General features: G+C 37.5%; 1 protein-coding gene across 1 annotated transcript; it reads left to right on the top strand.

The window, feature by feature from the left end:
- Nucleotides 1-14260: 14260 nt before the first annotated feature.
- LOC139743517 (gamma-tubulin complex component 4-like) lies at nt 14261-50028 on the top strand. Its single transcript, XM_071653996.1, has 14 exons — nt 14261-14448; nt 23452-23593; nt 25114-25223; nt 26376-26566; nt 27490-27682; nt 28583-28754; nt 29822-29946; nt 31882-32038; nt 33374-33493; nt 41460-41559; nt 42840-43017; nt 43761-43895; nt 47283-47396; nt 49850-50028. The coding sequence occupies exons 1-14, from the start codon at nt 14371-14373 to the stop codon at nt 49991-49993; spliced, it is 1959 nt and encodes a 652-aa protein (XP_071510097.1). The 5' UTR covers nt 14261-14370; the 3' UTR covers nt 49994-50028.
- Nucleotides 50029-53964: the final 3936 nt, after the last annotated feature.

Below are 53964 nucleotides of genomic sequence, written 5' to 3' on the forward strand. Positions count from 1 at the left end.
GTATCTATTACAAACTCCTTTAATAGGAACAAATTAATACAGTCCGTTATTTGTTTGTTTGTTTGTTTGTTTGTTTGTTTGTTTGTCTTATTTGTTTTTGACCGGTCGGAGTACAACGACGTAACTTGGAATTACATCAGCAGTATAGGACTAATGTCATTTCCATATGACCTTTAGCAGTCATTTCTACAAGCCAGCAGACACTCAATTGATGAATTGATTGAAGAACGAAAGAGGAACGAAAGTTACAAGGTTGACTGTACATGTATCATTGCCTGTTTCGCTCCACTAAAGGGGGAAATGATAGAATACAACCACAAACACTAACCTTGAGGTGTCGATGCTACAGCTGCTGCTGCTGCTGAAAAGGGGTCAGACGGCAGCAAGGTTGTTGCGGTTAAAACTTGGGGGCGACTGGAAGATGGGATTTCCTGCGTATCGATTGTAAGTAGAACCGAAGGATCTGGAAATGAAAGTTGTGAAAATATCGAACAATGAATTGAACTGAAAGTTGAGTAATAGGTAAAATACAGGCATTTCATATTCGTATCACGCCCTGAGGGTGAGGGGGGGGGGGGGGGTGGCACGAAAAAAAAAAAATCCGAAAGGTCCATTTTTGCAAAAGCACGTATGATAAGCCTTATCACTAACAGTTACTCCGATGCGTCTAACATAAATTGTTTTAACAATAAATGAAACACCTTTATCCGGTACGCTGATGCAACCATTACAATGTATTGTTTCAAGTGCGCATGCTGACCTTTTCTGAATGAGCAACTGACTGTGTTTTGGTCGAGCTGTAATTTCCGTGTAAAACGTTACAAAACACATCAGTATATGGGCAAAATGAAAGAAAAATATACGACTGACAACTTTCAGACTTAAAATACTGCAATATTTCTGGACACAGAGATATGTGTGGGTTTTTTTTCCGTATGTGATCAATCCAGCAAGATTTATAGAATATATTATTACACTTAGAAAATGAACAGGAATCTTTTCAGTAATGGGTAAATATAAAGAATTAGGTCTGCTATAAAGGAAATAAAGTTGATTTTGCTAATACCAAGGAGCAATTTACTACATTTTAACCAGGCCTAAACCTGACTTAGAGTTCGATGTTTAGAACACTGCAGAGGAATTGAAATACCCTCAAAAACATCTGTGAATTAAGTGAATACAGCAATATGAGCAGTACACATCAGTGAAGTTGGAGGAAATTCGGATGATTCGTTCGACTGTTATGAATTTTGGTGCTGCCGTGGCTGGATCACTTCAACAGTTCGTGAAGTTAGTAGTGGGAAAGATATCAAAGAAAATATAAAGAGCGTTTTAAATTTCTGTAGCATATTGAAAGATTTTTTTCCACATCTCCTTCAGAAGGCAAGGGAAATGACATTATACCTGCAACCCTTATATATGCCAGTAATAAGTGAAGGGGAAAACATATTTTTTTGTATTCAAAAACATTTAGGAATTATCTTCATGTACAGTATGTGACATTTTAATGCTTGAGTCGTTTCATCCGGTGATGACATCACACGGTTTTAATCAAAATTTCAAAAATTCATGACTTTTGAAGGGATCGTCTGGGGTTTAGCCGTCTTGGTCACACTAAACGTCACCTGGGCAAAACATTTCACTTCTTGTTTATGATAAATGTAAACGTGTAAAGATTTCGGGACGGTGAACGTAATATCTCTGTTCCATGGGATGTTTCAGAAAATAATATCCTTTTGAGAACAGTCAGGAAACCTATACGTATCTGGTGAGAAGTCGTGAATCTTGTGGAAGGGCATTGATATGCTGTCACTTAAATATTATTTGGATAGTATGATAATACATGTTTTATGTGTATATGTATTCATAAACACTCATGTAAACAATGACAAAAAGATATTGCATTGGCACGATATTAAATTTTGAGAGCCTTTGTCTATTTAGATCGTTGTAACCTATTCAGTTCAATATTGTGTCTTTTCCAAGTTCTCACATGCTGTTTATCAGTTACCTTATCCTGGAAATCAACCTTCATCAAGACATCGGTGCGTGTTACATGTGCAGTAAATCACAAATGTGTGTTTTGGGTTTTTTTTTTTCAATTTACGGAGGCTGGGATTGTATATATTGTTTTGAACTGAATGGCTACCCCTAAATGTAATTGGCGCTCTGATTAGTGGGGGATAGCTTAATATAAAGATCAACTTTTTGTCTGAAGAATCTTCCGTTTGAAATTGTGGGCTTATATCAGGTAGGTTTTTATAGGGGAAAAGGAGAAGAAGGGAAGTCTGATATTGGTGTTAGGTAGGCGTATATCTAGGGCCCTGCATGGGATAGGTATAGCTCTTATTCTGGTTGTATCATTGTTGTATAATATTGTGAATGGAAGTTTTTTTGCCAAACCGTGCAAAGCCGCCAAACAATATGCCAAAGCTGCAATGAAGGGGACTGCATCATACAATTTTTATTTACATTTTCATTCCCAGGCTTGTGTGAAACAGGACGTGTTTCTGTATGGTGTTATATGAAATGGAATGTGCTAATATTTGTCGTTTTTAATATAGATGTATATTTCTGAATTTGAAGAAAAAAATGAACGAAAAGAAAAAAATCCCGATCCATATGCATATGGGAGGAAATTGTGAATCAAGTATAGGGAAAAACTCGACGCGTTACCACTATAGGCCTACATATCATACTGAAGCATCAATGTTCGGGTTTCTTCGAGTAGCATTTGCCTTAAAGGGATCGTATAGTTTTGGTTGAGACCTAATTTCAGGTTTATAACATTTTTTGGTGATATAATGAGAAACCTCCTATGAAATATGAAAGAGCATGTAATTCTATGAGGAATTCAATGTTTATTTGATGAAAATTGGTTTTGAAATGGCTGAGATATCCAAAAAAGAGCGATTCTAATAAAGTGTGGGACCCACACTTTATTACGATCACTTTGTTTTACTTTGTTTTTTGGATGTTTCAGTAATTCCAAACCCGACTTTCATCAAATAAGCTTTGAATTCCTCCTAAGATGGTATGTTCTGTACTACATCATAAGTGTTTTCTTAGTATCTCACAAAAAGTTAAAAGCCCAATTCTCATCTCCACCAATACTGTACCATCCCTTTAAATTTCACTTCTACATGGGATGCAATGGGTCATTACTTGAGGAAAATCCAACATTTTAGAGTACAGCTATACCTCTAAAGACTGCCATAAAGGAATCTCCTCCACAGCTCGAAAATCGGTCACCGCTGCACACGGTCTGGCATGACCTGTCGTCGACCCGCTGACGCCGTTCTACATCAACATTCAGACATAGGCACTGGTCTCCGGCTACAAGTCCATGATACTTGTATCTGACTTTGCTCATCTGACAAAAGTCTTGGCAGAGATCGATGGTCATGTTATCGGCTTGCAACCTTGCTTCATCTTCCAACGGGATGTCGTCTGCCTGGTACACGAAACAACCTACGTAGCCACTTTCTTGTGTTAAGGAATGTCCGGGCCGCAGACAGAAAATATAGGATCAATAGTATGAGCACAAGAGAACGAGCGTGTTATGCCACCAATTTTCTTTTACAAAAACAAAAACAAAAACAGAGTGTGATAGGCCCTATACTTTCATGTCTGCGTGCAACAACCCTTGTCTAAGTCACATTTTGTGTAATAGTCATGGCTAAAATAATATTGTTAATCCTAACTGAAATTCAATTGATAACCGAACAACCAAACCGTCGTATAGGAGGAGTTACGGTGTCGAACGGTCCCCATCTCTTAATGATAAAAATTCTATGCAACAAAAACAACAACAACAACAACAACAACAACAACAACAACATAATGTTGTCCAGGCAGTGATCTGGGCTCATGACAAATGTCAGGATATTACTCACTGAAGAACCTCTCTTCCTGATTGGCTGTTGCAACAAGAAGTTGCCATTAGGATTTCATTCCTAATATCTAAAGTAAAAAATGAAGAAGGTAATCATTTAGTTCCTTGGCCAATGTCAATTCCTGAGTGACCTTGGCAAATTTGTTCAAATCCTTTCACAGTCTCCTCAAAGCAATCAAGTATAGCTGAACAGCCAATGAAAGAAATAAACGTATGTGTATTATGCTCAACACAATACCTCCTGTCAAGGAGTAGGCAACCAACAGTTAAACCATTCTAATTCTGACTTGAATGTTTCAGTAAACAAATGTACCAATTTTCAAATATACAAAGCATTATACCTCCTTTCAATAAATACACAAAACACTAAATGAAATCTTTTGCATAAGAAATCCCCAACTAATTTTGTTCCGCATGCATTCATTTTGTTTTTGTTAAACATCAAGTGGAATGTAAAAGAACGAATAAAATCGAAATAAACAAAAAAAAAATGTGGGAAAAGGGTATGTGTGTGTGCGTGTGCTGCAAATGACCAAGCTTACCTTTGCTGTAGCAATTGGCCCTTACAGTGTCTCTGCTGTAACACCGGCGACTTTGTACAGAGATCTCACACATGTTCAGTAGAGTCTCTGCGAATAAGACAAAATGAAATCAAATAATTATATTTTTGTGGTATTCTGGAACCAGGTATATTGATTCAGTCAGTGGCCGTTTTGATTTGCTATACATTTGATATTTCATTTTAAGAAGTCACTGATGTTTATAACAACGTTAACAAAGACATTCCTTGATTCCATAATGATGATATAACAGAAAAACATTGAACACTCCTAATCTGTAATTGACGAAACAACGTTAAAAGTCGGATAGTTTGCTATCCCTTGCCGTTATACAGCAGTTAGGCCTCAAGCTAACTGTAGATTTCTCAATGTCAACATAATTATTGTAAGTGCACTCAATATACAATCTGCTTTATTCTGCTTTATACACTCCTGGGACATCATCGAATAAAAGTCATATACCTGACTCCCGAAATAGGTGAAGCAGGCTCCATATTATAAATTATATATGGTAGGTGTCAAACCAAATTTTCGACGCATACACACATCTTCCTCAGGGTCGACATAAATAATTTTCCATGTCGACCCTGAAGAAGACGTGTGTACGTGCGTCGAAAATTTGGTTTGAATAAATAGCACTGTTGGACTAAAATGCGCTATACTACCCTACTTCACATTTTATATACATATATATATTATATATATATATATATATATATATATATATATATATATAGCTGTCTTCATTGATGAAGAGGAAGGATCCTCGAAAATTCGGATTATTCATTAAAATCAAGATTGGCGTTTAATGCATTTCTCTGTTGTGACATTATTATTGCTATAAATGAATGAATACCAGTCCTCACCATTTCCTTGGCAAGAGAAGACATAAGATAATCGGCGATAATATGGTCTCGGAGGTAACGGTGGCACCAGATTTAAACGATTAGCCCCGGGAAATCCCAGTTGTCGGCAAACGACCATAAGTTCGCTGGTGAAGTCCAGGCCGCGGCGTCTATCAAAGTAGGGATCAAACCACCCTCTGGAGAAGCATGTGGGAATCCACTGGCCTTCAAACATCATTTCCACTTCACCCTCCGATGCTCCTTCCTCTCCACCCAATCTAACAGCTTGGGAGATAAGAAGAAAATGCAGTGACATCGTCATGTTGTTTGTCACAAATGTCTATCCCCCTATAACAAAAGCTGGAAAGACAGTCATCTCGTATACCGATATTTTCTTATTACATACTTTTAATCTCTACAAACAGATCAATCATTCTGCAACGAAGTCAAGAGTGTGAGTACCCCCTGTACTTCTTATATCATGTGTAGACTGTGGAAAGGGGAATACGGCGATTGGGGAGTTTACAGCTAGACGGTTTGCTATACCGACAATTTGTTGTGCCGACCTTGTTTTTTTGTTCTATCGTAAATCCATATATTTTTTTTCTTTGTACATCAGTTCGTTATTACGAAGTTTCAACTACCATTGACTGCTCCGACAATGAAATTTGGTTAACTAATCTGAAGATTCGTTTGTCTGCATTTTTTATAAAAAGAAGCCCCTTATGAAAAAAAAAAAGGAAAAGGGGGTTCATTACTCCAAAAATGTAATAGAATTCTGCAACTTATATAAAACTACTGAAATTATATGAAATCATACGAAATGATCTGCTATAGATTTTGCGTATACTCGGGACGGATGAAACCTGACATGATTGTGTTTATATTCATTCTGGAAAGGCATGGTATGCATTTTCCTCAAGCGACAGCGTAGATGAATTCTCGATTCAGATAGGATGATGATGGCGATCCAGTCTACTCTATAAAAAAATCGAGTGAAAATGTTCTCTCTTGAAGGAGTGAATAACAGAAAAGAGTTAATTTAGAGTGAAATTGGAGTGAATTTTGAGAGAAAATGTTCATTTTCACCTATTTTAGAGTGACCTCAGGGATCACTCAAAAATGTTCGAGTGATCCCTGAGGTCACTCCAAAATTAGTGAAAATTAACATTTTCACTTAAAATTCACTCCAATTTCACTCTAAATTCACTCTTTTCTTTTATTCACTCCTTCAAGAGTGAACATTTTCACTCTCTCACTCACATGCCTGAGGTTTTGCATTCAGATCGGCGTAGAAATAATCATAATCTCTACCTTATAAAGACCGATATTGCGTGCTCCCTCGCCATGTCTTTTGTAAGTCACATCAATATTATAGAAACATGCAAGTTATGCTGAGTCGAGGGGAAAGTGCATTCCAATGTCTTTTGTTAAACATATCAGTACTTAAGCAATGATTGACAGATGAGGTCACAACAGGAATATTGGTTTGGAAGGATTTTTGTGGGCGTATCCAAGTAATCTGAAGAAAACTAGAAAAAAAATAGTGAATGACTTATGGAATGTTTCTAGATATTCGTTTCACGACAAAAGTGATGTTGAGGGTATCGTAAATCAACACAAATCAACATGCATTTGTATGTCAGAGAACATTTAAGCTTCAGAGTTATTTGGAATAATTATCATTAGGAGACATTCGTATCCAACCGTCAGACAAGAGGGGGTTTTAGCAGATCATTATTATTTTTTTCTTTTTCAGTCGCTGCTGCCATGGCTGTTGCTCACAGAAATTAAATAATGATAACAGTAATGACGATAGTGATAATGATTTTTTCATTTCATTTCATTTCATTTAATGTCAGTCTCATTTTTCTTTCAGCAAAACATAACACAAAGCATATCATATATTCAATCATAATATGCATAATATAGTAGTATGACAATCAATGGTAATCAACCAAACTAATAAAGATACGCACACATACTGGAATTACAAAGTTATGTTTGAAGGGTAAAAAAATGAGAACTGAGAAGTCCACTAAAAAGCATTGCTTGTAGATTGTGGACCACTCTAAACTGTCTTTAAAAATACATATTATAATTACAAGTATAAATACATTATTCAAAAAAAATAAGACAAAATGAAACAAACAACAGAGACACAACAACATGACATGACTAAACTGAGGGGGGTACGAATAAAAGGAATATAGCAAAAACAAAATTAAAGAAAGAAAAGAGAGGGAGAATGCCTACACGCTGAGCAAGAGAAATGGAAGAGGGAATTGAGGAATTATTTCGGAACTGTGGAATATTTATGGAAATAAAATGCCGAATTCATTACTTTATAATGCCGTTTTTCATTGCGTAAGGATGAAATCAATAACTGATGATGAACCTTGTGTTTGCTGTAACCTATATAGGTAATAAAAATAAATACCTCAGCCAGAATTTAACAACAACCACAAAAACAAAAATTTTGAATTAAGCTTAAAAGAGTATAACGATGGATTTTTTTTTCAGAACTTAATGAATTCCAAAATTTAGGGACGGTGTATATTATGTATTCTGAGCTAATAAGGTTTCCCAAAGTGGTAGATGAAACTCATTACACCGCCTTAGGATAATCATGAAAACATTGATTTCGTGGAAACATTGAAACAAAAATATTGGGGAGAGCATTTGTGTTGTAGTTGAACATGAATTGACCCAGTTGAAAAAGAAACAAATCTTTAATTTTTTCAATCTTATTACTGATGAATAATGAATCTGAGTGGGAACTTGGCGAAACAGCACAGATAATACGAAGTACTTTTTTCTGCAATAACAATAATTTATCGAATAAAATTTGATGGGCGCTGCCCCATGCTAAAATTCCGTAATTAAGATAAGGTAATATTAAAGAAAAATACAATGTTAACAAAGAAGACGATGGAATGTGAAATGTAAGTCTGTTAATAATACCACTATTACGTGAAATTATTTTACTTATATAAGTAATATGAGGCCTCTACGAAAGTTTATCATCCAATGTGATACCAAGAAATGGGATGCACGTTCTAATCGAGTATCATCAAAATAATATCTGTGCTTAATATTTCTAATGATTTACTAAAAAGCATATACTTAGTTTTCTTAAGATTGAGCAATAACTGATTAGCTCTTATCCACAGAGTCACTTTTTTTTCAATTCAAAGTTGACGGTGTCTGCGAGAGTAACTGGGTTTTGATGAGAAAAGAAAACACTTGAATTGTCAGCAAAAAGTATAAATTAGAGTATGTCAGATGATTTGCAAAATGTAAAGGACCTGATATACTACCCTGAGAGACGCCACATTTAATAAATTTAAAACTTGAGTTATTCTCGTTCAGAGATACATATTGTTTTCGGTTTTGCAGGTAACTCCTGAACCACTCCAAGGCCTTCCCCGCCTTATGCCATAATGAGACAATTTATGGATTAAAATTTCATGATTGATTGCATCGAAGGCCTTGGAGAAGTCCAGGAAGATTTGATTTGATTTTTGATTTGATTTATTTCTGCTTAATTCCGTTACATCAGATAGGATCATGTACATGTCATTTATGACAAACAGTATATCGACACATAGTTTTTAGTACAATTATACAAGACAAATACAAACATATTAGCTTATGGAACTTAAACAGAAGGGTCTCCAAAATACGCCGAGGCTTGACGATATGAAGACTACATGCTTACCTACTCTGAATAGAATAGGGAATAGAGAAAGAGAGAAATAGGGAAGGGTAGGGGGAAAAGGGAAAGTTACAGAGTGTATGGGTACCACTCCAACTACTTTACAACAATAGTAATGATGATAAATACAATATGATTGATGATAATGATATTAAAGTTAACACGTTCAGTTGCCTTTGCCGGAGTAATGACCGAATATGCACTATGAAAATAATAATGTGTGAATACAAAATATCTTATATATATTGTTATCTGACATTGAATAAAATATATCGTGCTTGTTTTATGTACGCAGTAATGGTAAGGCACATCGTACACATACATGCTCATAATATAATATACATGATGTACCTATCCTATACATACATATACCTACTCATATTCATAATATGGATAGATAAATAAGTCGATATATGTATGCACACATCCATGCATTATGTATCACGTACATATTCATATACATTTGATTATAATACAATAAAGGAATCAGAATGTTATCCTGGGGAATACTGCTTAAGGAGGTGAAGTTTTACAGCCTTCTTAAATGAATACATAGTGGTCATGTTTTTAATTTCGATGGGAAGGGAATTCCAAGTGTCAGGGCCGGAGTGTCTGATAGAATGATGCGCGAGTGCGGTATTGGGGTTAAATAAATGTAAAGATTGTCTGGTTGGATAAGAGTGAATCTCTGAATTTGACCGAAATATTATGTTAAATATTGGAGGCAAGAGGTTTGACTTGAGACAAAACATAAATACAGCTTTTTGGAGGAAATTTATATCATTTATCTTAAGGGATTTAAGCTGGAAAAACAATGGGTCGGTGTGATCTCGAGAGCGTGCTCGACTGCACACTCGTATTGCTTTTTTTCTGTAGGAGAAGTATACGGTCTGTGTTACATTTGTGGGTTGCCCAGATAATGTTGCAATACGATATATGGTAACATTAAGGCATTATACAGGGTAAACAATACACGAGTTGGTAAAAAATACTGAAGCTTAGTTAACAGGCCAACGTTTCGGAATATAGGCAAAATGATGTGTTTTACATGATCATCCCATTTTAGGTTTTCATTTATATACACACCAAGAAACTTATTAAATATTTTCCTTTCAAGAGATATACCATCAATATACAATTCATATTCTGGTAGATCAGCTTTTTTACATTTAAAATGAATGAAATTAGTTTTGCTTAAATTAAGTGCCAGTATATTACTTTTAAACCATGTAGATAATTTCGGTAATTCATTGTTCAAAGTAGCAACTAGGTGGTTTAGGTCAGCATGTGAGTAAAACACATTTGTATCATCGGCAAATAATATATACTGTAGCATAGATGATGCGTTTGAAATATCATTAATGTAAATTAAAAACAATAACGGCCCTAAGATCGAACCCTGGGGAACTCCACATGTTACAGGTAGTGTATTGGAGGATACTGAATCAAAGGAAACAAATTGTTTTCTACATAACAAATAGTTTTCAAACCATGTAAGTGCAGTACCCCGAACCCCGTAATGTCGTAGCTTATATAATATTTTGTGGTCAAGAGTATCGAATGCCTTGCTCAGATCCATAAATATACCAATTACATGTTTGCGATCTACCAAGGCACTCGATACTCTATCAAATAACTGCATCAGCGCGTGATCAGTAGAATGATTGGTTCGGAAACCGAATTGATCAGGATTGAAGAAATCATTCTGACACAAAAATCCATACAACCTATTATACATAATTCTCTCGAGTATTTTGGAGAAACTAGAGAGAATAGAAATGGGACGGTAATTAGTTACACACGTGATATGCTCTTTCAGTATCGTCACAGGTTAAAACATCTTCCCAATCTTCATTCTGCAAATTTTCATTTAACCGAGCTACATTTTCAGTGGTGAATTTACGAGCATAAAATGATTGTCCATTTCTACGAGGAAGAGGGGAATCAATCATTACAAAGACAGGGATATGATCTGAGATTTCAGAATATACAAGACCTGAATGAATATGACAATATTGTGTACATTGACAAATATATTGCCTATAAGGGTAGACGAATTACCTACAATTCTTGTAGGTTTGTCGATGACGGGGAAACAGGCGTTCGAGTATACTACACTTTTGAATTGATTGACATTGTTGTTATCCTGTTGCAGGTATATATTGAAATCTCCCATTAAACATATAATTTTACTTTCTCTATTCAGATTATGTAATATATCATCAAAATCTTCTAAAAAAAACTAACCATACAATACAAGTCCAGGAAGATATCAACAAGATGAGAATGATAATGATTATCTATAGTATGCGCGGCATTATCAATAAACTTCAAAAGAGCGTGAATGGTGCTATGTTTCTGACGAAACCCAAACTGAGAATTTGTAAAAGCATTATGAGAATTAAAGAAATTAATTATTCTTGTGAAAATTAATTTTTCTAAGATTTTAGAAATTTTAAAAATGATAATGACGATACTTATGATAATATCATATCAATGGAAGTAGGCATATTGCATTTCGACTCTACTTGATTGAACAGCGTACATGTGTGTGGAAGGAAGGATATACGGGCTGATGAAGGGCATGAACTATGCATTTATTTTCTGTTCTCATTGCCATTGATTCTGCTTTAAAACGCAGAAAATCATGGTAGATATGGGAAAATGCGATGTGCGACATCTTGTCATACCAAGGAGGTACTAGGCGAGCCTCCTTGGTCATACAAACGAGAAGTGAATCTTCCTTGGCATTGCGGACGCAATTCAAGAATGAACACATTGTTATTTCTCCGCCAACTTTTAGTATATCAGCTCTCGTTTGTCTTTTTCAAAGAACGACGTCATTCCTTCATATACATGAATTTGAAAAAGGTATATCGAAATTACACAATGAAGGTTTATCGATTCTTCAACATGACATGCGTAATCGCTCGTTACATGAACATATTATTAATATGTTCATGTAACGAGCGATTACGCATGTAATGCCCGAATATTGTTTATTCTTAATTCATCACAATTTTTTTACAAAACTCTCAGTACTTACTGACATTTTCCGAACCAGAAGAAAGAGTGACCAAACCAACCAATATGATAACTTGACTGGTCAGGGTAGCAAGACGATGTCCTCTTCTCTCACTTATCATGGTTAGCACTTTTATGGCATCCTACAGTGAAAACAATGTATAATCCTATTCATACTCCACTTCCACCGTTTACTCGTTGTCTTCGTATGACCGTTTCTTTCTTTTCACTTTTATGCGCTGTGCACACTAATTTGTAAATAGAGCAAAACTGACTTGACCATATACGCGGGTTTTTTGGTGGTTTTATTTTTTTGCCTCATTTCCTTAAGAATTGCTCGGAAAGGGAAAGTGAAAGAACCACAACTTAAGGAGCTTGTTTTTATCCTGTGAAAGGGAAAGGAAGTCCTGTCATGCCTGTTGGAATATGGCCGGAAATATACACTATGCCAGTATGCGGTATAATGATTGCCTTTGGAGAGAATGCTGTACACTAACTATACAACATCAATGGGTTGAGAAAATGTTTTGTGTCCAGAAAAAATGCCAGCTTCATCATTAATGTCTGGTATTTCTGCCACACTTCCTCAAACTCTAGGCACACGGCCAACCCGATATATTATTTGAGCCCGACTGATCCTGTCTAACGTTTTGTACTAAACCCGTTGTGAAGGCTTGATATGAGAGAATTTATATATTTGACGGAAAAGGGAAAGAGGAACTTCAAGCAGAAAGTGAATACAAGTACCACAGAAATACAAAGCATGTATGATATATTGATGGGTATAGCAATGACAAATAATAATCACGATCAATAAATTCGAAAAAAAAATATTGCCTTTGTTGCTATTACTGTGAAAGAGAATAATGGAAAGGAAAATAATCGGAAAAGTATTCGTCACATCATAATACCCTGGTTGGATTATATTCAACGTGGTCGTCTCAATGATCATTTTCACCGTGGCATCGTCAGCAATGGATAACCTTTACTGTTATCTCGCCCCGTTTTAGACCTATTATCTTTCACACTAACAAACGACTTGTTTCTCGCAATCACAGATTTCTTCCCTCGATGTTCATATTATAATCAGATTAGCTTTTTCTTCTCCCTGCTTACTTATATGCAAGAAACTGACGTAATCATGGACTGCATGAGTGTGTGTGGAGGGGGGGTGGTTGGGTTGAGGTGGGAGGGGAGCCCAATGCTGTAGCTGTCAGGTCCTATACCCACTGGGATATTTTATCTCTTCTGATGCGCGTCCTATCCTGAAACACATACATACATACATACATACATACATACATACATACATATATACATACATACATACATACATACATACATACATACATACATACACATACATACATACACACATACATATTCCGCCGCTGTAGATCTTGTCCGCCAGTCTCCGGTCTCTTTATCGCGATAGATTGAAACAACGTTTAGTGATGGCAAAAAGTATGATACAAACGGGGTATGATTTGCTTATGAGACCTTAGGCACATAATCCAGTAAAGTCAAAGGTCATAGGTCACTGAACATTTAATAGCTCTAAAATGGAAAGTTCACCTGTAATTTGGAACATATCTGATAATCAATAATCCAGTGGTATAATATGAATTCTTTTGAAGGATCAAAGTGAATAGCCAATTATCTTTTCATAGCAGAAAGGGATCACTACTAATCGGTCTAGGTCAATTTAAAAGTCACTTCTGAAGGGAAAAAAAACTCTTCCATCTCATCAGCAGATCCAGAGGGGTGCCCCATTTTTGTTAAAACAAAAGAAATAAAAAGAAAAAATGAAATGGGCGCGGGCGCCCCCTCCCCCGTTAAATTTTGAAGACTATGTTTGTCCCGAGCTGATTGTAGTTGGATATTGGAACGAACTTTAAAGAGTACCAGGTATGTCACTGTCTGACCACACCATAGCACAGAGTACACTGTAGCCTAGAGGCTTATCAAAGTGAAAATAGTGAATAAGATGGAAAATATTTCCATAGTGCAGAGATGGTTTCTAAAGTCCGATCCTTTGTCACTGGTCAAGATCAATAAACTTTACTCAAAACGTAAATAAAGCAGAAGGACAATACATAATGAGAAGGGGAGCGGAGTCGTTCAAGTCTTACATGTACACACCTAGCAACCATTATCATTAAAAATTTGCTATTCTCAGGTACCGTAGAAGTCAATTACGCTCTCCCACCAAATTCGAAATGACACTTGGCAGGAACATTAGAGGCGTAAATTCCTAAATTTGTTATAGTGCGAGTGAAGTCGTAAGAAATATCATCATATCTGAGCATTTGAATCTGCTATTTAGCAATGTTACACGAACTTCTATTAGCCTTGAATGGGTATCCGGGAAGTATTTTCGTAGAGAATGTGCAAAATGGTATTGAGGTAAGTACACTTGTGGTGTAGTCCCTTGTACTGAAGTTTGTGTTTGTCTGTCCCCCCCCCCCCCCCCCCCCCCGTACTTGTTTGTTATGGACGGCAGCCCCATACGCGTACATAGCGTAGTACACTGTAATAGGTAGCCTGACCAGACCGCTGTGGCGCTTCGCGACTGCGACAGCGGCTGCGTGTAGTTAAGTACATGTAATAGGTAATACGCTATGCGTATGGGGCTGGTGGTCGTACATGTACATCATGACATGTAGTTAGATGGCGACGCCGTCGCGTCGACCGCGGATCGTTGACGTTGAGACTATTATGATAATAATAATAATAATAATAATAATAATAATGGAATTTTTATAGCGCATATAACAAATTAATGTTCCCTATGCGCTTTACAATCTCCATCACAAAACATAAATTTACATAGGTACTGTAACTACTAAACTAGTGTAAGCTGTAACAATTTACTTTCAATACACACACAAGTGTACAAAAAAAAAATTATCAATTCACGAATAAATAAATAGGCCCCTAGCAGTTAAGTCTTTAAAGACTTTAATGTAATTAATTTTAATTTAACTTTAAAGATTTGATGATAGAGACCAATGGGCAATGAAGACGACTGACGGATATGTTGTGGTAATGAATTCCACAATCTTGGGGCAGCAACTGAAAAAGACCTGTCGCCATAAAACTTTGTATTAACTTCAGGAATGCGGAGATGGGATTGATGTTGTGATCTACGGTAGTACAACTGCGTGTGGGGACATGTGAGGAAATCAATTTCTTTAGATACCATTGTGGACTGATATCATTTTGAACTTTATAAACTAACAGGAGAATCTTCAATATGAGATGCTTTTCAGTGGGGAGCCAGTGAAGTTCAGTAAAAGTATGCACATGAGATTTCACTATACTTGGGGAGCTTTTCAATGATGCGGGCAGCAGTGTTGTGAATCCTTCGAAGATGATAACAATCCGATTGGGGAAGTTTAATCAACAGACTATTACAATTATCTAGAATAACAAAAGAGTGAACTAAAGTGTGACTAACTGCTTTTTGGATTGCTCATTCATTCATTCATTTCATTTATTTTCACTTAATAAAACGTGCATACATAAAAATGTGACAATGAGTATGACTGTCATGCTATTACAAGTTTAACGTGAAAAAGTGACAAAACAAACAAGGAAACGAAACAACCAAAATTATCAAGTCAGTTAAGTGGGGTTAATGAGAAGGCGCTGGACCTTATTTAAAAGTAGACCCTAACCCCGGGAGTGTAAGTACAGTGTATTGTCTGTTCTTTCAACAAATTAAACCAGTAACTGACCAAAAAAAAAAGGCATCACAGCGCGCACATTCGCATGCATACACATACACAAACAAAACATACACAACTTACAAGCAGATTTTTGTCATTAACAATACACAAGATTCCATTTGCATTGAGGCCTACACAAACACACTCCTGTCATGCTACTCTACTTATTAATTCAGAATGATACAGTGCACTCCCGTTATAACGAAATGCTCGGGACCAGCAGTGTTCTTTCGTTATAACTGAACAAACAATATATAACAAAAACAAGGAAACCACACATAGTATTATATTCTGTTTGTTGAATACTCATCGTACACTGGAAAGTAATGTGAAATGGGATGGTACCTTTTTGATTTCGTTTAAATATTACATTTAAAACTCTGCATGACACACAGAGCAAATACACAGGGATGTGAAGCGTTCTCCCATTCAGAGACGCTATAAAAATGCTTGTTCCACTACATATTTTCAAAAGCGATCCGCATTTCGTTATAACGAAGCACATTTCTTTTGTTTTTATTTGTCAGTGGGGCTCGGAAAAGACTTCGTTATAATGAAAATTTCGCTATAACCGTGTTCGTTATAAGCGAATTTTGTACCATAGACTTTAACGGCGATAATTTTGGGACCAGAAGTTTTACTTCGTTATAACGAAATTTTGTTATAACCATGTTCGTTGTAACAGGAGTGCACTGTATTAAGTAATTCCAGAATAATTTTCAAGTAAAATACGTTTGATAGCTTTCTAAACACTTTTTACTGTCTTCTCACATTTCACATCAGAGTGCATAGAATTCCAGATTTGCGGGCCTTAAAGAAATATTAACTTTCTGTAAGAGGATGTACGAATCAGATGCAAATAGAAATTTTTACATGTGGAATAATTATGATTATCTTTGTTTAATTTAAAATACCCAAGTAGTGATACAGGTAAAATATCATTATAGCATAAGAACATATATATGGGTGAGAATTTTGAACGATGTACAATTGCCAATTTTCGTACCTTATGACATTCTTTCCCTTAGAACACGCCAGGATGATCTAAGAAACCAGATTCTTTCATGTCATCTCAAAGATTGGTAAATTTCCTTTCAGGAAATATATGGTTTGGTTGACTTTTGCCTGATATTTTTCATTTCACAAGGACTTAAAGCGTAAAAATACTGTAAAAACGCTATTTTCACAATAATTTTTGTTTTTCAAACTAATGATGTGCATTTTTAATGGTACGTGGCATCTGATATCTGACCATGTTCTGGATCTGACATATCATGGGTATGTACCACAAAATTATAAGAACTTTATGAGCACGTATAAAATTATAGAGAACAATTAAAATATCAAAGTCCTAAACAGACGAACGTCCGTGGTGCTTTTATTTCTATCGCTGCTGCAAATTCTACTTTGTTGTCCCAACTGTAACGTATACGAAAATTTGGTGTTCCACCTAATGAACATATCCTGCAAAAATTGTACGTCTGCTGGCTGTACATGGGACGTAATATTCTTTTATGCAAAATTATACTCAGTTTTCGTCACGGACGTGCTTCCGCTATTTTCTAATAAAGATCGTAGCCCATGAAACGTTATTGGCGATATTGTTCTGAGTCGTAATCAACTAAGATCTAGCAACACGATAATATGTTTGTTTTGAGTTTCTGTCCATCCTTTGTCAAATAGGAACCAAAATTATATTTTTAGACGAACCTCCAAGAAAAAAAGAACGTCCGTGATGATTAAAACGTTTTCGAGTGGGACACCATCTTGCTTCGATGGCGAAGGTGCATTTTACCTTTGGCTCTCTAGCCGAGGAGCTGCATGCCATTTTTGGAGCGGACTGAGGTTCGTCCGCAGTTTTTGGACCATGCAATTCACCAAAAACCAAGCATATAATTAATATTTTTTCTAAAAATTCACCTCCTGAACCCCCTCTGAGCAATACATATGTTGTAAGGATGTCAAATTTCTTATAATTTGCATTGACAATACCTTTTCAAATTTTTGAAAGAGTTAGGAAGGCTAGGTACTCTCTGCGGATTAGTTATCCGTCCTGGAACATGACACTAGTAGTAGAACGAACGTCCATGATGATTCCAGAGAACGTCCGTGACGTATGCAATCCCTCCGATAGGGATTACTTGTCCCGAAAGTGTCCTGTATTCTTTAAAACTTTTGGCTCGAATAGCGACAAATAAAGTTTTACAAAGTAGAAAATGAGTTTAGAGCAGTAGTTTCAGAATTTTTAAGGCGTTATGTGATCATGATGAACAAACAATTGAAAATTTACTCGCAATTTTACGCTTGTTTTCCCTCTTATTATACAAAAAATAGCTAAACACTTAAAACAAAGTGATAGGAAAATTGAATTTTGCGTAATCTATAATTTCTGTGCGTTTAAATTTCTTTCTAATGAGGTTCTGGCGACAATTTGTACTGTTACAGGTTCTGAAAGTTTCGCTCACGGACGTTCTGTCCGAGAAAGGAAATTTCTGACAATTACAAATATATCACTGCACATAAGATTAATGTTAGTTGAAAATATTACCAAATCACCGAGCCGCTCATACCCGAAAGTGAATAGCGTTCAGCGCTCAATTTACCTGTAATAACAAACGGAAAACGTTGTTTTCACGGATGTGCCTTGGTTGAATAAGTCAGTGGATTACATAGTAGGAGAAAGAGGATCAGTGCCACTTTTTAGTGACAGGTGCTCTATGTGTTTATCTTTTGAGTATGGTAGCTGCCGTCTCAAACAGAACACATCCAGTTTTGGTCTCCATAACGGACGTTCGCTGTAATTGTCATGATATTAAATGCCTTAATTCACTCTTATTTTTCTCTTCATGACGACTTTTCTCTCATTCCCTCAATAGCCTGAACATGCTGCGATCAAATAGAAAACAAAAAACAAAACAAAACAAACCAAAACAAATCCGAAAAGTGCTACTCAATCACATTCAGGATAATGACGGAAGAAGTCTGTAATGAGCATGTGTTGAATAAGAAACGGAAAAGTTTCAACAGGACGTGGAAGCAGTTGAATGAAAATGACTGAGAAACAGAGAAGGGAATCAAGCTCCAACACACAGAGAAAAGAATTGCCAGTGCACTCCCGTTATACCAAATTCTTCTGGAGAAGTTTTTGTTTGTTTGTTTATGTTTTTTATTCATCGAAATGCCGTCACAAGCGAACAAAAATCATGCAGTATACAATTATTGATTGATGAAAACACACAAATCCTCCGCTTATCATCACATGATGTTGTTTTATACTCATCAATGAAAAGCAATATTCATTTGTAATTTTTTCCAAGATTTTTTTTTTTTTCATTTTACATTTAAGAGACAGAGAGATCGTCAATTTGTTTGTGCATTTGTGCTTACTTTGAAAACACATGTTAAAAAAAGTAATGATTAAGAATAGGTTTAAGGTTGCACTTTGATACCTTCGCTCTTCCAAAGATTCGTTACTCCGATGTCCAAAGGTTTGTTATTCCAAAATGAAAAGCAAAAATTGTAGTTAATTCAGGAGGTTTGTCATTAGAAATGTTCTTCGAAAAATAGATATTAAGGATCATTGTTTTTAGGTCCGTTCTTCTAAAAGTGGAATGGGCCTAATATTCGTTTAGGTGAAAACGGTTATTATGAGGTTTTGAAATTGGAGGATTTTAGTTATTAACTTGTTTCTCCACATTTGGATAAGCGAACATAATTTTTCATGTTCCAATTAATAAGCCTTTCGGTTAACCTTCGGAAATTCCTATCATTTACCGAATAAAAAAGCTTCATAATTATACGAACTCTATCAATTTTTGTATTGACAAACTGTATGAATAACGAGCCTCTGAAATGACGCGCTACAAAAGGTTTGTTATAACAAACCATATTGTATAATATCGAAGTCACAAACATCCATCCAAGTTATATGGACTTATTATGGACTTGTTACGACGAAACTTCGCAGTATCGAACCAATTATCACTTCTGACTAATATAATAACACAAATTCTCCTCGATAACAGTGTGTAACACAAGGAGCAAACACAGAGGGATTTCTTCCTAACGTATTCGTTTGCCCTCCCCAGCTAAACTTCGTATTTCTATAACGGAGCACATTTCTGTTGTTTTTATGCCTCCGCCACGAAGTGGTGCCGGAGGCATTATGTTTTCGGGTTGTCCGTCCGTCCGTCCGTCCGTCTTTCCGTCCGTCCGTCCGTCCGTCCTTCCGTCCGTCCGTCCGTCCGTCCTTCCGTCCGTCCGTAATAAATTTTGTGGACAGGGTAACTACCAAAACCTTTAGAGGTATCCTAATGAAACTTGGCATGTATGTGTATTAGGGGGTGAAGTTGTGCCTATCAACTTTTGGGTGCACATGCTCAAGGTCAAAGGTCAAAAGGTCAAGGTCAAATGCTTAAAATTTTACTATTTCCCCCATATCTATGCAATGCCTGAAGATATTTTCTTGAAACTTAGTGTATACATGTACTACCCAATTAAGATTCTCTGGTGAAAGTTCGGGGTCATGAGGTCAAAAGGTCAAGCAAAATGTTAAAATTTCACTTTTTTCTCTGTATCTTGGAAATTGTTCAAGGTATCTTCATGGAACATAGTATATATGCATCTACTGACTGGCAGTGGTTATCTAGGGAATTTAGGGTTCATGGGGTCAAAGGTCAGGGGTCAAAGGTCAAGGGCAATACTTCAAAATTTTACTATTTTCCTTATATTTATGCAATGCCAGCAGGATTTTTTTTTTAACTCGATGTATGCATGTATAACCCAATAGAGATTCTCTGGGATTTTTTTTTTTGCCAAGAACGTCAAAGGTCAAAGATCAAGTGAAAGTGCTGAACTTACTTCTTTCTCCATATCTCGGAAGTGGCTCAAGTTATCTTGAAACCTAGTACATGCTGAATTTATGTATGTTCTGCCTGACAGTGATTCTCTTATAAATCAAAGGCCAGATGAAAATGATAACAATTTACTGTTCAATACAGAAATTGCGCTTTTTCTCCATACCTTGAAAATTACTCAGTGCATAAACTTATGAAATGGTCAATGTCAAGTTAAAGTTCTTAAATCCCCAAATACATGCTCTCCTATTCATCCAATTAAACATAGGTCAAGGAAGGTAAACATTCAATACATTTGTGACAAACATGTCATTTTAATATTTTGCCAATTTTGTGAAAATGTAATCACACATTGTCCACATGTACTATAGACCTATTAGGAGAATCATGCATTATGGCGGAGGCATACCAGTCGCCATAGCGACATTTCTAGTTCTATATTAATTCTTTGTCATAATTTTAGCTGTGACCATGTTCGTTATATAAAAAGCAAATTTTGCATTGTAGACTTTATAATTATAACAACTTTAGGACCTGAATATTTACTTCATGAAAACGAAATTTTGATAAATATATTCGTTCTCAAGGAGGGACTACGTCACTGAGATTACACGTACGTTTGTACGTTCATTTACGAGAGATGGGAAATTGTTTTCTTTGATTCCTCAGTATGAGAAGATAAACAAGCTTATATAATTGAGAATTGGTAATATCTATTCAGGATTTTGCAGAGGAGTTTGTTCTCGACATGAAATTGCTGTTTGTTGAGAGTAAAATGCGTTTCCAACTCAAGAGAGCTGCATTGTTCAATATCTTGTTTGTTCCGAACGTCCGTGAGCTACATGCGAACCTCCGTGATGAAAACTATGCTATGTTTGTTGGGTTATAGAGACTGCCCAGATGAGATACATCTTAAAAACGTATATTATTATTTGGGAGTGAGGATTAAAGTATGGGATAGTGAAATAAGAGGTGAAAATATTGAGTTTCTGTAAAATGCGCGTAAAGTTAAGAAAGTGTTTAGCGGAAGAGCAATATTTCCACAGAAATGACGAATTTAGTTAAATCATCAGTTGTCTACCATTACGAACAGGTTAAGAGTACAAGCTTAATATTCTGCAATCACGTACACATGTCCCTTAAGATATTTCGTTAGGATTTTGAACTGAATCAGATCTTTGGAAACTATGCTAAATGGTATTCAAATGTATGTGCAGTACTATTCCTCACGGACGTTCGCTGCTCTGGACATGGTAAACTTCAGCGATGAATAAAAACTTGTTCCTCTGGGAAAATCCTAGTATAATTGGGTTCATATTAAAGCTTGACTTATACTCTTTCAGGTAAGATGAATGATTTGGAGAATGTCCTACTTTTTAAATTTTGCCTTGTTTTGGCTCAATTGTACATCGTTCAAAATTCTGACCCATATATATATATTGCACTCTGTAATATGTACTAGTACATTATATCATGGTTGAAATAGAGAAAGAAGAAAAAATTGGCAAAGAGGGCGTCCTATACGGTGAATGCAAGACTGTTCTAATAGCTCGCTTCTGTAATTCAAACAGTCTGCATATTATGCTCACTAGATTTCCCCCATGCTAAAATACAATAATTCAAATATGGTAAAATAAGGGTGTTGTTGTCACTGTTAATGACCGCGGGCATTTAGCTTGAATGAACATCGCGGAGGTTGCTATGAGCGGACCTTCTATTGTTAAAAGGTGAAAATTGGAATAAATTTTACCTCCCCTTGATCACAATTGCATTGGAAATGAAAATTTTGAAGGCGGTTTTCTCAAAACACTGATTTCCTAGACCACTCAACTTGGTCTCATAAAATCATCAATATTTCCTTAACGGAGTACTTTTATAGTTTTATAGGTCGTGTTGCATATTAAATTAATGTGGAAGAGTAAGGGAATAATGTCATGTCATTTTCAGAAAATCGACCTCCCGACTTTCGGATCCTTCTGTTGTAGCGGGTCACATATGATATATTAACTGTCTAGTCTACTTGAATGATACGTGATAGTAATGATAGTATACACTTGTGCTTTTATCAACTGTGATCAAGTTTACGAAAAAGGGCCTCCTAAGTCCTACAGCCCATGCTCCCCCATGCACATGACCTTAAAGTGGCGCATACCCAACATATAGTAAGTACAGATATTTTTAGGTTACAAAAGGTATTCAGACACATTTCAATTCAGTTCTTCAATGATGCCGCTGCAAAGTGTAAGCCAACTTTGGTTATCACTAGTATAAGGCCTATCAATATTGAATAGCTAGATTGCTGGATGCAAGGAGAAATCACATTTTACCAATTCATAATACTTGCTTGATACTCCCCATTTGAATGCGCATAAAGTTTGCACCTGAAGTTAGCTACAGTGTAGTCGCTGTAATGAATTGACAGGATAAGCTTGCATCTAAATACTCCTAAGCTGTATAAGACAAATGCAGCAATTGCCCCTTGATGAGTTGGTATAAGTTTGTTCCCTCCTAATGTAACTGCGACCAGCCCAATGTGTACAAGGAGCGCCCCGGGGTTAGTTCCCTCCTTGTTTCTCACAGAGGGACATGAGAAGGAGACAGCAGAAAACAAAAAATCAACTAACAAACTTACATTCAAGTACATGTATAACAACCAATAACCGCTGAGAGGAAATTGCCCCTTGATAGCACACTTAGTAACAGTGTAAATTATTTCATCCCAAGCAGTTTGCATTTTGTGATTGCTGTTGTCAAGTTGACCATAGAGCATTTCAGTATCAATTAATGCCAATGTGTTCATTTTTTTTTTTGCAACTTACCAGGTAGTTCCCGATCTTCCCTTCATTCATGTGAGCGAGGTTGGTGTACTGAACAGAGTGTGTAGACTAGGGGCCATCTACAAGAGACTGCAAGCGTTTGTCTCAAAATACATCGGAACTCCTAACCTTGATAATAGCAAGTCAGGTAATCCTAGGTGTGAAATGAATGATTTAGTATGTCTCTATAGTCGAGTTCACACATGCCCTACATCCCATGAGTTTTCTTTTCATCATGGCTACAGCTGTACTAAGTTCTAAAACTCTAGATATTTATGTACAGTCAAACCTGTCTATAGCGGCCACCCAAGGGAAACAACAAAAGTGGCCGCTATAGACAGGTGGTCGCTATAGACAGGTTTCCGGCCATTTTGAATTTCAATACTTGCGGTTAATAATTGCAGAAAATACTGCATGTTATTCTGAAAAAACAACAAACAACCAGCAAATGAGTTTGCATGTACAGCAGTGCTATTACGGGGATTTTCGTTGTACAATTCACTTCATATCATATTTTTTTTCTTTGCCTGCTTCTGTTCTTTTGATGTTAAAAATAATATTTCGGGCCTGAGTAAGTTCTCTGGTTCATACCGGTTTGCATGAATGGGGTCTACGAGTGCTGAGTTTGATGGAGATTGATAAAGTGTGAAGCTTACGTAAACAACAACCAATACCCAGACAAGTACCATATTGTCCTTATTCAAAGGGACTTCAACACATTTTAGTCGGCATTTTGGTGAAATTCTAAGATGTTGTCATGTGTTGTCTTTGCCGTTGTAGCATCTATTCAGGGCGGCATTACTGAAGCCTAGATCTAATCTAGTCAAGTTAATGGTAAGATGGGTTTTCGTGGCAAAGAGCTGCACCAATTTTGTCAATCTTGTCTGTGTGATTATGACTGAGCTAGGACTCGGTAGAAATCACGCAATGAGCGTAGAAGACATCGTAATCATGGCTGATTTAACGGTTCAGCTAAATATTCGTGGCTACTATACGCAGGTAGATATTCACCACGGGATACAAAATGAGTGGCTGTTAGCCACGTTAGGCAGGTGGCCGCTATATAAAGGGTCCATAATACAGAAATTTCGTTTGGGGGATTTTTCAGTGGCCGCTATAAGCAGGTGGCCGCTAAGACAGGTTTGACTGTATACGTCACCAAAGGGCAATTTGTCAATCAGTTGCAGTTATCTAGTGTTATCATATACATTATGTGAATGTTAATTATGAGAACCAAAATGACGCAGTTTTTTATGGAGGTGAATGCGAAAATAGAATGTGGATTTGTTTGAAGATTCTATTGAAAATGTTCCTCCAATCAGATCTATTTTTGTAGAGAATTCTCTGTACTTTTATGTCTTGATGTCACATAATGTATTGAAAGACAAGTGCTGCTTACCTTTCATAAATTTGTTACCCTAATATCATACGCTTTGCATCATTAAAGAAAAAGTAGTGCAATTGTTAGGGGTTTAAGAATTGACCCTCACTCCCCAGTTTGAATGGGATTAATGCTCTGAGGAAATGCTGTCTATAACCAAACTGAAGTCAAGATTCTGACACCTCTCCATCAGTAAAGTCAATATTCGTCACTCCCACTGTACATTCTAGCATGGATTTCAAGGCAAAACATTTATGTTTCCTCTGTAATGTTGCATGACAATGAAGACACGGACGCCCGTGTGCACCCAGACGGCTTGTATCTGCGGACATTTTGCTCAGGCTTGGACAAAGTTCTGGATCCGTACAGGAAGACGCTACTTCAGCTTGAACAAGATGTGAGTGAGACAATGGATGCCATGTGACAGGATGTTCACAAGAGTTTAAAGGACTTTTTTGGCAGAGTAATAGAACAGCCTGAAGGAAATTCTAATAGGTCGTGGTCAGTATTCATGTTTGAATTTTATTTGTGGGTACAATTGTAGACTGAGAATGCTCATTACTGAAGACGCATGGATCTGTAGAATACGACTGGAGTTTGAAACATTCACATCTACCATGTTTTGTGCATACATGGCCTCAGTCAACATCCAAATTGAATGACTATTTATGTAGTAATGATAACAATGACAATGTTGGATAATTATTAGCATTCCTTGTTAACGTCATCATCACTGGCCTATGAAGTGCTGAGTGGTGCTTGATTGTGGGTCACTTTCTGAAAATCAATTGATTGGCAGCTTGTAGCCATTTTCTGATTAGGTACATAGGTGTACAGCATGTAATACTCTACATTGACTTTACTGGAGTAAGCACTGAAACAGTTTTTCCTCATTGTTCTTTGAGCTCCTCACAATTTCCCAAGATGTCTTCATTATTTGTTCAGTGTCTGTCTCATGTTGTGTGGATGAAGTACCCTGACTGGTGATGATTGTTTTAGCATGGCATTTATCATTCCCTTTGCCAATGAGGTCATTTTTTTTTAGAACCGTTTGTTTGTCTCTCTGTCTATTTGCAAGACAATTCAAAAAGTTGTGAACAGATTTGCATAAAACTTACGGAAAAAGTTGATAATGACACAAGGAACAGATGATCAAATTTTGGTAGTGATCCAGATGACTGTCTGGATCCAAGATAATTCTTAGCATTTTGTTGAAGAATTATCATTGGCAAATAGGGCCAACTAATGAGGGAGTTCAAGCTGCATATATTTGAGGTGTGCATATCTACTGAGTGTGTGCTCAAAGCGCAGCATGCAGCTAGCTCGCTGCTGATATGTAGACTCTGAGGCGCTTGTAAGCAAAAAAGGCATCTTTATAAAAACTTGAAAGTAAGGGTAATTTTTCATCATGCATGTATGTGTGGAAATGAGCTGCTTGGTGGGGGTCTGCACTCTCTGAGTGCTATTCTAATTTGTTCATTGCCTCTCTTGGCTTCTACAAGTCAGAATTTCATATTTCTCACATAATTGTCCTGTGGGATCGCTTCAGATATTGTCGGACCCAAACCTGACCGTAGGCCATGTGCAACACACCTTGGAACCGTTCCAGACTCTCTTCCCAACCCTTGCCTCAATCACACGGCAGATCCAGGCCCAGGCCTACCATGGTGGTCAGATCTTGGAGCTGCTTCACCAGCACTGTGACTGCGGTCAACCGGTCATCCAGCAGGCCCTACAGAAGTATGTGTTTGCATATATATTTATGTGCTTTTTTCTTCAATTTCAGTAAGAAAGGGGAAAAAATCTTCCTGTTTCATGTACATATAGGAAAAGGTTTAATCTAACACCATGAATGTTGGGGGCATTGTTTACATCAGTGCTACATCCTGGGTTAACCAAAAATGCAAGCAAGAAATTTGTGGAAAAAATCAAATTTGAGCGAGGGTTTTGGGACAATAGAAAATGCTTGTCCAAATTGGGCAAGCAATAAGTTTTGAAGCCACCATTTTTTTTCTTTTACTTTTCCCCCCTCCAAACCCACTAGGTCAACCTATACAGAAGCCCAAAGATGACTGTTTAGTGATGCAACACACTAAATTTCATTTTAGCAACTTTCAAACACTTATGTGAAGAAGCCCCAATGCAATGGAACACCAACACTTGATCAAAACAAGTTTGTGACTCCAATGTATTTAAGCATGCGAATCAATGTGTGTTGTTTATTCAATTGATTTCATGTATGTTTATGTACAGTACAGTATGTTTTTGTCAAAGCCCCTTGATTGACTTACAAGTGATTTTCTATATCAGTTTCTTATAGTTTTGGACTCTCTTTGGGGCAAGTAAAATTCATGTTTGGGCAAGTGTTCTGTAACAATTTGAAAATTTGCCAGCCTGATTGGGCAGGTGGGGGATAAAAAAATTATTAAGCACCCTGGCAACATTCTTAGAAAAGAAAAATTATGCAAATTTCTTAATTATGTCAAAATATTGTTGATTTGGCATTTAAATCCTTATTACCAGTCACTAACATTTGGCTGTGATGATAGCACTGTGTAACTGTATGTCTTAAGAAACCGAGATGGCACTACACAATACCGTAACCCCAGGTATGATGATGCCCATGAGTTAATAGCGAGCCGATTCATTTTCCTCGCCACCAGGATCCTGTTCACCTGCCACCGGGTGATGTATCGGCAGGTGACCGCCTGGCTGCTTCACGGGATGCTGCTGGACAGACACCAGGAATTCTTCATCCACAAGGCCGTGGAGCCCGTCCAGCTCCTGGCCCCCAGTCTGGAGGAGGAGGACCTTGGAGTGGGTGGGGTCACCAGCAAGGAGTTCCAGGAGGTGGTGGTAGGTTTCTCATGGTCCTAGAGAGCTCAGACCTTCAGAGTGAACACCGTTGCCTTATGAATTGAGGTTTTTGTGCAGTTGTTTCTTTGCCCCAAGCAGAATAGGATGAAATGTGAATTCAAATTTTTTTTTTGGATGGTCAAATCAGACACAAGAGATTACCTGTGTGACCACCCACTTTAGTACAGTCAAACCTGTCTTAGTGACCACCCGTCTATAGTGGCCACCTACCGTATATGACCACTAAAAACAATTCCCTCCTTGGTTGGCTGCTATAAACAGGTTGACAGTAGTTCCTTTAATCATAATTATTGAGAGTACACACAAAGTGTAATGCACACAACTGTAGTAGAATTGTATGTTCATTCAGCTTGACTTGTCAAATTGTAGGATACCTGCTGTTTCGGTTTGTTTTTCAGTGTTTGCACTGATGCATTTTATTATTTTGGAGATATATGTGAAGTTGGAGTTATATGAGACATAGTTTGTAGAAATGATTTATGTTGTGAATTTGTTTGTCTGTTATTTTTTCCTGCCTTTGTAATGAAAATTGAAATGCATACACTATGGCACCACAAAAATTTCTTAAAGCCAAAATAAAGTTCTGAGAAGGGCTCAGAATTCATCTTCCACCATTTGGAATTTGCTAACAATACATTGAAAGGGTCTACCAAGAAAGTTGTCTGGCTGACGTAATTTACCAGAATAATTACATTATGTAGTTGTTTTGGAGTATTTTGAAATCAATATGGGAAATGATTTTGAGTGTATGCGTACAACTTCGTCACGTTGCCTTGCTGAACTATGACATCATAAAGAAGTGCATCCTATTAAAGGGGAAAGAACCAGGAAGTTTCAGAATGCATGAATACTTTCTTTTTCACCAAACTTTTACGTCAGCAACTGTCAGAAGGAGGGCGCCCTCTGGAGATGGACCACAGCTGCTTTGCCATCAATCCTGACATGCTGCCCAGTTACATTCCATCCCGCACAGCGGAGAAAATCCTCTTTGTTGGCGAGTCAGTTCAGATGTTTGAGAGCAAAAAGCAAAGTACAGCCATGAAGTATACAGGTATGCCTGGTTTTCACTGGCTTTACACATTCAGGTTCAGAGTTTTGCAAACAACAACAGGGAGACAATCAGGGGCAGCTTCATATTTTTTCTCCAAAGCCATGTCATCATCAGACATTGCTGCTGAAGCTTCATTCAATCAACCCCAGTCAGATAATCGGTCATACACTGTACACAGTCATCACAGATCTGTACATCCGTGAGACAAAATTTGAACTAACGGTACTGTCAACGCTCAAATTTCATGATACATTATTTTTCGCACATTTCGCGCTACCTTTCGGCTAAGACGAATTCTAAAACGTGTGAAAACATCTTCACAATTTTCTCTGCACATTTTTCATGGGTGGACAATCATGCAGCGTGCATTCAAGAACCCGCGAATATGTTTTTGAGCCACTCAGCGCGAGAATTGTGCAAAAATACAGTGTATGGACGTTTACAGTAGTCTGTCTTGTGTGAAATATGACAATTATGTATTGCATTGTTTTGCAGGATGCATCCTGGATCAATGCGTTGATATGAAGTAAAAATCACATAAGGCTAAAAAGATATAATTGTAATCATAACATGTAGGCCATTCTGAAATACCTTGATTGGTTAGCTTAATGGCATAGTATCAGTAGCCCAACCTCTTCAGTTGTAATGCTAAATTGGAATGCTTTTGATGTTACTTTTTGACTTTATCTGTTCATTGGTTTGTTGTTGCTTTCATAGCAACTCCAACCAGTCGGGAAAACCTCATAAAAATTTGAATTTGTTCTGGAAATTGATTGTTGTCTTTGGCATGTTACTCTCTAAAAGTTTAATTCAGAAATGCAATTAACAGTAGACAAGTAATATGTACCATACGATACAAAAGGAAAAATAATCTCTGGCAGAAGGTGCTGAGTGTGTACAAGATACTGTCTGTCTGATTATCAAAATGTCATCACATTCTTATTATTCATCCCCTTGTGCTCAGAATTTAATGGTGCTGTTATTTTTGTTTCTTTGTTATTGTGCATTACCAAAGTTCTTCTTTAGGTTTTCAATTCTTCTGTTATTATTACTCCAACCTAACATAGATTCTGTTCTTGGAGAAAACGAGGCTTTGTTTGCCAGCAGACTTCACCAACTTAAGGAGGAGCCAATTTTTTCCGTAGTGAAGTTTGAAGACGCAGTTGATGAAATAAGAAGCTGTGTTGCGCAGGTAAGTTTTCCTGCTGACTCCCGAGGAAATAATTAGTGTGTTTGTTCTGTCACCTTCATTGCAACCCTACATGTTTACGAAATTTCACATGGATCTGCTTTAAGGCTAATATTAGAATATACTAATTTTATTTGATTTGATTTGATTTGATTTGATTTATTCACAAAATGCATATACATACATTATTCACAAATATGCACATACAGTAAACCTCGCATGAGTCGAAGCTCTCGGGACTGACGAAAATGCGTCGACTTAAGTGAACTTCGACTCTCGCGAGAGTCGATTTTTTTTCGACTCACAGTTATGTACATGTATTATAGTACATTTGCATGCATGTGTGTGTGTGTGTGTGCGTGCGTGTGTGTGTTTGCATTCAAATTTGTCTGTTCTTGAAGATAATGTTCTTATTTTGTTCTAAATTGAACATGGAATTTGTATCAATACTTATAGTTAAACGTAGTTCTGAGAATGTCTGCGCTAATGTGGCAATGTGCATGTGCTATGTCTATGGTGCAACATAGGTAGCCATCTCTGTCAACCTACCCTGAGACAAACTCTCCCAGGCCCATCCCACCTCCAGCCGGGCACGCACAAACAAGATCCGCCCACTTGGCCTGTCACCAAAATATTAAAGCAGCGATTGGTTGACCAAGGAGTTCTGGCTTGACATGGATAAAGTATGGATGTGCTGTGTGTATGGATAAAGTATGGATCGATGTGCTGTGTGTATACATGTATACATCTATTGTGTATGTATTCGACATGCGTGCGGAGCGGTACGGTGAGTGTGCATGCTTACCTGCAGCAGGTCAGGGACGGGGTTCTGCGACATGCCGATTTTTTTTTTTCTCTCTCTCCTCTAAATGTAATGAGAATGCCAGGAAAATCTTCTTCGGCTCAAGTGATGTAAACTACATATATTTTGTACAAAAGGGACTGAAATTTTTACTTCGACACAGCCAAAATTCGACTCTCGTACTTCGGCTTATCCAAATATTTCTTATAGAAAATACATAGGGAAAAATCGGGACTTTTTATTTTGCTTCGAGTTAAGTGATTTTCGACTCACTCGACGTCGACTTATCCGAGGTTTACTGTAGTTTGTACATGAAACATATTACACATTTTGCCTGGATCGTCATAAGCTATGAAAAGCTTGACTGGGACGTCCAGTATGGATAATGTACACATATTGTGTACATAAACATCATTCAAAAAAATGTATTATGCGCGTTCAATTTGTTCATAGATAGAAAGATGAGAGAAGGAGAGAAAAAGAAAGAAAAGTGAGAAGAAGAGATAAGGAGAGGGATACTCTATTGTTTAGAATTGTTTAGAACATTTCGATTGATGGAATATATCTAATATTTCTTTGAAGAGAAATGGAAGATCTAACCTAGTGTGGTAGTTTACAATACAGCATCAGTGAGAGATGAAGGCACTGAAGTGTACGCTGTGTACCCTCACAAGTCGCCTACTGACACACACATACACACAAATCTTCACTCTTTTTTTTTTCTCTCTTTTTTTTTTGGGGGGGGGGGGGAAATGGGGCTTGCTATGTAGATGCAAAACTATTGACCCGAAATGTTACTTTTAAGATATGTTTGTGTCTAAACCAGTGGGACATTTGTGTGGGGAAGACATTCTTTCTTGAGCTAATTTGAAGTGTGTGGTTGCAACCAATTTTACTGCTTGATATTCATGCACAAAATGTTTAGATTTCACAATTTTCTTGTTTGTCAATTCTGACTGTACCATATCTTTTACTAATCTGTGTTTTTTTACTTTACTCTGTTCAATGAGGTTAAGGTTAACTTGAACATGGTGCATAACACAGTCTGTGTCTGAAGGGGCTTCTTTTTTTTTTCCAAGCATTTTAGTAATTTTTGTGTGATGATCTACATGTCTGTCTTCATCCTTTGTGCCCAGCACTTGTGGACGCTGGTAGTAGAGGAGTCGAAGCTGGTTGACGAACTCAACACGTTCAAGGACTTCTTTCTCCTTGGGCGAGGCGAGCTCTTCCTGGCCTTCATCGACCAGGCACAGATGCTGCTGAAGAACCCGGCAACGACAACCACAGAGCATGGTTTGTGCCAAGCCACCAGCTGCTGGTGTTTGTTTTGTTTTTTTTTTAGTCCTTTAAGTCTTAGCTTTTGGACCATGGAGCAGGGTATTGAACAAGAATGCATCAACTGATGCTGTGGACAGTGGCTATTACCATGAGAATGGTGCAATACTTTTTTTCTTTCCAAGTGGCAATTATGGATTGACAAGATTTGTACTTTAACAGACGAACTGGTGATTGTAGAGCAGAGTTTCAATAATGTCATGTGGTTATTTTACTCGGTGAATAGGAAATAGAATAGTGAATGAATGAAAGATTTGTGAGATCCTTGATCAATGTGGCAAAGATTATCGAGTGAACGAAAAAAAAAATGATGTGTAGCTATCTATGCCTCAATTTTGATCAGATATTGTGGCATTTGAAAGAGAACTTTTATACATGTATGACTTCTCTTGTTGGTGACACGACATTTGCTCCTGCAACAATTGCTCCAGTTGTGTTTTCTCCAAGGACTTAGGGTCAGGGTTAGGGTTATGATAGGGTTTATTGTTTATTTTTATGTGCAGATTAGGATTAGGGTTAAGGTCATGTTTGTATGTAGGTTTTATATTTGGCTCAGCGTGCAGATGTTTCGTGGGAGCAAGTGTCACAGGAGCAAATGTCATGGAACCTCTCTTGTCTGATGCTTAATTGTTTACTTCATAAGTAGGTTATGTCTCATTCTGGTCTGTTGTTTAAGGCCAGGTAGCATGGGGATGCCATGCCGAGGGATCGTTGGCCTCTTTTAATATTCAGAGTCAGATTCAGATTCAGATTTCATTTTATTGTCTATAATATCACTGAGCTCTATATAACTTCAAATACAGCTTCAGCCAAAGTCAGCTGGAGTCAATAATATCATTACCAGTGAGCGTAGGCTTCAATGCACATTTGATTCGCAGATGAACAATTCTGTTGGAGTAGACCTCCGCTAGTCATTGTTTTCAAATGAACCCCCGAGGGCAGCGAATGAAGATCAATTTAATTAGGCCAAGCTTCTCTTCCCATTCCTCTGGGTCTTTAAATAGACTAACTGCACAAGGCGTTTTAAAGGTGAAATCCAGTCCATATATAAGTTAGTCTGATATTAAAGAAAGAGTAAAATATTAAAAGTTCAGTGGTAAAATTTTGATTGAAAAAGGGTGACAATAAGGAAGTTATGACATTTTGAAGTTTCACTTATTTTTTAGGAAACAGTTCTTGAACAGTCAATATTAATATGCAAGTGGCAAAGTGAGCATGTCATCCCTTTACAGCTTGCCGTATAGTTTGTACATAAAATTGCCTGATGATCCATGTTGTTCTTTCTTTTTCCAGACGTGAATGTCGCCTTCCAGCAGGCGGCACACAGAATCCTTTTCGACGACGACACATCGCTGGCTAGATTCCGTCTCTCCATTGCGGGCAAGACAAACAAAGCTCTCTCAAAGAGTAAGTGTTTTTTTTTTAACCTGCCAAGTATCCACTCATGTCTCAAGGTCAAGGATAGGCAGTATTTTTACTTCATCAAGCAGAAATGTGGTAGTCAAAGCAAAAAATCCTCACCAAACTAAAACAACAACAAAACAAAAGATCCCTAGGAAATGATGGGTGTACTATTCGTCAAATCAGCTGGGGAGAAAATGTTCTCAAATTTATTCTTCTTAAGGCCTCAAGGGAGATGAGTGTGTAGTGGAAGACTTGCATATTTTTGGAGTAATGCTTGGAGCTGTTGCTGATTCCATGTGCTAGTTTGGATTTGTGTTTGTTTCTTTTGCACGTATGGATGTATTCTGGCCATAGGTTTCTGGAGTTGAAACCCGTGGGTTTTCAGATTTTTAATGTAGTATACTATACTTCTACATATTTTTGTCAAAAAGTTTGTGGATTTTTAAGGTTTGTTTTGTTTTTATGCCTCCGCAACGAAGTGGCCGGAGGCATTATGTTTTCGGGTCGTCCGTCCGTCCGTACGTCCGTCCGTCCCGTTTTGTTTTTGTCGATATCTCAAGAACCGTGTGGTGGTTTTACATCAAACTTGGTATGAGGGTATGTCCTTGGGGGATAATACTTTGTGTGGATTTTAGGGTCACAGGGTCAAAGGTCAAAGGTCACAGGTTATTTTGTGAGAAAAAAAAATTGAAATTTAATGTTTTTCTCCATATCTCGCAAATGGTTGAAGGTATCTTCATGGAACTTAGTATATATGCTTGTACTGATAGGCCTGCGGATTGAGGCTGAATTTGGGGGTCAACTGGCAACTATCGTATAACAAACAAATTTTGTAATTTTTTGAAAGTATATGTCTTAACAAACTTACCAGTTAAATTTACCCGAAATTTCTGCGTCGGAACATGCTCAAATGACGTCATCAATATGGCCACCCCAAAACCAAAAAAATCAATGAGAATTTTAGGATATCTCAAGTGTTCATTATACAACTGACATTATAATCATTAGATAAGTTGCCAGTGTATGTATTTCTTATTTCCTGCCTTTCTTCAAACAAAATTGGGCCTATTTGTGACCTCTTTTCAAAAAATCTGAGCCCAAATTAGGTCATTTCTATGGCAACTTTATGCTGAAATTTTTTTTTCTCAAACAAAAAATGCAACACCCTCTCAACGATAAACACCATTCTAAATTTATGTAAGTATGTAAATTTAATAGACTAGAGTTGAGACCTAACCTGTGAGAGACCATAGCTACCATGGTTACACCCAAATTTGCCTGTAGCCATTATAACACAGCTATCCAGATATCACAATTTTCATTATTAGTGGTGTATTATGTATATTCCATCTCAGTAGCTGGATTTTTTGTTGTTTTTCGTTTTGCATTTGGCACAATCATAAGACAATCTGACATTTTGTTCAAGCCAATTAGGCATAGAACATATAGATTAAGTCAATTTCTCATACTAGATGAGACCCTCCTCCACCTCAGCCCCCTTGATAGTTCATGGCTGTTTCTTTCTTACAGTCCTGTAGGGTGTTTCACCAAACTTCTCATTGGTTTCAGTTTCACTTCACTGGTTTCAGTCTCGTTATCTCACTTTTTTGATTATATGTTTCAGTCACGAGGACTTGCTAAGTGAAACTGAAAACACTAATTGACACTGATCTCACTGAAATCAATGTCGGTGAAACGGGTCTTGCATGGATTTCTGTACGATATCAAAGCAAGCTCATTATACTCGATGGACTACTACAACAAATACTGTACTTCTGAAAGAAATGAAGCACTGTTAACAGAAACTGGATACACATTTTGTCATAGATCACATTAGTCCAGTCAAAATAGGGTTTCACCCACTATACTATACAATTGCAGTAGGAAATTCCACTGCAGTGCTACTTGTTATGGGCTCCTAAACACCTTACTCAAAGTCCCAAGAAATCCAGTGGGGCATAGTGGCTAAATTTCCATAATATGCAAATTAGCACCCATTATGATAAAAATACAGTGTTTCCATGAAAACTATACTTCTAGGTTTTAGATTGGAACACCGAAAGTGTTGAAACCTATGTTTATAATGTCAGTTAGTGCGATGCAAACATTCGCCATGACATGTACATAGTCTGGGCCTCATTTGCATAATATGCAAATTAGCTCCCATAGGCCTAAGATGAAAATATAGTGTTTCCATGAAAACAATGCTTCTAGGATTGAGACTGGAACACCGAAAGTGTTGATATCTATGTTTACGATGTCAGTTAGTGCGATGCAACTATTTCCATGCACTTATAGTCTGGGCCTCATTTGCATAGTATGCAAATTAGCTCCCATAATGATAAAAATACAGTGTTTCCATGAAAACAATGCTTCTAGGTTTCAAACTGGAACACCGAAAATGTTGAAATGTGAGTTAGTGAGATGCAAACATTTCCACGTATATAATCTCGGCCTCTTGCATAATATGCAAAGGGTTCCGAGCCAACGGAATATTCTAATGCATCAAAGTGCCCGATATGAGCATATCAAGAGTGTTCAAATATGATATTTCAGTTTCTCTTCACCAAAAACAAACTTTACAGCCTCAGTAAACTAGCATGAATAATATCATAAAATTAGAATTTGTTATCCAACAAATAATGACAGCTTAAAGGTACGAAATTAAACAAGTGTCAACATCTATAATTTGTCTAATTTTGTAATGAATGAACTCTATTTTTGAGGGTGGTTTGCTGGAATCTTGATGATTCATCTCTTGCATCCTTGAGGGTTTTGAGATATTGAAGATGGCACAGTCAAAGGAAACCCTGTAGGTAGTGCCCAAAGTCACCCCAGACGATCATATTATCCCCACGACCATTTACACAACATGCATCAACCAACGCGATTTCCGTTGTTTTAAGCGTACGAGATTTTATTTTTAAGTCGTTTGGCCGTCTAGCAAAGACTCTTTTATTTCCATGAAATAGAATTGGCATTGACAGAGACATTTTCCTACAATGTGTATAATTATCTTTAAAAAGTGGTGCACAGTCAACGCGACTCGTAAGGAGGTACCCGAATTCATCCCTATACCCTCACGGCTCGGTACAAAACATAATCATACACACGTGAATACAGCTGTTTGAAGTGAAAAAAAACTCTGTGCATAACGTCCTTTTAGTTTCATTTCCATTAAAATTCAGTGGAAGTTATAGAAGAATTTTTGTTCTACAATATCTATAGGGTAAAAATGGTTCACATACGAAGGCAACCACGTGGAGGGCGCCCAAAATTACCCCACCCAAAGGCAGTCTAAGACATGCGATAATCATGTACCAACGCAAATACATAATTATGTTCTATGGGTACATGCCTTCACAGTCCTTTTGGTCCTCTAGCAAAGAAACTTTTATTTAATGAAATTCAACGGAGTCAACAGACGATATTATTGCTCTGCAATTTTGACTGATACACTGACATAGTTAAAGTGGTTATCATTCGAAGGGGGCGTACTATATGGGAAGTACCCACATTAATCGCCTCTATACATGACCCTTTGTAACGCAAATATCGACGCAATTACAGTCGTTCCAAAAGTGCATGTCTCAAAAAAAAAAAAAGTAGTTCCTTGAGTTTTATGACTATCACTTGAGTTTTATGTGTAATTATCGTATGGTGCTATAATCATTGTAACTTCTTTTCATTTGACATACTTTTACGCATCTCATTTTCTTTTACAAAGAAAGTGATGTCTCGATCTGTTCTTGTTGAAAATGAAATAAAAATTAAATTGAATTGTATTGAATTGGATTCCTGCCATATCAAGATATTTTTTTTTCTATAAAAGTTGCCGGGGTAGAGATAAAATAACAACATTGATCTACAATATCTATGCAGTCCAAAGGGTTCACTTGCAAAGACCACCTTAGGAGAGGTGCTCAAAGTAACTCCATGTATCCTAAAGGCGATGAAAAACATGCAGTATACAACCGAGAAAAATGTTCCATGGTTACATACTTCGAAAAGCTCTTCCGCCTGTGTAGCACATACGCTTTTATGTTCGTAAAATGCAATTAAGGTGATATAGGACACGTTGCTTTACAATATATATTTTGTCAAGCCCTTGGGAAGTGCCCAGATTACCCCTGCCCTGACCGTCGTGGTCCTGAAACAGATTAACAAAACATGCATTTATGCCAAAGCAAACTCACTTGTACATGCATGTAAAGTCGTTTTGCCGAGTGGTAAGTAAAGGCACTTTACTTTTCATGATTTTTAAATGGTAGAGACACTGCTTTGCAATCATCATACAGTCAAAGGGGTGCACATTCAACGGCAACCGAGTGGGATGTGTTCAAAATCATCTAACCCCACGGCAATATAGAAACATGCACTAGCATATAGCACAAAATTGTTTCAATTTTCCATGCCTTCACATTTTCCCGATCGTTACGGTTGTAGAGCAATTGCCCTTTTGTTTGTAAGAAATGCAATATAATTACAAAAAGAAAAATGCTCTACGTTAACTACATTGTCAAAAGGGTGAACATTCAAAAGCAATCCCTTGGGAAATCTCCAGAATTACACCGCCGCTCAAGACCCGAAATTACATCACACGGATACTATGAACGCAAATACCGACGTTCTTTCGTGCATGCATGGTTTTAGAAGTAGTTGCAGCAATACAGCTACACACTTTTATATCAATAAATGTCGTGGAAATGATAGGAAAAGCATTGCTTCAAAATATCTATTTAGTGGGAGGATGCACATTAAATGCCAATCCTGTGGGATGTGCCCCTAAAGTGCACCATCCTCATGGCAATATAGAAAACATTGAATATCATTAACGCGAATACACTATGTTCCAAACATACATGTTTTCAAACTTCGATCGTGCCGTAAATCAAGGGCACTTTTGTTTTCAAAAATACGTTGTAGTTAATAGAGGAGACATTGCTCTACAATATCCATACCGTCAAGAGGGTGAACATTAAAAGACAATCCCATGGGAATTGTCCAAAAATACATCTACGCTCAAGCCCCCTTAAGACAAAATATAGATATTAGCAACACAAACATCGTTGTTCTATAGCGTGGATGGTTTTAAAAGCACTTCCGGCAATATAGCAAATACACTTTTTAACAATGAAAAGTCATGGAAATGATAGAAGAGGTTTAACTTTCAAAGATCTATGTAGTGAAGAGGGTGCACATTAAATGGCAACCCTGTGGTATGTGCCAAAAAATATTCCACCCTCACGGCAATATATAAGACATATAAAATCATATAATGCGAATATGTTATATATGTTCCAAACGCGTATGTCTTCAATATGCCATCGTGCCGTACAGCAAAGGCACTTTTGTGTCCAAGAAATACAACTTATTAATAGAGGAGACATTGCTCTACAATAAATATATTGTCAAAAGGGTGAACATTTAAAATTATTCCCTTGGGAAGTGTCTAAATTCACACCTAAGCTTACGCCCTCTTGTTACAGAACACATATATTAGCAACGCAAATACCGTTGTTCTAGCGTGAATGGTTGTAAAAGTAGTCCCGGCAATACAGCAAATACAATTTTCATCGACGGGAAGCAATGGAAATGATAGAAGAGACTTAACTTTACAAAATCTATCACAGTGAAGAGGGTGCGCATTAAACGGCAACCCTGTGGGATGTGCCAAAAATACTCCACCCTCACCGCAATATAGAAAACATTGTAATATCACATAACGCAGATATATATATGTTCCAAACGTACATATTTTCGAAATTCCATCGTGCCGTATAGCAAAGGCACTTTTGTATCCAAAACTGCAACCAATTACTAGAGGAAGCATTGCTCTACAATAACTACATTGTCAAAAAGGTGAACTTTCAAAGGTAAGCTTTGGGGAGGTGTCTAAATTTACACCTACGCTAACGGCCTTTATTACAAAATACGGATATTAGCAACGCAAATACAGTTGTTCTAACGTGAATGGTTTTAAAAGTAGGTCCGGCAATGCAGCAAATATACTCTTACATCAATGAAAAGTCATCAAAATGATAGAAGAAGATTTACCTTACAAGATCTACATGATAAAGAGGGTGCTTATTGAAGGGCGACGCGGTGCCGTGTGCCCCCAAAATGCCCTTTATCCTCTTGGCAATATAGAAAACATATATTATCCTATGACGCAAATATATAATATGTTTCAAACGTACATGCTGTCGTGCCTTATAGCAAGGGCACGATTGTTTCCAAGAAATGCAATGTAATTAATACAGATTGTCACATAGTTCTTTACCTCAAATGTGACATCCATATTAATATATTTTGATAAACAGAATACACAAGCAAAATGACACTTGACAGATATGTTGAAATTGCACTCTCATTCCATTGCGTAAACCTGTTTCCGAAGCTCTTTCTCGTTGCCATGGAAACAATTTTGGTGACCATAGTTAGCCTTACAATGAGTTGAGTCATCTAGTGACTGGATACGTTTACTGGGCACCTACTTATTTGAAAGTTATTAGGCTTAATTTATAACTATTTGCGTAGAAAGAATTACATTTTATCATTTAGGGGTTTTTTTCATGAAAGCGTTACCATGGCAATGACTATATTTCCCCCATATTAACACATGATTAAGACGGAAATTGTTTCGGCACTTCGCTGAAACCAACAAGACACATCAAAAAACATATATTTAGGCATTCTTATTATATTTCAACAAATTAAATGAAAATTATGAAAATTATTATGATTTTTTTTGTTTATTTCTACTACGTCAGTGTAAGGTTGCTATAGAAACGCCATTGGTATGCGTACAACTCATCAGCTCAACTGAAAATGAGCATAATTGATGGCTGATGACCTGAGGTACATGAGAAATAGCATTACTGTAGCTAGAATTACTTCCTTTCCGAAATATTCCATTTTTATTATTAGAGATGTCGAAATGACAATTACTCTGGCAAAATTGCAGTTCTTAAGAGGCCATTTTGATGACGTCATTTGAACATGTTCCGATTAGATTTTTTTGGGTAAATTTCAGGTGGGATATTGTCAGGATGTGTACTTTTTAAAAAAGTTAAAATTTGCTTGTTATACGATAGTTGCCACTTGAGCCTTTTTTAAGCCACTTTTTGGCCATCGTCTGCAGGCCTATGATGGGCAGTGATTATCTAGGGAAGTTGGGGGTCATGGGTCAAAGGTCAGGGGGGTCAAAGTTCAAGGTCAACTCCTCAAAATATCACTACTTTCCTTATATTTATGCAATGAATGAAGGTTTGTTTTTTTTAACTTGATGTATAGGTGTATTACCCAATATATATTCTGTGGGAAGTTTCTTGCCAAAAGGTAAAAGGTCAAAGGTCAAGTGAAAGTGCTGAATTGCACTTTTTCCTCCATATCTCAAAAGTAACTCATGAAACTTACATATTTATGCATGTTCAACCTAACAGTGATTCCCTTTGGAACTGTGAGGTCAAAGGTCAAAGGCCAGGTGTAGATAATGCTATTTTCCCATTTGATACTGAAATTATACTTTTTCTCAATACCTTGAAAAATTACTCAATGCATAAACTTATAAAAGGGTCAAAAGTCAAGTAAAAATCATCAGTTCCCCAAATACCTGCACTCTGACATTTTAATCATTCATCCAATTGAACCTAGTTCTAGGAAAGTGAACATTCAGCACATTTGTGTCGAACCTGTCATTTTAATATTTTGCCAATTGTTTGAAACTGTCATCACACATTGTCAAGACATTGTACTATAGACCTATTAGGAGAACCATGCATTATGGCGGAGGCATATCAGTCGCCGTAGCGATATATCTAGTTTTGTGATTTTTTTAAGTTCATTTTGTTTGTTTGTTTGTTTGTTTGTTTGTTTGTTTGTTTGTTTGTTTGTTTGTTTTTGCAAGAAGAGTTATTTCCAAGGTCCATGTGTGTAACAGGGGTTTGTATTTTACTTGTCTTATTTGTTCTAGATACCGATGACAGCAAGCAGAGTGGCTGGTCGTGCCTTGGAATGACCTATGCCGTTCAGTGGCCTCTACACATCCTCTTCACTCAGAGTGTGCTGGAAAGGTTTGCATCTCTCTCACTATCATTTGTAGTTCTAAATCAGAGCACCATGTTTCCTGCATCTTGTAACAACATTCACAACTTATCACGCTAGTTGCAGCCACCTTGTAAATGGAGAGGCAACGACCAAAGTGCTAAGAATGTGTCGGATGTTTCCTCAATAGTTTCAATATCCATTCAGTTGCACTTGTTCAAAGACATGTAAATCAGAACACCCTGTTTCTTACAGCTTTTGGCAATGCTCACAACTTACCACGCTATTTGCAACCACCTTGTAAATGGAAAGGCAACGAGCAAAGTGCTGAGAATGTGTCAGATGTTTCCTCAATAGTTTTAAAATCTCCATTCAGTTACAAAGACTTGTAAATCAGAACACCCTGTTTCTGACAGCTTTTGGTAATACTCACAACTTATCACGCCATTTGCAGCCACCTTGTATAATATGGAGAAGCAACAAGAAAAGCACCAAGAATGTGTTGGATGTCTCCTTGATAGTTTCAATCTTCATGTAGTTGCACTTGCTCAAAGATTTCTAAATTAGAACACCTTGTTTCTTGCAGCTTTTGACAACATTCACAACTTATCGTGCTACAACCTAGTTGCAGTCACCCTGTAAATGGAAAGGCAACGCACAAAGCGCTAAGAACGTGTCAGATTTTCCTTTGATGATTTCAATTTCAATTTAATCACAGTCGTTCAAAGACATAAAAGATGCTCCCTACGCCCCCTGTACCTGCATATGAATATCTCAGAACAATTAGAACATGTAATTATGATGATAATTGCTTGTTCATGACCTTCAAGTTCACGTTTCCTACCTTATTCCTTGTGTTTTGTTCTGACTGAGACTCGTCACTGGGATTACCGTTGGTGTTTGACCTTCTCTTCCAAACTGAAGGACAACTGTAAAAGTGGAAATTTTCGCGGTGTTGAAATTTTCGCGCATTTTGCACAACCAGACACTAGCGCGAAAATAAAAGCGCGCGAATGTTTTTGCTTGCCATATGTACCTGTACTTGGTGTCTTGATTCTGCGGAAATAAAAACACGCGAAACTCCTCTTACCCGGCCAAGCGCGAAAAATTAGTCGCACGAAAATAACCACTTTTACAGAATTACATTGTTTAACTTTATGATACAGCTTGCATTTGGAGTCTGCATTTGCATTTGGCTTGAATCAGCTAGGATGCTGCACTGTGACTAGGTTAAAGTGTGCAAATTACTGTGAATGCAGAGTGTACATGGTCTTGGTTCACATTGATCATGCCATTATCACTGTTCCAGGTACAACATGCTGTTCTGCTTCCTACTCCACGTGAAGCGAGTTCAACTTGACCTGCAGCAGTGCTGGGCCGTGCAGATGCAGTACAAGCACCTGCGCTCCCATCGCTGGGACGCAGCCCAGTGGCGCCTGCGATCCCACATGGCATTCCTCATTGACAACCTCCAATACTACCTTCAGGTAAGACTCTTGGCTGTGAGATGGTTTCTATTGTTTTTACTATTAAAATTGAAAACAGTGTTGTTTTGGGATTATGTGTAGATGATATGATGGTACAGTCAAAGCAATATCAATATACTATAGAGTACCAAAATGTGGTATCACACCCATTCTTTGCCATGGAAACTGGTTTCAAACAACCTTACCTGGCCCAAGTGTTTATACTCATACCTGGTTCCAACCCAAGCTATGACAAAAGATTGTGTCATCATCACATTGGTATTCTAATGCTTAAAAGAATAATGCATGCTCGGTGATGTGTGTAATTGTATGAGGGATGATTTGAGAAAAGCTTTCTTTTGCAGTCTTTCTTGCAGTAAAATGGCAAGGAGAGGTCTCTAACTGGATCTTTCCCAAATTCGATGCTCTTTATAGGGTTCTGTTGTGAAGTAGTTTAAATAAACAACCAAAGAACTAATTTGTCCTCGAGGATTTTAATGAAGACAATAGATATGAGGAAAGTTCAAGAACAAACTGACTATTCATGCATCAGTGCAATTCTCCACTGTGCAATCGCCATCATGATTATTTGGCCATAATAAAAACTTTTTTTTTTCTTGCCATGATAAAAGCTTTTTTTTGTCATGCTTGTTTCTACACAAAGGGTTTGAAAAAAAATTGGGAAACAACATTTGTAGGGATTATATGGAACATTCTGTAGTGCTTTATGTTTGCTCACCTTTGTCTCATTTTCTCCTTGACAGGTTGATGTCCTGGAAACCCACTTCATCCAGCTGCTACAGAAGATAGAATCCACACGGGACTTTGAAGCTGTCCGCCTTGCCCATGACCAGTTCCTGGTATCACTAATGGCCCAGTGTTTCTTGCTCAGCAAGCCAGTAAGTCCTATTGAATTAAGTCCAGTAGTAGCACATCTGTTTTGTTTTTTTCTTTCTTCATTTCTTTCAATTTCTGTGCATGAAATATTTGCAAACACGTGTTTGTTTGTTTGTTTGTGTGTTCATTTCCATCTGAGAAGATGGCTGAATAGCCCATATTCAGCTACACCAAGCTGGTCTTCCATGGGGTCCAGTTGGATGTGCGGTGGGACCACTTCACCGGGATAAACACCCTGCTCTTTTGAGATGAATGAATGAAGCGGGATCTTTTACGTGCATGAGTTGTGACTCTCTCATACTCGGGACCTCCATTTTATGTCCTATCCAAGGGACAGAGTGTTTAGCCTCTTGCTAGAGAGGACGGTATGACTACACACAACATTGCTCAGTCCAGACTCTGGTTCGAACCCGGGTCCTTAGGATCGTGAGGCAGACGCGCTACCAACTAAGCCAATTTCTTTCATAGTGGCACCGTTTAACTTTACACATCATTGTCGTTGTCATTATTGTTATTGATGTTATTATTGTTCTTATTGTTATCATTATCATTATTTTTAATATAATCATCAGAGGGCTGAAACCTCCTGTGGGTTCCATGTTGCTGTAAATCTTACAGAGTTTTTAGTGTGCACATCACTATTTTTATTGTAAATATGCTATTAAAGGGGAAGTCCGGACGATTATCAGCCGTTCCGTTTGTAAAGAACAATATTTCATGAACCTATTACCCTTTTCCCGACGAGAAAAGACCATCAGATACATTTACTATGATTTTTTTTTTAAATAAGGTAATTCTTCATGTTCGAATCCGTCGCGAGCAGCCCTTCGTACTATCTGTCCCAGGATGCATTGCGCATGACGTATCAGGCGCAGTTTCCTCAGCTGAGAGCACCGCGAGCGAAGCCCAGCTACGCATCGATCTCCCATTGCACTGCTGACTGCGGGCGGTATCTGCATGCCTGCATAGGTGTGCCTTGTCGGCGCTACTGCAGGAGACCGTACACCGATTTAGGAGTGCTGTTGCCAAATGCTGTATTCCTTTATTCAAATAATCTTCGTTATATATCTATATAAAATCTTCAAAGATTAAGGTAAAATAGTCGCAATGCTATAACATTTTCGTTTAAATTGAAATATGTATGTATTATAATACTGCCGTACTTATTAGTGTCCACCCCATCACTTACAATGCATTAGCTGTTGTCGGGCTGTTCAGGCATACATTTACGTCTGCTGCTGCCAAGTGCTGTCACAATCCGTGATCATTTTTTCGACTTCTGAGTGTGAACAATCTGAAATCAGTCTGTCAATGTCAGAATTATTGCCTCTCTTGTTGTCCGAGACTGTTGAAAAGTGTGTCTGACGGTGGTAAAATACGACAGTATACATGTAACTTGAACCGCGGAAGAAACGCCAGCGCCAGCTTCATCATAGTACCGCCGCTGCGCCGGTAACTACGACCAGCAGCCCAATACACACAGCGTAATGGGGCTGCGTGTTGTAGCATTCAGGATCATGATAAGGTAGTATCGTGGATAAATATCAATTTAAAATCGAAATATTTCTTCAATTTGAAGACTTACTAGTAAAGTTGAAGTATTGACAACACCCTAACACTTGACACATCGGCATTTTTTAAGTGAAGCAATAGATCATGCCGCGTGCATCCGCTGTGTGGTCAGAGACTGTTGAGCGGTACGCTACAACCGCTTGCTTGGCCCGTATCGCCGTTGCTCAAGCAGGGCTCCCCGAGCCAGCTGACGCTCCAAGCAAAAAGCAATGTGGGGCTGATACGTCACGCTGTCACGTGATCTTTCTCGCCGGCGTACAGAAATCGAACGGTTACGATTCAAAATTAGTGATGCTAAAAAATCGATTGTGGCGAGTTGGGAGGGTCTTTTTCAATGAAACTTAGTCATTATGGTCCTGTATTTATGTAGATTTTGGTTAAATTTTTTCAAAATTGTCCGGACTTCTCCTTTAAGTATTGACTGCACCATCAGGTATTGTCACAGCATTTCTCATCCCAGTTTAGCTTGGAAAGAGCTGCTTCAGGGATTATCTCATCAAGGATCAAGGATTATTATTATTATTATTATTTTGTTATTATTATTTTGTTATTTTTTTTTTTTTATTAGTATTAGTATTAGTATTATTAGTATTATTATATTACTGTTTTACTGGATCGGTTGTATACTTGTCCAACAGTGATGTACAAGTGTGTTTTTGGTGAAACATGTGACCTTCCTGCAAGATTCATTAGCTGTGTATGCAAGGCTCGACATTAGCAATGACCCAGTGGCCCAGCTGGCCTTGGGCCACCTGGGCCACCAGATTTCATTGTCGGGCCACCAAAAGAAAAAGTCAGTGTCGAGCCTTGTTGTTTGGAACTGCCCTAGTGCCATTAAATTCTTCTGTATTTCCAGTAACTGACAGACTCCCTTTGGTTTATGGTTTCTTCATGTGTTTGTCTTATGTATTAAACGATGTGCTTTTGTTTGTCAGAGTAAAGCTGTTTTCACGTGGAGAGAATGCATGATGTATTCATGTTTTTAGAGTCACTATGATAGCTAGTGAAGTTTGAAGCCATGCTGTGGTTTAAGTACAAACAGTTAGATGTATGAAGTTTGAGATTACTGCAGGCATGCCAAGCTTCAGAGTAATTAGCAAAGAATGTCCTTGGTATTAAGCTCCGGATGGTTTTGGAGGCTAAGTTTTCCAAACTATAGACCTAGACAATTCCTTCAATGAACATAAAAGTATTCCTCAAATGTGTCCTCCAGAGTTAAAGCTATGATGTTTAAGCAGCCAGATTCAACGTGCTTGTTATGTGCAACACACTGGCAAGAACTGGACAGTTTTCAGGACCATTGTGATCTTGTGCAATGCAATGCAATGTATTTTATGTTGAAATGCCAAATGAATAATGTTGATAATAGAAATGATAATGATAAAAAAAATGATAATAACAATGATGATGATAATAATGATGATGACAATGATAATGATAATGATAATAATGATGATGACATTGATAATGATAATGATAATAATATAATGTAATTGGATCGAATGATGATGATAATAATGATGATGACAATGATAATGATAATGATAATAATATAATATAATAGAATCGAATGATGATGATGATGGTGATAATGGTGATTATGATGATGATGATGATAGTGATAGTGATTATGATGATAGTGATTATGATGATGATGATGGTGATGATAGTGATTATGATGATGATGATGATGATGATAGTGATTATGATGATGATGATGATGATGATAGTGATTATGATGATGATGATGGTGATGATAGTGATTATGATGATGATGATGATGATAATGCATCACTCCTCAAAATCTGTTTCTCCAGGTCCATCGTTGTCTGACTGAGATCCTGGAGACCTGCTACTCCTTCTCACTGCTCATGATGCAGACGTCGACGGTGACACAGCTTGAGCTCACGCAGATGGACAAATTGGCTAAGGTTGGTGGACAGGTCATTCACTGATGTGTGCTAGGATTGTCATAAGTCACGGAGTATGTAACTCTCTTGACTGTGTTTTGGTAAAAGGGCCAAGTGTGAACAGTATTGATTGTTATTTTTTGATGTGATTTTTGTTTTTGGGGGTCAGCAGGATGTACAGGTGTGTGCAAATACACTGAAAAGTCTGGCCCTTGCTATCAATTAATTTGACACAAGGGTGTATCTGACAAATAAGGGTGCGTTTGAGCGCTCTAAAGCGAACCAAAGCGAACTGAACTAAAGCGTACCGTACCGTACCATGCCAATTTTGGTGCGTTTGAGCGCTCTGTGGAGAAAGCGTACCTCACGAGTTATTTTTAGATAAGGTCACGCTTGTTTACAGCAAGAATTTCATTCACCTCTTGCTTGAACTACTTACAGCTGTCCCGAACAGAGAGAATGACGTTTTTGCATTGTGACGTATGCGCTTGATACGCGCATGCTTTACAACAAACTTTTGGTACGCTTTGGTACGCTTTTGGAGCACATCGGGAAGTGGTCCACTTTTGGCTCGGTACAGTACGGTACGGTACACTTTAGGAGCGTTCGAATGCTCCTCTGGCGCGGGTACGGTACGGTACAGTTCGCTTTCGGAGAGTGCTCGAACGCACCCTAAGATAAGGTTCCAGTTCCTGTAAATATGGCAAGGCAAAAAGGTGTATGTCAATAAAACCCCTGATTGTGACAACAACAAAAAAAAAACAATTATCACATAATACAGTTAGAAGTGTACAGAACATTCTGAACACTGGCTTCCAACCTAGTTTAACTAGAAAAGCACTCTGAGAGAGCAGACCTCCGCCAAGCATCTACCTTCCACTGATGATCTTGCTCTTCACAAAGAGATTTTTCTCCTCTCCACCACTGGGGGAAAGTTCTTTGGGCTCTTTCATAGAGATCATGAAAAGTGATTTCCACCCGTAGGTATATGTGCTGAAAATCGCCCGATTTCCCAATATAGAAGCCTTTGTTACGTCATAAACCCTCAGCTGCGCGGCGCGCCTCACCCTAGCAGAAACTAGAGCACGCGAAAACCTTAAAAATGCGCAGCTTGAACTCCCAATTTCATCGACCTTACCTGTCAAAATATCAAAAATCCTTCATAAATTCCCAAAAAATTATCGGATCACTACCAAAATTTAATCATTTGTTACTTGTGTCATTCTCAACCTTTCCTGTAAGTTTCATCTAGATCCATTAACTACATTTTGAGTTATTTTGCACACGGACAAACCAACGGTAACGAAAACATAACCTCCTCCCCTGGCAGAGGTAATAACTTCTACATTAAAAAAGAACAAATTAAATACTTTAAGGCCAATTTTTTTTTTTTAGCAATTTAGTAATTGTAGAAAGGAAGAAATAGACTCCTTTACCAAAACACAGCTATTGTGAAAAAAGACTTTACACTTTTCACAATATGAGCTTCAGGGTTCAAATCCCTGTCCAGAGCATACATCCTTGGTTGAGAAGTTCTACCAATTTGTTCTTCGTGACTTTGGCATGTAGGTGAATAGTGAAAGTGTGTTCACATGGCATACCTCATAAACAAGTTCTCAAAAATACTGTTTATATATTTTTTTTTGTTTTTGTTTTTAGTTACCTTGCAAGTTAGCAGGGGCAGGAACCTCTTTCCCAATCGACCGTTTCCACAAAAAACTTTTCAATCAAGTCAATTACAGTGAAGACAGAAGTGTTATTATTGTGTTGCCATGCATTGGCAGCCTGTTAATGAGATTTATAGAATGGGTAGCGAGAATCCTGCAATCTCATCGGTCGAGAGCTATGTGTTTATTTATACTGGCCGCACGCTGAGTCACAGTGGTAAACATGTTATCGCGCACTTGTAACAAAGGTTCGCGCATTAAGCAAGCGTTCGCGCACTCAGTACGAGACGCCTATTGGCTAAAACAACCATGCATCAGTTTTTATTGATGCATGGTACTGATGCATGGTTCTGAAGAGAAACCATCCATGCGTCCAGTAAAAACTGATGTATGGTTTTCGGGCTCTCGTCTATGGCAAGCCAAAAGGAAATGCATCCTGTAAATTTGTCATCGGGTAACATGATAGAAAAATGTTTTTTTGGCAAGAAAATTACCCATTCTATAAAACAGATGATGCACATGTCTTTTTGTGCGTCAGTCGGAATATAGTGTGTATGTGGTAACTATGGAATTTAGCCTAAACCCACTCGGCTTCGCCTCGTGGGTTAAGCATTCCATAGTTACCTTATGCACACAATTCCGACTGATGCGCTCAGACCTGTGCGTCATTTGTATAATGACTGTAAGGACCCTAGGCAGGAGGTTAATTGATTCAGCTTTTTTGGGAAGGTAGATTAGAGACAGAGGGACTGGCCAGTAATGTTTTGTTTATTCCACTTTTCTGTGAATCCTCTGGCTGTCTTGTAGGACTTCAACCGCCAGTCCTCCCTGCTCTTCACCATTCTCTCGGGCGTGCGCAACCACCACGCCAGCCCTCATCTCACCCAGCTCCTCCTCCGCCTTGATTTCAACAAGTACTACAGCCAGTCGGAGGGCGCCCTCGCGAGGTAGCCTCAGTGATGGACAGTGTAATGGACCAAGTCTTAATCCAGGGCCCAATATGTGTAGATATTGTACAGGAAAATGAATATCCATATAGCAGTTTTCCAAAAAACTATCAGGAATTATGTAAAACGCATTGTTGTTGCAGGAAAAAAAAAAGTGAACTTGCAATTTGTCATTGTAGTGCTCTATCTGTGTTAGTAACTCCTACTGGTCAATTTTTTATTCAGTATTTCAATGCCATCCTCTAATGCCCTCATGCCTCATCAGCAGTGTTTTTTTCACTGTTCATTTAACTTTGCTGTTGCTGATCTGTGCATATTGTTTTGTGAGACTCAACAGCCTTGTTTTATAAGGAAGGGTTTTTGTGAAAACTGTTGCAAAGCTGTGACTGGTACGAGTATTTCTTGCTCTTCTTTGAATTTTGTATTCATTTTTAAGCTGTGATATGCAGTCAACCATGGAACCAATACCTTCGACTATCCCGTGTAGGATAACATTCAAGGATAAAGTGTTTTGTGCAGCATCGCTGCTGCTGCTGCAAAGTGACTTAATTGGGGAAACATGAGATTTGAAGATCATGGTTTACCAGTATTCACTGAGCTACAACAGCAACACTTAAATTGCCTTGATACCTTTGGCCAAGGTTAGCAATACCATGAAAATACTGATCATATGTTAGCATGTCAAAATTGTCGTGGCCGAGTGATGTGAGCAATTTAAGTCATCTTTATACTCAAAAAGAAAAAGGGACACAGTACGCTGTGTTATGCCATGATATCTTACAGGAATGCTGTACAATACAGTCACCAAACATCGCATACAAGTCTGAACTTTTGCTGAAAAAAAAAAGAAGTATTTTAACATCAAAACTGTCATTTTACATCATTCAGCAGTGACATTGGGGTTTGATTATAACCATGTACCTTTTCCGGATTATGTGTTGACCGAAAACTTCTTTGTAAGTGTTTTCATTTCATTGTTCAGTCTTTTTTTCTTTTTTTCTTTTTTTCTTTTTTTTTGGGGGGGGGGGGGGGAGGAGGGGAGGGGAGGGGTCAAGTAATCCAACTCTGACCACAGACTGATTGTGATTAAAATCAGCTGTATTTATGCCGTCCACATCTTGTAATGTAGCTATCGGACCCGACCACTTGTATGTCACCCAATGGATGAAACAACGAATTCACTCATATCATTAATGTACTAGGGGGAGGTGAAAAGTACACCGCATTATGGTGGTCTGAAGTACAAATTTAGCAGACTGAAATAGTTTTAACTGCTAAATCATAAAGTATCTTTCCTGTTCTTCACTTTACCAAGACATGGCTGTATAGACACTGTTCCTATAATCACCCTCTCACCAACATAAAACTGACTCCTGGAATACATGTATTTTTGTGTACAATACATGTATGTATACATAGTACTTTTATGTGGAACTTTCAAAGAAATACACTGTATTTAAAAAGTAATTTGATCTTGTTGAGTGTATTATTTCAGCCTAATTTGCTACTGTACATGGAAATGTTAGTTTTCTGTGTGTCTGTTTTTTTGTTTCTGTGAATTAGGCATGGATACAGTAGAAACCAGATATAAAGCAAGGTTACAAAGCTTTCCTGTTATTGATATTCTATATAAAAATTTATTAATACTTTAAAAAAACACTGTCAATGGAAGTATGACAAAATCACACATGAACACAATATACAAGTAGAATTATTTGCAGGTATATTAACAATAGAAATATCTCAAAATGGCACTTTACAAATTATGACAAAATTTGAGTGAGTGTTCTCGATGTGTAGCATAATGCAACCACAAAATAAACTCCTTCCTTTGATTCCTGTGGCGTAGAGATGTTGGTATTTCGTCTGGTATTACCCACAGCTATGAATCATGACTGTATTTAACCAAAAGAAATGGAAAATCTTTTATTACGCAAAGGGACAGCCACATAACTTGCTTTATGCATAGTAATGGTATAAACTATATTACACAATATTATAGTATTGTATACATGCACTTACTTCTTTGGCCATCCATTACTGCACAATCAGCAAATGCAGACTGCAAATTAACCACTCTCCTGTGGTATACACACTGCATATTAACTTGACCATGGAAATCTGAAACACGCCTCTATCATCAAGAGATTTCTTTCTCAAGATTCCCCATGACTGTAAAGCTACTGGTGTCTGTGAGTGTGGCATGCTACTGACACTGATTCCACACCACATTCCACTTCCAGCCTGATGAATGTTTGAAAAACCATGCTCGTCCGCACATGATGCAGTATTTGGCAAAAACAGATTATCATCGTGTATTTTAAGATGTTCACAAAACTTACAAGAGCTTTTCCTACACATATCTTGCAACTATCCCCACACTTTCTTACAATACATTTTTATTTTCTATTACTGGCAATTACTGGCATAAAAAAATTTGTACACTTCATGGTAACCAAGGTTGAATGTATTAAGTTTCAATATAAAACCAAAAAAAAAAAAACTTTAATGAAGTGAGGAAAAATAAACATGACATGATGATCTGTTTGAAGGTAATGCAATTTAACAGCAATTCTTCAATGAGCTGCACTAATTGTGAGCTTACCACAGTACATTTATACAGAATATGTAGAGTCAGACCAGATACAGAATAAAATCCACAACTCTGACAACAGTTGTCAGGAACTTATAACGGACCTTATGCTGGATTTGCACACTGACTGCAAGTATATTAAAGAGATTAGACGAGATATGATCACTACTGATGTTTTTCTATACTATTTGAAGCAATCATGCAAATCTACATTGTGCTTCATCATATGCGCCTCATTGAGATGAGGCACTCAACAAGATGTATAGCCAACACCTCCTTTTAGGATAGTCCCCATCCTATCTTACTATTAAAAGACAAAACATTGCCCACATAATCAGATACAGTAAGTTGAAGATCTATTAGTCAGGGAATACTATTTAAAGGAGTGGAAAGGCTAGCCTGGCTCGGATATGTTTGAGAATCCTCATAACCAATCGTGTTCAGCCCTATCAGTGATCTCCATGAAAGTACCCACACAGTCATAGAATTTCGACTGGAGTCGATCGCTACTGAAACGCATCAATTCTCATATTTGCTGATCGGCACTATGCATGGTTTTCGATTTTACCTTGGTGGGCAGCAACTAAAATTGGGCCACCCATAAATGCCCACAGTAACAATACAAGGATCCTGAAGTCCAAAATTCAAATTACATTTAATAGCTGGTGAGCAATTGAATGCTATGTTAGTCATTAACATCACAGGACATTACAATACATATTATTCTAAGAAGGAAAGACATCAGTTCCTACCAGCAGAACACATACATCAAACTGATGAAACTCTTATTTGTACTCGAGATATTCCGTCGATTGATTGTATCAATGTTACCAGTAATACAGAACAATTTTTACTCTTAGATGTGAGATTCATATTTGTATTAAAAAAAGTTAACTACAATATCAATCTCTGAGTAGCTGCTAGAATTTTAGTACATTAATATGAGTGATAATTTCTATACAACCATTTCAAAATCGAATTAAAATGCATTAGACAGCACTTTGATACATGAATCATGGTTCAGATTGGATCACAGGTACTGCATTATCACACGCATGATGACAATTACAATAATTCTATTGCGTTTTCCTCCCTAGTACAGGAACAAGTTCTCAGCTGCATTTTCCTTCTACAATCATGCTAGACATTTCATTCTCAGAGGCACATTTACCGAAGCCCATACCATGGAAATGACATTTTCCAGTTCTCCTCACATATTAGATTTGAATCCTACCCTTAATCTAAAGAAAAAACTTTTTTACAGTCACTTATTTGTCCTCATGTTGGAATTTATGCCTTTGGCCATCGATATATCTAATGACTATTGAGTTCTCTGGTAAACATTGCCTGATGAGTAAGATCAGAATTGAGAAATTGCTGTT

This window comes from Diadema antillarum, unplaced genomic scaffold (genome assembly GCF_040938485.1).
Source record: "Diadema antillarum isolate AM-2024a unplaced genomic scaffold, OU_Dant_1.0 seq00001091_RagTag, whole genome shotgun sequence".
Taxonomy (NCBI): domain Eukaryota; kingdom Metazoa; phylum Echinodermata; class Echinoidea; order Diadematoida; family Diadematidae; genus Diadema; species Diadema antillarum.

Bases quoted from the DNA above. Each gene is read 5' to 3' on its own strand.
- LOC139743517 (XM_071653996.1), top strand. From the start codon at position 14,371: ATGTTACACGAACTTCTATTAGCCTTGAATGGGTATCCGGGAAGTATT. The intron at 32,039-33,373 runs GTTTGTGCCAAG...TTCTTTTTCCAG, and splicing joins AACGACAACCACAGAGCATG to ACGTGAATGTCGCCTTCCAG. The intron at 33,494-41,459 runs GTTTTTTTTTTA...TATTTGTTCTAG, and splicing joins AGCTCTCTCAAAGAGTAAGT to ATACCGATGACAGCAAGCAG.